We start from the raw sequence: 59,827 nt of genomic DNA on the forward strand, positions 1-59,827 counted from the left end.
CAGGAGATTATAACTTACTACAATCTCCAAGAAAGCCATTACACCCATCACCAACAAAACACAAGAACCTAAGGGCATATATATAGTGGGGATTGATCTAAAACATGATCTATTGGGCAATTGCTTAGGCTTGCATAATCAAGTTCATTAATAATGTTATAGAGAGTCATAATACCTAAAGTAAGAAAGAAGCCAAGAGGATATGCAATAAAGAGGCACCAATGACCTGATTTGTTACAATCGATCTAAGTAGTTAGTAAGAAGAGCTTGAGAAATATAAAATGGATTTCCTAGACTGAGGAGGACAAGGAATAGCTCAAATGTGCTTCCTTGAACATTCCTAAAACAAGGATAAAACCTAGAGAGGAAGTAATGAAGGGGTGTCAATGACTTGACTGATTGCCAAAGATTTGAGTGGCTAGGAGGAGAGGGGGGGTGGGGAGGAGAAGGAGACTCAAACTATCACAAGAGCTAGGGGATAGGAGAATTCTACATGATTGCCAAAATGTGATCTAGAAGTAGATAGATGAAATAAAAGGACCCTCAACTAAAATGGACAAGAATGGGAAAAATGAATAAGGCAAGCCAAAAAGAATGTTGTACATTTTAAAAGAATAAAAGAGGAGTAGGATAAGGTTGGGGGGAAGGGGGGCAGGGGACGGGGGGGGGGGGGGCAGGGGGGGGGGCAGGGGGGGGGGTTCTATTTGTAGTCATACAAAATGAGGGTGCTTCACGTATGATGCATGTGGGACAATCCCGAGCTCAACCCTGGCCCGCGTTTTCGCAAAGAAAATCCAAACCCAAAAAATATCATCTACAAGGATGAAGAAGCACGATTGCAATGTTCAAAAGCTTCGACTCATGTGGCTAGGAGGTTAGAAGGTGGGAGGGAGAATGAGTGATTATTGTAGAGGGGAGGGGGGAGGTAAGGGCAAATGACTGTAATGACAAAAACAAGGTGGGTGGTGGTGGAGAAAAGGAGGGAGGGGGGGAGGGGGGTTGTGTGGGGGTGTGGCGACTAGAATCAAATTTTGTGTGAAGAGAATCCACTTTTCATATGGTGTGCTCCTTAGCATTAAGAAACACCAAAGAGGCCAGAAGTCATAGATTGCTTTGGCCCCTTGAGAGAAAAGTAGCAACCCATTAATGAATCAATTTCGGAGGCCCCTCTAGACCCTAAGCTCCCTAATGCAACCTTGGTTTGAGTAGGGGAGTACATTTGTTCAAGTAAAAAAATTGGAAGACCCTAATCCTGACGCTTTTGCATCTTCTTTATGTTTTATACTCTTCTCATTTCCTACCCAATCTCAAGAAAACAATATACTAATCTTTCCCAAAACTTTAAAGTTGTAGAGGGCATGATAGCCCTTTAGACCTTCACATGAGAATCCCATCTTGTAAAATTGGGCCTTTAAAAAAAGCCACAATTCCATCTATCAATGGTTTTTCAAAATACAAGTTTACGAGTTTAAAGATCAAGACCCTCTTTGGGTCTTCAAATTGAAGGCCTTCAAATATCCAGATGCTAAGATACCTGGGGATTCGTGTCACATGCAATCAGGATTTCCATGGCCCAGATCTAGGGGTGTCACACACACTCCACATTGAGGCAGGGAGAGAAGTGGCACCCATACAAAAGCATCAAGAGCTACCAGTATACGAGGTATATGGCGGCACGCCATCTTTCAATGCCTAGAATACTACGAGATCGAGGGTTACTTCCGCTGTCTAATCAAAGAGGGGGTTTGGTTCTCTTCATTGAGTCACTAAGTCTCTCTCTCTCTCTCTCTCTCTCTCTCTCAATATGGATCTTAGAATTTATATAATAGTTGTGTTTTCGTACACGTCCACAACTATAACATGACCATAAGACATAAGCTCATTGCATAGCCACATGGATAGGTGCCATCGTGGCCTAGCTTCCATCTTTGTGCTACAAATTTCCAAGCTATTATTGCAATTGCAACTTGGTGACTTTTCATGAGGGGGCAATGAATGCCTGTTGAAGGCCCCACTGTACAAAACACTAAGATGTCGTGACATCTTTGTCCAAGCCTCACAAGCTCACTTTCTTCCTTGCGAGCTCAGCTTGGTATTTCTCAGGCACACTGTCTTTTTTGAGCTCATTCAGCTTTCGTGCTTTAATGGCCTCCAAGATTTCCAGCTCAGCCTTGGCCCGCAACCGGATCTTCTCTCCATATTCGAGCTCCTGCTTCCTCTCCCGCTCTCTGTCTTCCTTATGTTTCTGTATTTGGTGTAAGATCTCTTCCTTGTTCTGCACATTCCGTAAACGAACTTTCTCTTCTTCCTCCTTAATGTGCCTAATTGCCTCTTGCTGGTCTCTCATGACTCTGTAGAACTCAGCTTGCTCATGCTTGGCTTGGTCGGCCAGACGTTTCATTTTGAGTAGCTTTTGCTCCTCCCGAGCATGGGCTAGCTCCGCATTCATCTTCTTGAGCCTCTCTGCCTCCGCCTTCTCTTTCACTCTCCACTCTCTCTCAAGGGCCTCCTGCACACGCTGAGCTCGGAGCTCATCCAGCTGTGCTTGCTTGTCCTGTGCTTTCTCTTGAATCGCGCGCAGCCGTGCTGTCTCCATCTCTTTGAACTTCCTCTGCCTGTCTAACTCCTCTTGGTACTGCTGCTCCTTGAGGTCCTTCATGTGTATATACAGGTTGATTCTCTCTTCTTCTTCTTTCTCCATCTGGGCAAGATGCTTTTTGTGCTGGATCTGGTCCTCATTGTACTTCGTAATTTCCACAAATAGCTGCTGTCCAGCCTCATACTTCTTCTGTGCAGATTTGAGATCCTCCTGTCTCTGTCTTTCGAGTTCTTGCAGTATCCGCTTGCCCTCAAGCTCCTTCATCTCTTCCTCTATGCGTCGTTGGGCTTCCACCTCCTACACGCAGGAAAGACTGCAATAAAACCCAAAAAAGGATGCAACCCAAAACCATTGATTTAAAAAATCAAGCTAGTGTGACAATTTACATACTGCTATCTGTTGTCTAAGCATCATGGCCCCCTCTTGTCTGCTTTTGGCCCTTGCAGCTTCATGCTGCAGTTCGATTTCTCCTTCTCTTTGAGCTTTCAGCATCATTATTGTGTCCATTCTCTCATTATGCCTCTTCACCTCTGTGATTTTTTCTGCCTGAAAAGCACAGATGGATCAGGTAGTCGCTTCTAGGGATTGAAACGTCTTCAGAAACTTCAGGTATGTTAACAGTAGTATCAGTCATCACTAACCTTTTCTTGTTTTTGACTATCCCTGACTGTAGCCGTCCTCGCATACAGCATCATTGAGTTCATCTTCTTCACATCGTCAATTTCTTCTTCCCAAATTTTGTTGGCCTTTGAAAGAATTCTGTTACCAGAAGATAAATAACACTTAGTAAGCTTTAAACGTGCAGTCCAATGTAAGGGAGAAAAACAGCAAAATTTTCCAAACCAAAAAGAAGTAGGGGGGGGGTGTGCGGTGGTAAGGAGCCAGGAACAGCTACGAAGTGGACGAATGGTAGCTTCCTGAAAGTTCACCCATCCCAGTACTGTTCTGGGCAAGTGCACTGAACTGCAGACTTCTCATGGAATCCAATGTGTGAGTGTAGTCCTACTGTTTTGGTCTTTGATGCTCCTGCTGAAGCCTATGACCTGTCCCTTGAGAGGAAATCATCATCCAACTAACAAAAGTCAGCCAGGCTTTTGCATGCCTTAAAAAAGTGTAAGGGAAATCACTTAATGTGTTCAAATTGGGCTAAAAAGGTCCACCATGATATTTGGTGCCCAGTACTTGGCCTAATAATGTCACGTGCATCCCACATTTGGATTCTGCAAGGACATACTGTAGAGACAAGTGCAAGGACCCGAGGCCACACACATTGCATTTTGTGAGCCCTTGTCCAGGGACGAGTCACTGATGTACCGCCAAGGTGGTAGAGTCCTGTTGTACAAGTCCTACACATTACTGTCATGCACAGTATATGTAACCTACTTGCAAGATGTAATGACATACAGGGTGTCTGGGTCCTTATTAGACGAGTTGTCGGGCACCAGACAACCCGTCTAGTCAATCAAGTGTCAACAATCATGTTACTCTAGGTGTGGACATGCATGGAGAACAAGGGCAGAATGGGCAGCTAGTTGGGCAGCCAGTATGGACACCTAGCCTTGCTCAGGCACTGGACATAATTCCCATAGGGAGCCACCCAAAGTGGGAACGTGTTTATTGTCGGATGGTCTGAATAGCAGGCAAACCAGCAAACTGTCATGCAAACCCTTAAATAAGGGTGCATCGGGCCCTTCTCTCCATATCTGGTCCCCATGTGCTGAAGCGACCATCTGAAACGCACGCACCAAGGCACACATGGGTAGCACAGAAGTCCATGCAAGCAGCCATGAACTAACACAAGTCCTATTGAGGTTCCGGAGCGGCGGCAGTGTGAGTCTAGGTGGCACTATCCTCCGGGAGGAAAGTCAGGTCAGTCTAGTCCACTCTACTCATTGCAAATCTGCAGAAATGCAATCAAATTCACCATCCATGGCGGGGACCCTTCAGCAGGTAATTGGGACCCAATCTGGTGCACTGTGCAGTATCTCTATCTTGCTCTCCTTTTCTTGCATGAAAGTGTCCTATCTGCAAACTAAAGGCTTCCACACATGTAACATTGGAATCAGAGATAGAAAGTCTTCGAAAAGTTTTTGTGTGAGCTGTGAGCTGCTCCCTTTGAACTGCACTGCTGCTCCTCGCCATTGCTCCCCCACCTTCACCTTCGCCGTCAGGAGGACTCCATGGCAACCGCTCTGTCATCCCCAATCGAGGGTGCTGTAACTTGCTTATGTTTCTCTAAAGCGGACCTTCCGCTCCTCACTACGACTGTTGCATCGTTAGAGGCCTCCACTCTGGCATGCAAGATTGTCGGTAGCCGCCCTACACGCGGACAACTTAGAGATCTTCTTCACGCTAGCCTCCTTGGTGGGCCTGCAAAGATCACAGACATTCATCCTCTGGGGCATGGCTACTACCAGGTTGAGTTCGAATTGCCAGCGGCGTCAGATCGAGTCATGCAGCTGAGCCCTATTGCATTGCGCACGGCCGAGGCCTTCTATACGCGGTGACAACACGGCTTTGACCCCGCATCCAACCCATTGGTTGGCATTTCAGGCTTTCCCGTGATTGTCTGCTTCCCATGCCCCAGGAACAAATACCTTTCTCTTCTCCCGGTAATCAGTGGAGCCATTGGGAGAGTGATGGAATGCCCCCCACTGCCTCTTCGTCCCTCGCACGGGCGGCCGGGATTCCATCCCTTCGCATCTGTATTGCCTTGCCGGAGACAATGCCTCATGTCATATCCATTCCTTGCCTTCGGGGAGACCCTATCATTCAGCGAGTGGAGTACTCAAGCCTTCCCAGCCAATGTTTCATTTGCAAGCAACTTGACAAAGACCTACAAAAGAGCGGATCTCCTGAGCATTCTTGGGAATGTCCCATTTGAGAATTGCTTGAGAATTGCACTGAGGTTGATTGTGACAACGCACAACAGAGCCTTCTTTATACCTTTATGTGGTGAGAATCTGAAGCATCAACTTTAGAGAGTAGGGAGAGAAGAGAATGTAGAATGTAAAAGACAACACAATATTGGGTCCCAATACCCACTAAAGGGCCCCACCTACAAGCAAGAGTATTTGCCTATATTATTCTTTGGAGAAATGATGTACAATGCTCAGTACAAATGATATGAATGCCCAACGCAAGGACGAGGAGACCCAAACGTCGGCAGAGTATCCAGCTATCCCGAGGCTTTGCTGACGACTCTCCTTGGCCGTTGATGCAAATCCAGATGACTATAGGACTGCACCTATGCTGGTTGAGATAGAAGAGTATCTTCCTTGTTGCCTGGAGATGAACAAGACTGCTGAACTATTGTTGTTCACTGCTGAATACCTAAATCATAATTGTGGGAATGAGGCCATGCCTTTTATACCTCCTCAATCAGCAGTCGGCTGCCCCTAGGAGGTTGTTGGCTGATGCACGAAGTCCCACGACTGAGAAATGCCAGTTGGCTGCAGAAAATACCCTCACGATTGCTAAATGCCAGTCGGCCAGCATTAAATGCTGGTCGGGTACTGCACATCCAATCGTTGACCATTAGATGCTAGTCGGCTACAGCAATACCTGTCGGCTAACCATTAGATGCTGGTCGGCTGCAGGTAGAGCCCTTGGATGCTTTTGCAAGGCCTAGCCCTAGTATGGGCTGGCTTGGGGCTGGCCCCCCTTCTATGTGAATGCACTTACAATGCTTTACATGCATATAATCCTAAGGTTGACACATACATGCTCCTAAATGATGCTTTCTCCAAGTGGGTTAAGAGGACTAACAAAAAACTGACTGACCTCTAAAGCTCAAAGACTGACCTACGTAGCTCGTGCCTGACTGTGATATGTAGCAGAAGTCTTTGTATTGGAAGATCCTGTCACACAAATGCTCACACCGTCTTCTGTATCCTGAGTTTCGTGAGTTTAGCAATCCACTTTAATACTTCAAACTTTAAAGAGATATGAGAGAGAGAGATGAGAACTGTACACCAGATTGGGCAACGAGCTATGTACAAGGGAGCAGAAGGAGCATTAATTTATGCTCAGACAGCTTCTATCTCATCAATAAGTGCTGTCTCATCATCTTTAGTCCCTCAATTAGCAGATCTCCTTTCTCATTCAGACATTTTTAAGGATGATCTCCTACCCAGTATCCCACAGTTAGCAGAACCTCCTACCTAGTTTCCCCCTGTCTTTCCAAGACTTTCAAGGGCAAGCTAGAACAGCAGTCAGTTCTCAAACATTTGAAACATGTTCCTTATGGACACATTTTCAGAGTCACCATAGACCACCAAGCACTTAAGTGGTCCCGACGATGCCAAGTGCCCTATGGAGTGCTCGGCACACTAGACAGGGTCAGCTCTTCCACCTGGTTGGAGAAATGATCAAGTACATCCGTGGTCAACATAACCCAGTAGTAGATGTTCTTAGTAGAAAGACCAGCATCCCGACTAGTCAGGAGTCTACCATTCTCAACATCTCTGGAAAAGACTTAGAAGATCAGTATGTCGATTCCACAGAGTTTGGTACTCAACCTAGTTTGGCCCTCAATTTTAAGCCTGGCCATCATTCACTTCACAGACAGGCATGTAAGTTTAGACGAGATATCCACTTCAAGGAAGGGGATTGGGTCTCTCAGTGCATCATGAAACAAAGATTGAAACAAGTGGGCAAACATTGTCCCAAGCTTTCATTCCATAGTTTTGGCCCTTTTCCAATAGTCAAAAAGTTAAGTGATGTCTCCATGAAGTTAAAGTTGCCTACCAGTTGACACTGCATGATGTTTTCCATGTTTCTTGGCTAAAACCATATGCTGGTCCAGAAGTGTTTGATGTTTCAGATGAACAACAGCGAGACGTGGTAGACGAAGCAGAAGTTATTGAGCCTGAGCAGATCCTTCTTCATCGAAGGAAGCATGGTTCCGGTCGACGGATACGTCAGTTCTATACGAAATTCCGAGATCGAGGCACCCACGAAGCCGTATGGCTCGACGAGGAGTTCTTCTAAGAGAACCCCCAGTTATTGGCGGACTACTTGGAAGCCATGAACCTGCCACCAAGCTCAGCAGGAGGGAATGTTACATGCACTCTGCACTCAGTGCATGGTGACAAGATGGCTCATCATCAGCAGTGCAACAGTTGTACAGTATTAGAACCCAGTAGGATGATATTTGTCGTACGCCGTGACCCCATTGTACATCCTCAGTCTAGGATAAGTCAGGCACAAGCTACGTAGGTCATTCCTCAGCCTTAGCGGGTCAGTCAGTCAGTCAAGTCTCTTAACCCACTTGGAGAGAATCATTCATGCATGTAGAGTCAGTAGAAGCCTTAGGGTTTGCATCAGAAAGCACTCTGCATCCTGCATAATATGCATTCATATGCCTGTGCATCATTTAGAACATCCCAGAAGCCTTAGGGAATTTACTAGGATTTCTCTGGTATTTTTCCCATGTTTTATAGTATTTATTTAGCATTCATTGTCATTTATAAATATAAACTTTATTAAATGACCAGCCAACTTGACCAACCTCCAGTTAGTATAAATAGGCTTGCATAGGGCTTAGTTTCTCATTCAGTCTTGAGTGTGCTAAGAGTTTTCCTCCTCAGCCCTTGGAGTTCCCTTGCCTTCAACACTAGACTAGTCTCATCCAGCCCTTGGAGAGCTTGAGTTTGCTTCAGCCTACCTTGGTTCTCCAACGCATGCATCTTCAACAGCCCTACAGCCATAAGCGCATCAGATCAGCCCCCAAATCAGCATAAGACACCTGCGTTTTTTGCATGTGAACAGTCGCCTGCATTCAGCATCTATTCAGGCCAGTATTCAGCTTGCGTTTTCTGTCCAGCATTAGCATTCAGCCTACGTTTCAGTCCAGCCTCAGTTCTACGCCAGAAAACAGCCATTCAGCCTTGCGTTTGCAGCGTAGTCACAGGGGACGGAGGGAACGGCAGCTTGGAACGCGGGGACGGTGATTCGGGACGGACTAGCAACGGGGACGGACGGACGTCCCCCACGGCACGTTTCTCACTCTAATATCTATATAAGAACAAGACTACAAGGCTACAAACATGGAGTTTAGCGTAAACGGCCCTTCGGGCCGGGGGGGAGTCCCCGGATCCCCTGCAGAGAGGGGCTCACGCCCCCCTCCGTACCTTCCCCCAAGTAGGCTGGTGTGAAACTGCGCGCCCCAACGGACCCAAAATTTACAGCCCATATGCAGTAGGTGTATAATAACTCACCGCATATGCATGTAGCCTGGTTGGCAGTGTGTCAACCTTCTCCAGAATCGTCTCATGCTATCTGGCCACAATCGGCCACCATCCGGTGTTTAAACCGGGACCTATCAGGTGACCCGTACTACTCATAAATGCCTTCTCCTCATATAGGGGGGACTCACAAAGTAGAGTTAGCCGGTGCTTGCGTAGTTACCTGAGGGTGGAAAAACTTAAAAAAAAAGTATTTTTTGAGTGTCGTTCCCTCCCCCGTCCCCGTTCCCTACTTATGGCCGTCCCCCATCTCGTCCCCGTCCCCGTCCCCCGTTACCGTCCCCCGTTCCTTGTGACTATGGTTTGCAAATTTCCAGCAGCCCCTTTCATGTGTTTTCAGTCCCACAGCAGTTTACATCAGTATTCAGCATCATCCAGTCATACACCAGCCCTCTGGTGAAGGTAACACAACATTCATAAGCATTTACAGCATTCTAACATAGCTTAGAACAGTCCACCATCTCCTTTTCTCAGCCTCAGGTGTGCAGCCCTTCCTCATGCCCTTGGGAAGAGTGCGTAGGCTCGAGATCAGTTCATTGAGGTGTTTCTACTGCCGTGTATAGTTCAGCCAAGCTCCGATCCTTCGAGATCTTGCGTTTGGCTTATCTACAGCCCACAGTCATTCTCTCTAAAGAAATAAAGCAAATACTATCTCGTTATCGGGATAGGGGACCCTTCAGTGGGTAATTCGGGAGGTCTGGAGACGAGAAATCATAGGAACGCCAAGAATGCTCCTATCCTCCCGAATCATGACAGGCTCAGGAAAACCTTTAGAGATAATAAAGGTGTCATGCTCCCAATTGGGAATAGGTTCATACTGACGAAACCACTGGATTCCTAAGATCACGTCACATCCCAAAAGAGGAGAGACAATGAATTCTCGTTGGAATGAGGCCTTTTGAACTTGAAAAGAAAACTGTTGTGCCTTCTCAGAGATGTGGGTGCGGACACCAGGTGTAAACCCGTCTACCTCCAAATGATAGGGCACTAAGGTACAGCTCATGTTGATAGCCAACTGGGGAGAGATGGCGTCCTCAGAACTGCCCATGTCAAAAAGGATTATGAACTGTCGGCCCTTGGCAGAGCCATAAGCTCGGATTAGGCTTTTCTATGTGGTTGTTGCCTCACCCTCCTGCTTAGCATCAAGTACCACGGATGGCATGGAATGCATAGAAGGTGAGATCTGAACCGCATTGGTGGTAGCAAGCAGGTCTGGAGGAGCAGGGGATACTACGGCAACTGTGGCAGAAGGCTCTTTGGAGGCTTGCTCCGCTTGTCTTTTTGGACAATCCTTCTTACCATGCCCAATGGTATGACAGAAAAAACATCTGTTTTCTGACTGATACTGTCTTTGCTCCTCCGGAGGAAGATAGCCTGCAGTGATGCCTGCTTTAGCCTTTTCATCAGGGGTTTTCTTAGGTTCTTTATCTTTCTTACCTCCTGAACTGGAGCTATTATTGTTGTCCTTCTTAGCATCTTTAGAGGACACGTTACCTTTCCCTGTCTGTGCAGCTGATTGCTCCTGCTGGGGTTTGGTATTGGACTGAGATGACTGCTTGGGCTTGCCCCCATTAAGCTTCATTTCTTCATTCTGAGTGAGAGTCAGAGCCCGGTCAAAGTTATGAACTGTGAACCGAATGTTAGAGTCCAATCCACGAATGAATTGCTCCATCTTAGCCTGCTTAGATAACCCTAACTGCTGTGCTAAAGTAATAACCTTACCGGAAAACTGAAGCACTAGGGATCCGTTCTGTCAGAGTCCATAGAACTCGTCTTTCAGACCGGTCATGTACTGGGGCGGGAGAAATCTGGTCTTCAGGTCATGGACAAAGATATCCCAGTCAAAGGCTGTGACACCTGTGGCCTGGTCTGTATGAATACTAGACCAATGCTGCCACCAACTGACTGCCTCACCAGGGAGATGGGGAGCCGCTAAGTGGACTTTGTCTTGAGGGTCTGTGATCCTAGCTAATGGAAAATGAACATTAAACTGATGAATAAATTGATTAATTGATGAATGATCACACTTACCATCATACTTACTGAAGTTTGGTTGACTGCGAATGATGGTGGTTGATGCTGGTGCAGACTGCTGGCTGGTGACACCTATGACTGGGGAGACTGAGGAGAGCTGCTGATACCTCAAGTGTATGGCCTCCTTTTCCCGTTGGTTCTCGAGTAACATACGTTCTCGATCAAGCTCACGTTGGTGTTCCCAAGCGGCGAGTTCAGCCTGACGCCGGTCTTCGTCGATCCTGCGTTGGGCTTCCTTCATAGTCCCGTCTTTCTGCTTTTTCTCTTTTCCTTCAGGCCTCATCCTCTCTCCTTTGTTGTTCCATCTGAACGAAGAGGGAGATGTAGTCGGGTGCTGCTGGAGGTGGAGAAGGACGTGCTGCTGCTCCCTCCAAGAGATGAGTACTCTCTTCTATAGACATGATGCTGAAGTCGGTGGTCGTGCCGGAACGCAATCTAACCATCCAAGGATGCCTCCACGCTAGGATACGGTGTGTGTGGACAATCTGAATCTGATACCAGTGTGATATGCAGCGGAAGTCTTTGTATTGGAAGATCCTGTCACACAAATGCTCACACCGTCTTCTGTATCCTGAGTTTCGTGAGTTTAGCAATCCACTTTAATACTTCAAACTTTAAAGAGAGATGAGAGAGAGAGATGAGAGAGAGATATGAGAATTATACACCAAATTGGGTCCCGAATTACCCACCACTGAAGGGCCCCCTATCCCGATAACGAGATAGTATTTGCTTTATTTCTTTAGAGAGAACGACTGAGGTCTGTAGATAAGCCAAACGCAAGATCTCAGAGGATCGAAGCTTGGCTGAACTGTACACGGCTGTAGAAACACCTCGATGAACTGATCTCGAGCCTATGCACTCTTCCCAAGGGCATGAGGAAGGGCTGCACACCTGAGGCTAAGAAAAGGAGATGGTGGACTATTCTAAGCTATGTTAGAATGCTGTAAATGCTTATGAATGTTGTGTTACCTTCACCAGAGGGCTGGTGTATGACTGGATGATGCTGAATACTGATGTAAACTGCTGTGGGACTGAAAACGCATGAAAGGGGCTGCTGGAAATCTGCAAACGCAGGGCTGAATGGCTGTTTTCTGGCGTAGAACTGAGGCTGGACTGAAACGTAGGCTGAATGCTGATGCTGGACAGAAAACGCAAGCTGAATACTGGCCTGAATAGATGCTGAATGCAGGCAACTGTTCACATGCAGAAAACGCAGGTGTCTTATGCTGATTTGGGGGCTGATCTGATGCACTTATGGCTGTAGGGCTGCTGAAGATGCATGCGTTGGAGAACCAAGGTAGGCTGAAGCAAACTCAATCTCTTCAAGGGCTGGATGAGACTAGTCTAGTGCTGAAGGCAAGGGAACTCCTAGGGCTGAGGAGGAAAACTCTTAGCACACTGAAGACTGAATGAGAAACTAAGCCCTATGCAAGCCTATTTATACTAACTGGAGGTTGGTCAAGTTGGCTGGTCATTTAATAAAGTTTATATTTATAAATGACAATGAATGCTAAATTAATACTATAAAACATGGAAAAAATACCAGATAAATCCTAGTAAATTCCCTAAGGCTTCTGGGATGTTCTAAATGATGCACAGGCATATGAATGCATATTATGTAGGATGCAGAGTGCTTTCTAATGCAAACCCTAAGGCTTCTACTGACTCTACATGCATGAATGATTCTTTCCAAGTGGGTTAAGGGACTTGACTGACTGACTGACCCGCTAAGGCTGAGGAATGACCTACGTAGCTTGTGCCTGACTTATATCCTGGACTGAGGATGTACAATGGGGTCACGGCGTACGACAAATATCATCCTATTGGGTTCTAATACTGTACAACTGTTGCACTGCTGATGATGAGCCATCTTGTCACCATGCACTGAGTGCAGAGTGCATGTGACACTGACTGTCCCTGGACTGAGCGCTCACAATGGGGTCGTGGCGTACGACAAGCGTTGGACAACTGCAACTTAGTCCCAAAATTGTCAAACAATGCTCTCCAAAATTGGGACGTAAATTTTGGATCTATATCTGATATGATAGTCCATGGCAAACCACCAATGGGGTACCAAAACCGAATGAACAAGCGAGCTATGTCCTTGACTGTGGTTGTTTTCTTGCATGGAATGAGCATGCAAAACTTGTTGAATCTATCAACAATGTCATACACTGTGTGTTTCTAGATCCAGCTGAGGTGGGAAGAGGGCCTACGAAGTCCATACTAATATTATGAAAGGGTCCGTCAGGAATAGGCAAAGGCTGTAGTAACCCTGCTTGTTTGGTATGAGAAACTTTCACTTTTTGACATATCTGGCATGATTGGACATGTTGGTAGACATCTCGTCGCATCTTAGGCCAATAGAATGACCTCTCTAACTTCTCCAAGGTACTGTTGATACCCCTATGACCCCCAACAAGAAAATAATGGACATCATGGACATCATGGAGAAGGACTTAACGCTTTTCTTTGAGTACACAAAGACGGTTCTTGAAAAACAAACAACCATCCTGCATACTGTAATGGCCTGGTTCTGAACTGAGGGCCAAATGATATTTAGTCCCAAACTCTTCCGAATCCGGATATTGTGCCTTCATATTGTCTAAGTCTTTGCCTTGAAGTTGAAGCACAGTGGACGCCTGCAATGTTTAAATCGTGCCCTTGCAACTAAGAGCATCGACAACGGGATTATTCTTGCTTGGGACGTATTCAATCATTCCCTCCAATTGTTGGAACAATTGACTCCATCTAGATTGCCCGTCACTCCATTGGGCACTAGGCATGGTTTGCAACCATTTAAGTGCCTGGTGATCTGTCTTAACTATGAAGTCCCTCCCGTAAAGGAAGTGCTTCCAATGCTTAAGAGCGGTCATCGCCTCCAAGAGCTCTTTGCCATACACCGAATAATTCTTCTTGGCATTAGTCAACTTGCGGCTATAACAAGCCACTAGCCTACCATTTTGTAAAACAGCTCCAATGGCAAGGTTACTGACATCGGTAATCACCTCGAAAGGATCATCCCATGATGCCAACTTCAAAACTGGAGACTCAGAGGAAACTTCTTCATTGCCTGGAATGCCTCTAGAGCCTTACCCGTGACGGATTCTTTCCGACGACGAGTCTTCACGCCCTTGAGCAGGTTAGTAAAAGGTTGTCCATATGGGTGTTGTAGGCCTGACAAAGACCCACAAATGAGCGGACTTCCTAGGCTGTAGTGGGAACATCCCAATTGAGAATGGCCTGTACCTTTTCAGGGTCGAGACTAATACCTGAAGAACTGATGATGTAACCCAGGTAATGGATCTCCTGGACTCCAAACTCACTCTCCTTGACATTGATAAACAACTCATTGTCCTGCAAGAGTTGCAAAACCTGTGTGTGCCACATCTCGCTCATGCTGCTCTGCAGTCCCTGAGAAGATAAGAATGTCATCTAAGAAGATGAAGACGCATTTGCCAATGAGATCCTGAAAAACCCAAGACACCATTTTGTTGAGCGTTGCTGGTGCATTGGTGAGACCAAAGGGTATCACCACAAATTCGTAGTGGCCACGCTTGGTCCTAAAGGCTGTTTTTGGAATGTCGGCCTTGAAGATCCGAACCTGATGGTAGCCACTCTTAAGATCTATCTCAGAAAAAATCTTTGCACCATTGAGTCGTTCCAGGATGTACTCTATTCTGGGCATGGGGAACCTATTCTTCACTGTTAGCTTATTCAGCGTCTTGTAATCCACACATAATCATGCAAACTTATCTTTCTTCTGTACAAACAGAATGGGAGCGGCAAATGGTGAGGATGGTCGGATAAAACCGGACCTGAGTAACTGAGCTAACTGCTGTTCCAGCTCGCTCTCCAATGCCTTAGAAAGGCGAAAGGAAAACATGATGGGAGGTTCTGAACCAGGAACCAACTCTATGCGATGGTCCGCAAGTCTACTAGGTGGGAGAAAGGACGGGAGGTCGTCTCGCAGCATGATGTTGTTGTATCGAGATAAAAGACTAGCCATCCGTTGCTCCCCTGCGGGTGCTAATGAACTGCATTAGACTGAGAGTGGATGTATAGTAACGCACACTCTACTCCTTTTCTAATGGCTCTTTGGGCTTAGATCTAGGAAATGAGTGGAATGCCAGGAATACTCCGATCCCCACAAATCATGAGAGGCGATGGAAAGTCTTCAACGATGGTGATAGTGTCCTGCCTCCAATCAGGAATGGATGCATACTGTCTAAACCATTGGATCCCGAGGATCATGTCACACCCTATGAGAGGGGAGACAATGAAATCTCGCTGGAATGTGGCCCGCTGAACCTGAAACTCAAATTGCAGAGCTTTATGAGTAATGTGTGTACGTAGGCCACGGGTAAATCCGTCCACATCCAAATGATAAGGAACCAAGGTACAACTCACCTTGGTAGCCAACTGCGGAGAGATGGCATCCTCAGAACTGCCCATGTCGACGAGGGCAGTGAACTGCTGCCCCTTTGAAGTGCCATAGGCACGGATGAGAGCCTTTGTCTTGCCCTCAACCTCACCCTCTTGCTTATCATCAAATACCACTGTTGGCACTGAATTCAAAGAGGGTAAAAGCTGAACGGCATTTGAGGCTGATGGCGGAGGTATGGATGATGATGCTACGGTTGCTACTGTGGAAGTGGATGCCTTAGCAAACTTTTCAGCTTGGAATTTAGGGCAATCTTTCTTCCCGTTTCCCACAGTGTGACAGAAGAAACAATGATTCTCTGTCCGGCACCGTGTTTATTCATCAAGCTGGAGATAACCTCCGGTTATGCCCTCCTTAGCTTTTTCCTCAGGAGTCTTCTTGGACGTAGAATCTTTCTTTTGGTCCTTTTCGTCTTTGCTGTTCTGAGCCCCCTTACCTTGGGTAGATGATTAATGGGTAGATGGTTGTTGTTGGGGCTTTGGGGTAGATTGTACCTGCTTGGGCTTACCTCCGTTCAGCAACAGCTCCTGATTCTGAGCAAGGGTCAATGCCCGTGCATAAGTTTGAGGCTCAAAGGTACCTAATGGTAGTGTCTAAACCTCGAATAAACTACTTGAGCTTATCTTCTTCCGATATGCCCAACTACTGGGCCAGTGTAATGACCTTGTTTGAATAGGTCAAAACAGGGAAACCACCCTGAGTGAGTTTGTAAAACTCATCCTTAAGATTGGTCATGTACTATGGTGGAAGAAAACGGGCTTTGAGATTAGCCACGAAGGTGTTTCAATGAAAACGGACTTGGCCTGTGAGGGGGTCTATGTGAAGTTGTGACCAATGTTGCCACCAAGTAACAGCTTCCCTGGTGAGTTGGGGTGCTACCACATGGACTGTCTTGTGGATCTATGATTTTAGCTAATGGAAAATGTGCTTCAAATTGATGAATAAATTGAGTAGCTGTAGCATGATCACACTTACCATCATACTTACTAAAATTTGGAGAGGTTCGTATGATGGTGGTGGTAGGGGCGGTGGAGGACGAGGAATGTGACGCCTGCTGAGGGAGAGCTGCCTGAATTTGTGCCATCGTTTGCTGATTTTGGATTTGCACAACCTCCCAGTCGAGTCTTTGCTGGAACTCTCAGTCAGCCTTCTCTCTTCTGCGGCGTTGGTATTCCTCAAATTTGTGTGTGACTTCAAAATCCCTCTGTTCCTCTGCACGTCTCAGTTCTCTTTCTTCATCTGCTTTTCTTTTTGCTTCGTCATCTTTTCTTCGTTGTTCTTCAATATGTTGCAAGACCTATGCCACATCTGAGATGCCTTCTTTGGACTTCTCCTTTTCAGCGGCGGTAAGCTGCATCTTCAGAGAATTTATTTGCTCCATTATCGTTTTTAGGAGCTCTTCTGTGCTTGGCGGAAGCGTTTTTTATGTTTGGAAGCTTTGTGCCTCCATTCCTTCTTGATCCCGATATGGTGGAGGCCTGGGTTTCTTTTCCGGACCGCAGTATAACCATCCACCGGATGCTCTCACTACTTTAGGTAGCCGAGTTGGGTTACCACCCTGATGCTCTGATACCAACGTTACATGCACTGAGGTGATAACGCACAACAAGGCCCTCTTTATACCTTTATGTGGTGAGAATCTTAGCATCAACTTTAGAGAGTAGGGAGAGAGAAGAGAATGTAGAAGACGACATAATATTGGGTCCCAATACCCACTAAAGGACACCCCCCCCCCCCTTGCAAGCAGGAGCATTTGCTTATATTATTCTTTGGAAAAATGCTGTACAATGCTGAGTACAAATGATATGAATGCCCAACGCAAGGACGGGGAGGCCCAAACGTCGGCAGAGTATCCAGCTAGCCCGAGGCTCTGCTGAAGACTCTCCTTGGCCACTGATGCAAATCATAGTTGTCAGGTACGAAACGAAGGTACGAAAAAACGGTACCGGTACCGGACTTTTAAATTTTGAAAAATAAGTTCGATTGAGATACGATCCACTTTAAAAAAAGATATTTGTACACATTTAGAGATACAAAGTCTAGAGAAGTTGTAATTTGTCATATGACATAAACTAGTACAAAAACTCAAGAGTCATGAACAATGAACACTGAACATGCCATAAATAAGAGTCGTGGCGCACGGCCTACAATAGGAAATACAAAAAAGTATGTTTGACCACTGACTAGTCACAACACTAAGTACAAAAATGTCTAAAGTCCAGACTCTAGAGACTAGAGTCTAGTCTCTAGTCCTCCTCCTCAGAGAAATCACTAGTGGAAGGAATGTCCTCGCTAGAGGTGCTTCCATCATCAGAGACCAACCCAAAACTGCCCTTGCTAAGGACATTGCCCTCGTCATCGTACTCGGGCTCTTTGATGCCTGCAATAGGAGCATCCTCTTCTTCAGCAATAGGTGCTAAAGTGCTCCTCAAAGTCGAGCCGGAGCCACGCCTCACATATGTAACAACCGGGGTCGAAGTAGGACGCCGAATAGTGCATCCGCGACCTCCTACTTGTGTGCCACCTCTAGCTACGCGACCTCTACAAGTACGAGAAACTCGACGGTCAATCTCCTCTAGCTCCCTATAGAGATCGGCATATATGGCCTCCTCATCTAGATCTCACTACTTGTGGACACTCTTAAGAGTGTCCACTGTCAACTTGAACTCGTCGACATTCACCTGAAAGTAAAGTTCAAACATAATTATTAGACTCTAGTCATGGCACATGCATTTATAAATCATTATTAATGAGTTGAACGTTGAACTCTGGAGATCTCTACCTGTTTGGAGATCTCCATGTCATGCATCTTCTCCACCATGCGCATGTTAGCACAGCAATATACAAGCCGCTCTAACTGCATGGTGCTAAGACAGTTTCGTATCTTTCTGTGTATGAGTGAGTAGGAACTCCAGTTCCTCTCACATGTCCCCGAAGAGCAATCCTATGAAAAATAAGAGAGTTAGAAATTAGAATGTAAGAACTAATTAGTAGTTACGAGTCTAGAGACTAGAGTATACACCATATATTCAATAGTCACCTGTGACAAGACTCTCAAAGCCACTTTTTGTACGTGAGTCATTTGGTCACCAAAAAAGTGGCCGGACCATTGACTCCCTACTCGAGCAAAGTGGGTTCGTGAAAGCGGCTCCCCTCTGATCATTATACCGAATGAGCTCTTGGAGGAAGTCTCTTTGCTCGTGGACGGGAAGTATCCTTGGCAAGTAGGCATCCCGATCGGAAAGTAGCTCCTCATCGGCGAAGAGCCTTGGTACTTTGTAAGCGGGATGCAACAAGGCTGCAAGACCATGGAGAGGTCTATGCATCCATCACCACCTCCTCTCCACAAGCGCCACGATTGAATCGCGTCGCGGAGTGAGTGGAGGCTCGGTGGGATCCCTAGAATGCAAAAATTTAAGGTTAAATTTAAGGTTAAGTCTTTAAGGAACGAGAAAGAGATGTGAAAACGAGATTTGAAAACATGGGACATGGGTTTAACCGTTTACCTAATCCCCTCCATAGGAGTGTCGGGGTCCTCCTCATCAAGCACGGTAGTCGCACGAATCTCCGCTTAAGCCTCTCGCATGAAGTGGGTGAGCAGCCCCAATGTGGAGCCCTCCATGTCAGCCATGCGCAAAACCCTACACAAGGGAGTCACCGCAATGACAATGGCATGCACCTCGCGCCAAAAGGACTCTCTCATGCATAGCCGTTGAACAGCTCGGGCCTCGTCCGCACTAGTCACCAACTCCTCCCTTAGCCATGTGACGAAATCCAGGGAGACCACGGTCATCTGGAGCTTTGGTTACATGTCATATAGCCGCTCCAAGAGAAGCCACATGTAGGCAAAGCACGTGGAAGAGGGCTTCTTAAGTTCCAAGTTGCTTTGCTCGCGAAACATAGCGAGCACCTTTACCTTCTTTGTGAAGAAATTCACAATGGATAGGCCTTGTGCAACCACCCTCTTCACCGACTCTAGCTTCTCCACATCCTCCATGAGTAGGTCTAGACAATGGGAGGCACAAGGAGTCCATACAATGGATGGGAACTCCGCCTCTACCAAGCGCCCCATTTTACGACAATTGGATGCATTGTCCGTGATGACTTGAATGACATTTTCATGTCCAACCTACAAGTAACACAATGGCAATTTGACAAATGCAATGACATTCTTAGAAGTTAGAAGCTTGAACATAGTACATAGTACATACCTCTATGATGGCTTGCTCGATGTGACGATCAATAAAGTCCACCGATGTTTTTTGCCCTGCCTTTCCGGTATCCACGGCGCGTAAGAAGTATGTGCCGAGAGCACATGAAACAAGGATGTTCATGATACCTCTCTTCTTCCGATCACTCCATCCATCGGAGAGGATAGAGCAACCATACTTCGACCATACTTCCCGCACGGGTGTGAGTTTGTCGTTGATCCTTTGCCTCTCATCATCAAGCGCGGTGGTGTGCATCTCGTGGTAGGTGATACCATGCCATTCACCATGGGATGGCCCCACCTCCGCAATGGCCTTCACCATTTTGTGCCATTGTGGAACCTTGAGCACATTTAAGGAGAGATTGCAATCTATCACCGTGCGTGCATTCTCCTCATTCGCGGCTTTCATCTTCGCCTTCACATAGGTGAGGTTGTTAATGTTTGCACCGATGGCGATTTGCCTCAAAACTGGAGAGCTCTCCTCCCTTGGCCTCTTTGATTGGAAGTTGGAACCGCCTGAGACAGAGCTGGAGCCGGATGGGATGGGCGAAGGAGTCACGGATGCGGAGGTACCGGACATGGAAGCTCCCCCACGTCCACCTTTGCCTTGGTTGCGGATGAGCGAGTACTTCTTCACTATACCATCCACAATTTCTTGGGGAATCTCCTTGCACGGCGCCCCACCAAGCTAGACACGTGCAAGGAGCCTTGTGACGCTACTTGTGTAACCCTTCCCGCAAAAGTTACACGTCCATTTCCATGACCCCGAATTACCAGTAGGTTTCTCACCGGTGGTGATGTGGCAAAAGCCTCATGCTTTTCCTTTCCTCTGGACCTCATTGCCAAAGTGGCAAAGTCTAAAGAGAGAGAGAGCTTAAGAGCGGGAAAGAGAGCTTGAGAGAGAGATAGATAGAGCCTAGAGGGAGACGCTAGAGCCTCACCTCTCGGTAGTAGGTCGAGAGAGAGAGAGAGAGAGAGAAAGAAAGAAAGAAAGATTTTATTAACGTCTTCCAAGAGACCGAACTCGGCCTATGAGACAAATCAGTATACTTGTATGGGGTATCCTCTGTCATCCAAACAAAATGAAAAAGTACTGAACTAAAAAGCTGAATCTGGGTGTGCAATAAGTACAATGAGTGGGGGAGGGGATGGAGCTTTACAACTAGGAGAATGCAAAGCTATATGCATGGAGTATACAATCATGATATGCAACCTAGCTAGCTCCATCCTGTACCATAGTGGGGGTATAAAATGGTATACATCAATGAAGGGGGTGTCCACAGCTCCCTGAAGAACATGCCTGGGTCTGCTTTGAAGCGATAATGTGTCAAATAGCCACCCCTTCGTCGGGGGCTCCTGAAAATGCGCCTGGTGGCACTGTCTCTCTAGCATAGCCAATGCTGCATATCCCCATGTCAATCTAGCTCTGGCTGCTAAACCCATGGTGAAGCGTGTGGCTGGTGCAGAGAAGGTAACCCCTAGGTACACGTATGATGTCACCACCTCCACCTAGCATCCTGCGAGAGTGAATGTCAGTTGACTCCTGCCCTGTCTCGATATATGAAAGACCATAACCTTGGTTTTCCCAAGGTTCACAGTAAGACCCCTCTATGTGCAGAAATCATCGAGTGCATGTAGATGCTGCTGTAGACTTCCTGGAGACTCAGACACTAATACAATATCATCAGCATAAAGCATAATATGTATTGAGGTACCTACTAAATCAACTCCATCTCCGCCTCCCCGTGTAATGAAGTCAGCCACCTCATCAATGTATAACCCAAATAGCGTGGGGGAAAGTGCGCATCCTTGCTTCACACCAATGGTGCTAGCAATAGTCTCGGACATACCTCTTGGGCATCTGACTTGCCGAAAAACCTGCTCATATAATGCATAGCTGTCCCATGTCATATCTGCTGGTATGCCAAGAGACTGCAGGCGCTGAAAGAGCCTCTCTCGTGGTACTGTGTCAAATGCCTTGCAGAAATCCACAAAGCAGCAATAGAGCTTTCTCTTCCTCACTCTGGCCTGATCAATCATACATCTCAAAGTGAATACATGGTCAGTGGTAGAGAAAGCTCTCCTGAAGCCTACCTGCCCTGATGAGCGTAAACCTGCTCGCTCAGCATATAAGCTAAGCTCTTGCTCCAACACTGCACCATAGAGTTAGGCCAACACGTGGCCAACCATAACCGTCCTATAGTTGCTCGGCACAATGGTGTGCATCGTGCACTCCGCAGGCAAACCCTCTGCTAGTGCCCTCTTAAACAGGTGTGCAAGAAAAGGGGCCAAAGAATCTACTGCATATAATCCTGCAACTGCCTGACACTATCTCTGGCATGAGATGGGCCGTGAGAAGCAAAGAAATGTTTGTTACATCTGCCACCCATCTGTGTCCAAAAGGATTCCTGGGCATGGAAACGGTACTCCGCGCGCTGCTCAAGAGAGTGATGAAGTTCTGCTCTAACAATACATAAAGAATCTGAAACCCATTGAGCATGAGGATGTTTCTCGTGCTCTTTCTGCAAGGCAACCAATCTACGTCTAATAGCCCTTTCTAAGTCCGAGGCCTCTTGCCTCTTAGACAGGGCACATGTGTGATAAAAGTCACTAATATCACAGAGAGCAGAGGCCAGGCTTTGAGAGGCCTGTAAGAAGTCATGAGATCTCCAAATATCAAGCATACGACGCGATAGCTCTGCATCTGAAAACAAATGATTAGGGATGCGTACATGGGGTGCTGATCCATGGCAATTCGGATCTCTAATACATAAAACCACTCGGCAATGATCCGATTTGGAGGTGCCTGTAGCAATCAAAGTATGTCCACCTCTGTCAAGCACCCAATCATCCACATAAAATCTGTCTAACCGAGCATAGATACATCCTACATCGCTTCTCCTGTTAGTGGATGGACTCCTCAAAATGTCATCCTCATGCCAACAATCTCTACCATGCATGGAGAGTATAAACCTCTCCCAAGACGCTCTTTCAAGAGGATGCACCAAGCCCTCATGTCCACCTCTTTTATCTGTTGGCATCTCAACCATGTTAAAATCCCCACCAATAATCCAATGGTCGGCAAGAGGCATCAATGTAGTGAGAGATTTCCAAAAGGCAATCCTCTCACCTCTATGGTTAGGAACATAGAGGTTGAGAATACCAATGCGTGTAGTACCCTGCATAAGAAGGATCCACTGCGCTCTCGCAGGTAAAATGACACCATGTCCAATGATGCAAGGCAAGATCAAAGCTGAAATAGAGATACAAACACCACCCTTGGTACCAGCAGCCGGTGACCAAAAGGTGTGTCCCGAGAGAAGCTTGCCTGATCTCCCACACTGACTAGCATCCAGTTTATGCTCTTGCAAGAGCAATATATCCATATGTCCACCTGTGACTACACAATGAAGCTGGGTTTTTACAATTTGTTTCCATCGACGTGGAAAAAAACCCCCAAGACCCTGAATGTTCCAAGAGACAATCCTCATAAAGACTCAGAGTAGGAACGACCAGATCTCGTGGTCGACGAAGGACCCCCTTTAGAGGCGGAAGTACGTCTCGCATAGGTAAGGGAGGGAAAATCTAACGATGTAAACTTTACCTCTCTCTCCCACTCCGGGGAAAAGCCAGGGCTAGTCCTCAGAACTGGAGAGGTACCATGACAATGCGAATGTGCAACATCATCCTCAAGGGTGCAATCATCCTGTAATTGTAATGCAGCATCCTCCTGTGAGGGATCCAGATCATGTGTCTACAAGGCCTCATCCTCCAAAAAAGGATCAACATCCTGTGAGGCAAGAGTTGCATAGGGGTTAGGGTGCTCCATAGGGGGTGTAGGTGAAGGGGCAGGTACGAGGGTCCGAGGGTGCCTGCCATCCCTAACCACAACCCAACGCTGTGTGGTCTGCTGTGGCAAAGGAGCAGCTGGAGTCTCCGCATCTGCAAAAGGCCTCTGATGGGCAGGACCACGCCGCCTCCTAGCATGGCCCCTCGATCTGGGACAATCTCTAGCAATGTGACCCTGTCGACCAAAAATCCGATACTGGTCAGGTCTGCCTGCAATCTCCATCCTTTGGCGGAAATGAGATCCGTCAGGTATCTGAAGCATAACATGATCATCAGTAATCGATGGATCAAGAACAAGCACAAGGACCCATGGTACACCATCAAGAGTGGCGGTAACGGCCGCGGAAGCTGAGGCGGGAGAGCTCGGGAGGATTGGTACCTCTAGAACCTGGCCAAAGGATGCCCCTATGGAAGCTAAAAGCTTCCAATAGGACCGAGGAAGAGCAGGGAACCGTAGTGAGAGCGCTGATCCTCCACCACTGGATCAAAGCCCACCTAGTACTAAAAGAAGAAAATCTTCCTAGGACCAAGAGAAAAGGGCCTGCTAGCCAAAGCCTGAGAAGCAGCTTCTAAAGAATGAAAGTCCACCTTGAAGAAGCCTCGACCAAGTAAACGAGTATCCTAAAGTGCACAATCAGCTCCGAAGGGAGAGCTGCTAGAAGCCATTCACGGGCCTACGAACGAGAGGGGTGGGAACCATAAACTCTCGCAACAAGCGTAGTCTGGACCTCAAGGTCAATGTCGTGCTGAAGAGAGGTGAGCTCGTCTTGTGAAAAATTGATGATTCTCCCGGCCAGTGGCGGTGATGAGAGATTGGCCGCGGCAGAAAAAGCCATAAGACCAATCAAGAAAAGTGGGCGGCCGACTTGAATCCAGATAAAATAGCTACTGGGAAAACGGGAGCAGAGGAAGGGGGGCAAAGGCGGGGAGCAGCTGGGGAAGCAAGGGCAAAGGGGCAAGCGGGGGAAGCAGAGGGGCAGGCGGGGATTGAAGAAGGCAGGGGCGGGCAGCAAAGGGGGAGGCGGGGCAGCAAAAGGGGGGCTGGCGGGGGCAGGCGAAGGCAGGCGGGGGGCAGCAGAGGGGCTGGCAGGGGCAGCTGAAGGGCAGGCAGGGACTGAAAGGCTAGCGAAGGGCAGGTGGGGATTGAGGAAAGGCTAGCGAAGGCTGTAGAGGGACAGGCAGGGGGTTGCAGAAGGGCAGGCGAAGGCAGCAATTGGGCAGGCGAAGGCAGCAGACGCAGGCGGGAGCAGCAAAGGAGCAGGCAGAGGCAACAGAGGGTGCGCAGGCGGGGGCAGCAGCGCAGGTTCACATCACTTCAGCACTCCTTCAGGCTTTCAATTGCTCTTAAGGGTTTGGCCTGAATCACTTACCAACTCGTGTGGATGGGGCTGTAGTGAAGGTCTTCAATGGAGATTGGAGCTGTTGTGAAGGTCTTTAACGGACATGACCCAATGGTAACCTGTTTTGAGGCTAGTCTGCCAACCCATTCAGTGCCTCAACTTGCTGTCTCCTTATCCATGGGGGTGTTGTGTGCACCTGTGCGTGTGTGCATTTATGCGTGCACCCACAACCTTAGGACAGAGCTAGGGGCTCTCTAACTCAAAGATTCCTCACAAACATGCCTGCCTGACGCTTGGATATTTGCAACCACTGGGCCCACATTTTATTTTTCACAAGGCCAAAATAGTAGGGAGGATCAAACATGGTTGGCAGCAGGGTATGTGCACAGTGAAATTGACCAGGTTTAAAAGATGGCTTCACGGTTGACTGGCTAGTACCAACCCACATGTGTAAAGGGCGGGGTTGTGTGGCCAGCAATCCAATGGAACCGTCAGGCCATGACAGCTGTCACACAGTCCAAGAAACACATTGAAGGGAGTTAAGTGTGTAAAGGAATTTGGAAGTCAACAGCTGCACACCCAACTCACCGGCCTTAGTCTCTTAAAAGACCAATACTGCATGGATAGTATTATTTGGTTCAAGTTACAGTGAATTGAACTTTCCAAGTACGTCATAAAGCTCATACCTCAACATTTTAAATTCATTTTTGTTTCTTATTTCTCTATTTGCATGTAGAAATATAGTTGTAAGTGGAAAAGTTATGATTTTCTTACAAGGCTTCCTTTTCTTTTCTTAACCTTTCTGTCTCTGTGAGGGCCCCAACTTTCTTTTTCCTATCAGCTTCCATCTGCACAAAAGAGTTTTCTTTTGGACAGAGAGTTTAAAGAAATGCTTACGTGTGCTTTTGTGTTTTTTCTTTTGTCTTCAATGACAATGTGTTCGCAGTTCTTGAGTGAAAAAGGCTCCAAAATGCAAAATTTCCTGCTATACAGAGGAAGAGGTACCACACAGCCCATCGACTACATACCAGATGACAGGACCCTCGTGCCCCACCCACCTGCAGAGTCACTAGAGAGAGAGGGAGCGATCACTATTGAGAGCTAGACACACCCGTGAGGTGCAGATCCATGATATTGTCAGAATGCACAGCAGAAAAGAGATGAACTACTGTGAGAAAGAAAACGCAGAAGTGTAGAAAGAGAGAAGCTGTATAAACTCTGCTATATACACAAGATCCGGTACAATTGTGGTGTGGGGGGCAAGGGTGGTATTTATACCACCCTAGGCTGCTGGTCGGCCAGCCCAAAACAGGCCGACGGCAGCAATAATGCCCACGACTGGCAAAAGGTCCAATCGGCCAGCTAAAAAACAAGTTGGCCAGCAATAAGATGGGGCACACCTGGTCGGCCAGCAATACTACAGCCAACAGCAGCAAACAGAACCCCCCCCCCCCCCAACAACTAGAAAACAGGGAAAAATGGACAATGAGGAAAAATGGAGAGAACTCCTGTGCAGTGAGTAATATGGTACAGACAGGAGATGACTGCTAACAGATATAGTCCGCCGACATCAAGTGTGACTAAGAGGGAGAAGAGCGTCTTCAAGACTCGAGGGTAGAGTGGGATTGCCAATTCCGTGGCATTCTCATCTACATTACCTCTTTGGTGTATGTGAGTGGGTGGTTCACTCTTTTCTCTTATCTACGTACTATCGCATTCGGGATGTTTCCATGCCCTAGCCGGATTCTACCTTATCGTCTTCTCGGTCCCACATGATGACATGAGTAGAGTGAGGGTTTCCTATACCCTCCACTAGACTCAATGACATCACATTGGCACTGTTGTTGGGGAGACAAGAAGCCTAAGCTAGTGGAGTATAGATTTGAGAAAAGTTTTAAAAACGCGAACCATTCAGCTGCAAAATCAATGGATTTAGAGTAGGAATGTGTGTTTTTGCTCTGCAGTCCCTGAGAAGATAAGGATGTCATCTAGGAAGATGAAAAGACACTTTTGCCAATGAGATCCCGAAAAACCCGAGACATCATCTTGTTGAATGTCACTGGTGCATTACACAATTTTCCAAAAACGTGAGCACACTCTGTTATTAGCATATCAAAATAGTTTTTTTTTTACATGCTTTTTCCATACTCCATACTGTGCGGCTGCTGTGTGCCCTCCCCCTTGGCTGTAATCAGATACTGCAGCCCCTGACTGGCCTGTACGACCTCCCATATGGCAGTCCGTACATAGTACAGCCAGCCTGCAGGTTTCCTATGGCTACTATGCAGAGATCTCTGCTGCCCTATGTGCCCTGTATACCACATGTTTGCTGGACACAGAATTCAGTCTCTCACCCACCCTACAGACATGGCCAAGATGCACACCCTTCTGCCGTACAGCCCCCTAGCATGGGTTTCACACTCTCAACCTGTACATACCACCAAACATGTACGCTTTCTACAACAATGCTCCCACACAAGGGTTATTCTGATGCACGATTCACAGCAAAGCAAAGGGGAATTTTAGGGTTTCTGAAATTTTCAAGAAACATAAGCTATCTGCACACCAAGCAAGCATACTCTCTCTCTCTCTCTCTCTCTCTCTCTCTCTCTCTCTCTCTCGCTCGCTCGCCAGCCCCTCGCCCCCCTCTGCGCCCCCTCCCCCCTCTGCCCCCCTCCCGCCAGCAACTCGCCCCCCTCTGCGCCAGCCCCCTCTGCCCCCTCTGCCCGCCAGCAACCCCCTCTGCGCCAGCCCCCTCAGCCCCCTCTCCCGCCAGCAACCCCCTCTGCGCCAGCCCTCCCTCCCACCCTCTCTCCCGCCAGCCCCCCTGCCCTCTCTCTCTCTCTGTGATCAGCGATGCTTGGGTTTTTATCTCCTAGAGATCCGCAGGCTCAAAGAGTCCATTATGAGGAGCAGACGCCTGACTGGCGGGGAGTCCACACAAAGACAGATTACTGACTTCTTTAGAGGGACTACCCGGGAGGACACAGCCGACAGCCCAACAGTGGGCACCCCGTGGGACTCTAGTTGAGAGAGCTATCCAGTTGGGCAGACCCAGACGCCCGAGGGTTCGCGGATCCTTACATCAGAGACCCTATATTGATGTATTGTAGGGCTAGATACTTACCTTCACTCCTTTCTTTTCTTTTCCAGATAGTGGATGTGAAGACTGCTTTTCTTCACAGAGATCTCCATGAGGAGATATATATGCAACAGCCAGAGGGTTATGCAGTGAGTGGAAAGGAGAAGCTTGTATGCAAGCTGAAAAAGAGTCTTTATGGGCTCAAACAGGCACCAAGGGAATGGTATCATAAATTTGATACATTCATGAAATCCCAGAAATTCAGGAGAAGTGACATAGATCACTGCTTATACACCAAGAAAGCTTTGGATGGCAGTCTATTGATCCTCATCTTGTATGTTGATGATATGTTGATTGCCGGGAAATCTCGTAAGGAGATGAATGCCTTGAAGCAGAGGCTGCATCAGACCTTTGATATGAAGGATTTGGGTGATGCAAATCACATTTTGGGTATGCGGATACTTCGGGACAGAAATCAGCATGTGTTGTATTTGTCTCAGAAGGAATACATTGGCAAAGTTTTGCAGAGGTTCAATATGGATGGGGGGAAGAAGACTAGTACTCCTCTGCCTCCGTATGTGAAACTCAGTGCTATGGACAGCCCACAGTCAGATAGTGGCAGGGCTGATATGGCCAATGCTTCAGCTTGTGGCAGTCTCATGTATGCCATGGTTGCTACTAGGCCGGACATTGCATTTGCAGTGGGAGTGGTTTCTAGATACATGGCCAACCCTCGCAAGAAGCATTGGAAAGCAGTGAAAGGTGTCATGAGATACCTGAAGGGCACACAAGATATGTGCATTTGTTTTGGCAAACAGGATGCATTAGTGCATGGTTACACAGATTCGGATTATGCCGGTCATCCAGATAACCGGAAGTCTACTACCGGTTATGTGTTTACATTCACAGGAGGTGCTGTGTCATGGATATCCAGGATGCAGAAGTGCACTGCCTTATCTACTACAGAGGCCGAGTATATTGCAGCCACAGAGGCTTGCAAGGAGGCATTATGGCTATCTCGGTTAGTGGTTGATTTGGGTTATACAGGGGATATTCCATTGTTGCATTGTGACAGTCAGAGTGCCATCCAGTTGGCAAAGAACCCTGTCTTTCATGCAAAGACGAAGCATGTGGATGTGAAGTATCACTTCATCAGAGAGGTGATAGAGAACAAGCAAATTCAGCTTGTTAAGATTCATACGGATGACAACCCGGCTGATCTGTTGACAAAGGGTTTGCCTCCGGAGTGGTTTGCTCATTGTAGACACTTGATGGGCATTGGATGAGGCCAGTTTCAGCCTTGATATGGCCTTGTATATTATCATGTACATGCTGATTTTTTCTTTTCCTTTACTTAAGGGCACTTTGCCTTTAAGTGGGAGGTTGTTGGACTGGATTGACACGAGGATATGCAGCATTGGCTATGCTAGAGAGACAGTGCCACCATGCGCATTTTCATGAGCCCCGGACGAGGGGTGGCTATTTGACACATTAGTTACACCGGCACTGATGTATGGAGCAGCGGTATGGGCACCAAGCCTTGCTACCCATTGGTGGACACAGATAGAGAGACCACATGCCCTCATGATGGCACGCATGATACGCAGCAAACCGTCAGTACCTCATGACATTATCCGAGAAGAGTTTGTTGCGCCTCCTATGATGGTAGAGGCCATATTCCAGACTATTATGCCTGCTAGACAAATTCAAAAGATGCCACAGGACAGATTGTCATACAGAGCTTTTAAGGCATCTAGATAGCTGGCTGAGGCAAGAGACAGAGGATCATGGTATGCACATGTCACACATTGGTTCTCACAGCATGGCCAAGACATGGATCATCTACCACCATTCCAGTATGACAGGGATGCACCACATATCCGTCTCTCTCATAGTGAGAGGAACAGAGTATTGAGACAGGACCTATTGCAGCTCTATACACACAAGAGACATGGATATCGCCTACACAGCCTCTTCCACCGAAGATGCTGTACTACAGAGATCACTTCATGAGTATCATTGATGATGGATTTATAGAGGCCTAGATACATGGAGGGCTTTTTACCACACGGCTCCCAAGTAGCTATTGGTCAGCTTAAAGTCTCATCACATCGATTGGAGATCGAGACTGGCAGGGCAGCACGGATCCCCCGAGAGGAGAGGGTATGCAGATTGTGCAAAGAGGAGGTGGAGAGTATGCAGATGCAGAGCATATACAGCCATGAGAGAGAGATATCCCATTTTATTCAAAGAGCCACATTCCCTACGCCAGCTCTTTGAGGCAGCAGACCAGCGCATACTGGGGAGATTCATTCTAGACATACAGCGTCACAGAGAGACATCATTACAGGCTCAGACAGCTCCAGAGGGGGGACGACAAACACAGATTACTACATTTTTTCAGAGATCCACCCCACTCCCAACCCCTACACAGCAAGGAATTACTCTCCAGAGAGCAAAGACACTCAGAGCCCGCAGGAGACAGAGGACACCTGGCTTTCGGACACCACGCCTATACCAGAGAGAGATGACAGAGATCAAAGCTCAGTTTCACATAGAGGGTGCGGAGCGACTGGCTCGCTTCAGAGCAGACCCAGGCATGTTCTTCAGGGAGCTGTGGACACCCCCTTCATTGATGTATACCATTTTATACCCCCAGTATGGTTAAGGATGGAGCTAGCTAGGTTGCATATCATGATTGTATACTCCATGCATATAGCTTTGCATTCTCCTAGTAGTAGAGTTCTATCCCCTCCCCCACTCATTGTACTTATTGCACACCCAGATTCAGCTTTTTAGTTCAGTACTTTTTCATTTTGTTGGGATGACATAGAATACCCCACACAAGTACACTGATTTGTCTCATAGGCTAAGTTCGGTCTTTTGGAAGACGTTAATAAAATCTCTTTCTTTCTTTTCTTTCTCTCTCTCGACCAACACCATCAAGCATGCGTGACAGAAAAACCACAAAAGCACCATCCCTTTCAATCGAGACGAAACCCTAGTGAAACATCATCAAGAAAAATAAGTGGAACACTTGACAAAAACCAGACGTGAGAACACACAGAAATCTTTCACTCCACACCCTCACCTCCGTGTTTAGGTCGCTCTGATACCAACTGTAAGGGGTTTGAGTAGTCAAAACCCTCCCAAGATCTCCTAAACACCGTGATTAAACCTGACTAAATGCAGGCGCTAGCTCACAATCTGTATCCACAAACCTTCCCCGAGCCTAGGGGCTAAGGCTCCAATCCCACATTCCATGCAAGTTAGCCCTGGCATCCCATACCACCAGGACCTGCTTGCTAAGGCCTTTGGCAAGACTACGTGTGCATCGCTATGGACTAGCAGGAGTAACAGTACCATTCATGATCTAGGTACATACCATAAACAACAATACTCCACTGAACCAATACCCCACTTATAAAGTGGATTCTATGGCCTATAATAGCAGTCCAGCTATTAATAACCATACTGGGATTATAAATGAGCCTTAACCACCTAGAATCAGCCTACCAACCGAATCCCAAGGATCTCCCAAACCCCTCGATTAGGCCTACTAACCAGAGGTTAGCATCATGTACATAACAGAAGAACACTATTTGTTTAGGTGCCCCATGTACCATGAGATACAGGTACACACAGAGAGCTTTGGCCCCCTCACAAGTGGTACATTACAGAGACCAGAGATGCTTGGCCCTTTATTTACTAGAGTTGCGTCATCACCGAGATGCTTTATCTTAAATGCTCCACATCAGAGATGGAGAACAGCACAAAAATGATCCAACTTTGACTATTATTGCACACATATTCACCCTAATAATTGGACCATGTACACACAAGAACACAACCGCACTCAACTGTACATTTGTGCACCAATGCCGGCCTGAGTGCAGAGAGAGATTACACTGCTCCGCACTCAATGTATAGATTGGATATTGAGGTTGGATATTTTTTTGAGGGGAGGAGGAGAAAGGTGCTCTTTTCTGCGCTCTATGTCAACTACACGTCAAGGAAACTAAAGAACACGTTGTACTCACGTCAGGGTTGTTAGAGGCATCAGAGGCGTTTGGTACGAGGCGGGTATGGTACTCGCCTCGAAAGACACGTATTTTTTAGAGACGTTAGAGGCGTGTTAGAGGTGTCTGTATATGTATATATATATATATATATATATATATATATATATATATATATATATATATACATACATATATATGTCTATATATATATATGTATATATACATACATACATTATGTATATATACATACATACATTATGTATATATACATACATATATATATATATATACATACATACATATATATATATACATATACATTATGTATATATACATACATACATTATGTATATATACATACATATATATATATATATACATACATACATACATACATATATATATATATATATATGTATGTACATACATACATACATATATATATATATATATATATATATATGTATGTACATACATACATACATACATACATACATACATACATACATACATACATATATATATATATATATATATATATATATATATATATATATATAGACGCCTCTAACACGCCTCTAACACGCCTCTAACTATATATATATATATAGATAGATTATTAGAGAGAGAGAGAGAGAGAGAGAGAGAGTACCACCTTGGTGTGTATGAGAGGGGGAGAGAGTAAGTGTGAGAGAGAGTGAGCGAGTGTGTGAGAGAGGGGATGCCTTGAGCAAGGTTTAAGCCTTAAGGAAGGGAGAGAGTGTGTATGAGAGAGGGAGAGACGAGAGAGAGAGAGTGTGTGAGTCTTGAGAGCTTAGAGGGGCCCTTATAGCCCCCATCTAGAGACTCAAACGGACTCAAACGGGTAGAAACCGGCAAAACCAGAAATGGTCCAAAAAAAGAAATCAACTATGCCCAGACGCCTCAAACGAAACCTCGAATGCCTCGGAAGGCTTGTACGCCTCGAACGCCTCTAACGGTTAGAGGCGAGCCTCGTAACAACTATGACTCACATGTTCGGCTTACTTGGTCATTAGGGATGGTTCTCCCAACTTCTTCAAGGATGTAACAACTTTGCAGCAGCTTCTCCAGGTTGACAAAAGGACTCATATGGCCCTCGGTACCAACTTTGCCACCATTCTTGATCACCGCCAATAGACATAGCCATCGAGAATCATGTCAAAAGACCAGAGTTCAGTCCTAAAAAAACTGGCGATTCTCATGATTCATGGCATCGCATACCTACATCGCATACCTTCCCTCCCTTGTGGGATGGAGAATACTTGCATAAAGCTTTCACTGGTGCCAAAGTACACAAAGGCCATTTTTTTGGCCTCTCACTGACGATTAATATTTTCATTTCATTTCATTTATCTCAATACCCAACAGCAAGAAAAGTCAGGCACATGTCACACACAGGGAAATAGTTGCCCTTGCTTTGTTATATAATAGATAAATGGCACCTATCCCTTCATAGGAGAATCATTCAACAAAAGCAAAACCATTCAATGGTTTTCAATGTCATAAAACAAGAAATAATAGACCTTCAACATCATGGCTTTCCGTTGATTTGCAATGGCGGAGTTCCTCATCCTTTCATCATACTGTTCCTTGCGTTGCCGAGCTATATCCACCTCCGTCAGTATGAGTGAAGAGTTCTGCATTTCCAACCAAACAGCCCATAAGAGCTTGTAAACCCTAACCCCAAATTCTCAAGCTATTTTTATATGTGTGAAGGAGGTCTTCAGATCAATACCTTGATGCGGTTGACATCGCTAGCACTAATCACCACGGTGTTGGAATCCTCTTTCGCATTTTTCATGGGGCTATGGACTCTGTGCTCAGTTTCAGCCTCCTGGCAACAAACAAAACCCTCAGAAAAAAAAAGAGATAGAGACCCTACTTTCAGAGAGCAATCCTGCATTCCCTAGTTTGGCAGAAAAATCTAATTTAAGACACAAACCCTACAAGCCCAGAGAAACCCAAGTATGGAACAAATGGAAAACCCTAGTTTTGCAGAGAACCCAAGTAGAGAACACAGGTGACAGCCATGATTCAAAGAGGGGAACCCCGTTTCATGTATAAATTCAAGTGAACCAAACGATAGAAACCCTAATTTCACAGAAAATTCCTAGAAACCATTCTTCTCGGTTGGGCGAAAAGCAACACACACACACACACAGTGTACCGTGAGCATGTATTTGGGGAGGGGCTGGTCGAACTTGTAGTTGACAGGTCTCTTCTGCATCGGTCTGAAAGGTTCCTGCTTCATGGTGATACTGCTGTTGTCAAACAAATGATGGTGGAAGAATTAGAAGGTAGAAGAAGAGACGGATGGTGGGTACGCTATTACGTTGGTTGGTTGGATCGATGGGGTGCGTGTGTTGATTGTACGTATATTGTGTATATGCCAGCATGCATGATTACATGGGCTTCCTCAAACGTCATCTATGTCCAAAGTGGAGGGTGTGGCTTCATGTGTGGATGCAGCACCCCATGATGGCACAGACATTCACCCCATGATGACATAAAGCTTGAACTAAGAAAGCCAGCTGCTTGTTCATAACCTAGCTCACACATGAATTGGTGTGTGTAAAGGCCATACGAGATGTTCTTCTTTACACCGCTTCTACTCCATGCACTTGATACAAGTGGATCGAGATGTAGTACCGGGGGGGAATGTATCATTTGTAGAATGTTAACATCCATGATGCAATCACTTTGCATAAGGCCTTTAAATTCACCTCCTCAAGGATCATAGCGTGTCAAGTACTTGAATTCATGGACCCTTACTTGTTAAAATTAGCATATTGTGGTACAAATGCAAGGTCTTCCTTGAGAAAAAGTAAGCATGAATTACACATAAAAAGTAATATCAACATTATCATCAAAATTTGATTCAATGAATGGCCATTGCTTCCCAACCATATGCTCTAATGAAAAGAGCTTTATGCTATAAGTAGAAATTGATGAAATAGACACTGTGCACAAATGATACAAGGGTATAGAAGCAATGAAAATAGATAATCAAGTGATGAATTGAGCAATGAAAATAGATAATCAAGTGATGAATTGAGCAATGAGGGATTTTATTAGTGCTTATATACAAGCACCCATGGCAATATATATGACGCAATAAGTTATAAGATGACTAAGGTGCAACTTGCCCATACGAAGCTTTGCGGACCAAAGGATGAGGTGTCTGTCGGAAACGGCGCACAACGATGCACGCAAGAACAGGCGGCCAACGTCAAGGCCAGGCCCCGTCCCTCAAAACCCTTGTACCCACCATAAAGGTGGGGGGTTAGGGGAGGCCAAGGGCTCTTTTTAGCCCTATATACTAGGTTCAAGGACCCTTAGCTCAAGCATATGGGATAAAGCGCACCACATGTCAATCGAGGAGGAAACGGCCCTCCAACACCCCCTGTCGTCCAACACGACTCCCAACATAAAATTCCGATAGAGGCTGTAGCACACGAGGATCACTTGGCTCCAAGGCACAATGGCTTGGCTTAGAGGTCACAACAGTAGGCTTGGGCTCAGAGGCACAATGGCTTGGCTCAGAGGCATGAGCGGCTTGGCTTGGCCATACCCTATAGCATGTATGCAAGGAGGGAGCATAGAGAGGGCACACTGAGGAGAAGCGAAAACCTAGGAGCTTTGATACCATTGTTGGAAACGGCACACAACAACGCGGGCAAGATAAGCATAAGCCATGGTTGAGTAGCCTGAACACCCACTAAGATTTGGTTTAGATACTTTAGATGGTGGCTCTTGGAGGCCAAATAGTTAGAGATGACTTAGATAGATTTGGTACACTAACAATTAGGCTACATGCAAGACTATAATAGGCTGTAGTAAGGATTGCAAAAGAACTTCCTAATGCACTGTTGGTGGGTCGTTTCCTCCTCGACTGACATGTGGCATGCTTTATCCATATGCCTATACTAAGGGTCCTTGACCCTAGTATATAGGGCTAAAAAGAGCCCTTGGCCTCCCCTAACCCTCCACCTTTATGGTGGATACAAGGGTTCTGAGGGAGGGGGGCCCGGCCTTGTTGGTCGCTTGTATGATTATAGCAACCCCCCTTCCTATTTCAAACATCATCCTAAGTATGCCTTTTGCATATTCATGTGGTGGTGGAATGTAAGGGAACATGGTTTGGTGTCTCTTGTCCCATGGGGTTGGGTTGTGTGGTTTTTTCCAATGGCACTCATCCTACATTGGTGTGGCTTTTAGGCTACAGGCTTGTGGGTGTTGAGGACACATCATGTGATTCCTCTTGTGGAACCCTTGGGTTTGAGTTAGTCCATGTCATTGGCTCTTTACCCTTCCATGTATTCCCCATTCCTTGACCGAGTAGAGAGGAACTAAAACTTGGTTTCTTAATGAAGAAGCTTCTATGATGGGCTCCTTTGAGAAGGTGGGACTCTTGCTTACGCTTTTGCTAAATGGTTTATGGTATCCCTAATGGTACAACAAAAGAGACATGTCTCGATTTTCATAAATTGTGGTTATTGGGCTACTTTGCCATGGTCAGCTTGGGTTAAACCTAGCTAAGAACCAAATGTTTAAAAACCATTATGGCATCTGACATGGTTTGACCACTTCCTGTGAGGGAGCAAACATTGAGGTACCTATTCCTACTTCCGTTTCTTCACTAGAGCTTTACCCAAAGATGGGGGAATTTAATGCCATTTTCACAAAGGTGATGGCTCTATTTTTAGATCTATGGCTTGGAAGACTCTGGTGGTAGCTCTCGTTTCCAAGGGTTTCAATGTTCCTATGTTCACATCTACATTTAATTGGCCCATTTCTTCCCAAAACTCCTTGCTTAAGGTAGATCCGAATGAGTCTTAATAAACACTTACCCTTTAATGTGGCACTTTGTTGGTCAATGTCCTACCTTTTAACAGGGCACTTTATTGGTGAGTGGTGGTTGGTTGTTGGGACCAAAGGTTGGATGGATTTAAAAATGTTTTGATTTAATGCACTAGAGTTGACTGGATTATTATTTCCAACAATTAGTCTCGACAGATTCACATTAAAGGGTTTTTCTCAGGTGAAATAATCTCTACAATGCTCCCTTAAGCACATCTAAATGTATTCAGATATGTGTATTCTACCCAAGCTACAAAAAAAAGTTCTTTTTTAAGTTTGATTTTTTGGGTTATTTGAATTCTTTTTTTAGGTGGATTAACTTATGTCATGCTTGGTTGACTCACATCTCACGGGCTCATAGCTCATGTTTTTCATGGCTCACACAAATTCAATAACTTAGCTTTAGCAAAGTTGTGGGCTCATGTCATGAATTTTGTATGTAATGACTCATGTCTGTCTCAAATCTCACATCTCACATCTCACATTTGGTGAGCTAGATATATGACTCATGTCCGTCTTACATCTCGTGACTCACATTTGGTAAGCTAGACTCACGACTCCTATGTCCCATGTCTCAGCTAGGTTCACGACTCCTCACATCTTGCAATTTTTAATGATATGCATCATGTTAATCTGGTGAGCTAGGCTCATGTCTCACGCCTAGTAGACTCACATCTCATATCTCATGTTTGGTTGGACTCACAGATTTTTTAAAGAAATAGGTCCACCAATTCTTTCCTTTTATGAAATATGCATTCTTGGGCACGGATTTCCAAGAAGTGTGTAGGACCCCATGCCTCAATCAAGGTTGGTAAATAAGCAATTATTGAGAAATAGGTGTACTTAATGCTCCACTAATCACTAAAAGGACAAGAAATTTTCTTGGAAATTAATGCTAGTATAGATGCATGAGACAAGGCAATATTGTTAGGACATGGGTACGTGTGTACTTACAAGTCTTCAAGGCAGCATTTGGTTTTTCTTGGAAACTAATGCTGGTACAGATTGCATGATAAGGCAATCTTGTTAGGACATGGGTACGTGTGTCCTTACAAGTCTTCAAGACAGCATTTGGTTTTAGTATAATATTGTTCACCTATCCTTTGACTCCTCATGCTCATGTCATGGTTGACTCACATCTCATATTTGTTATAGAACATGGGTAGGTGTGTCCTTATAAGTGTTCAAGGTAGGTTTTTGCTAGTATACTATTAGGTTCATTGACTCATGCTTATGTCATGGTTGACTCACATGTCAGATCTGTTAGCTCATGCCCACATCTAGCTCATGCTCACATCTCATGCATGACTTTTTATTAAGGGGGTAGTATATCTTTTCTTTACTGTTGAAAATGGGCATCTAATATTTGCCTAATAGGTTCAAGAGAATGGTGAAGGTGTCCAACTAAGGTGGGCACGCACAAGGACCAAAGTCAAGTGTACAAGAGTTGAAGAAGGAATGCACTAATGAGTTCTTTCATTGTAGCTATTTTCCAAGGCAAGTAGCTTAGGATCACAAACGATGTTCTGTTTTAAGATGTCAACAAGTGGGCATGCTTCTAGAGTGGATTTTGTGAACCAGTTATGTGTCGAACTAGTAGTGGAGATTTAAAGAGGGCATGGGTTTGCTTTGATCATGTGCACAGAGTTTAAGGCTGGACCACTGTGGCCACTCACATGCACTCACGTGTACGATCCTTGGTGGTGAGGGGCATAAAAGATTACTATAAATGGTGTCATCTCTCTCTCTCTCTCTCTCTCTCTCTCTCTCTCTCTCTATGTATCTATCTATCTACACACACACACACACACACATATATATACACATATATATATCTCTCTCTCTCTATCTCTCTCTCTCTCTATGTATCTATCTATCTACACACACACACACACACACACACACATATACACATATATACACTATACATTATACATACACACATTTATTTATGTGTGTATGTATAACGTATAGTGTATATATGTGTATATGTGTTTGTGTGTGTGTGTGTGTACATATACGTACAGATACATACATACATACATTATGTGTGTGTGTGTGTATACATACATACATTATATATGTGCATGCGTGTATATGTATATATATATACATATATATAATGTATGTATATATATACACATATACAATGTATGTATGTATGTATGTATGTATATATATACACATATATAATGTATGTATGTATGTATGTATACATATATATAATGTATGTATGTATGTATATATATACACATATATAATGTATGTGTGTGTATATATATATATATATATATATACACACACACACACACACACATACATACATTATATATGTGCGTGTGTGTTTGTGTGTGTATATATATACATATACATATATACATATATATATACATACATACATACATTATATATACATATATACATACATTATATATATGCGCGCGTGTGTGTGTATATACACACACACACACACTCACATATATATAATGTATGTATGTATGTATATATATATACATATACACACACACACACACACACACACACATATAATGTATGTATGTATGAATATATACATTATTTATATAATATAAATACACATGTGTGCACTATATATATGTATGTATATATATATATGTGTGTGTGTGTATATATATATACACACACACACACACACACACATACATGTATATGTGTGTGTGTGTGTGTGTGTGTGTGTGTGTGTGTGTTTGTGCATGCATACACATATAAATATACACATCTACATGTGTATATATGTGTGTGTGCGAGCCTCATGAAGATTCTAAGCACTATGCATCCATAACCAAAGAGCATAGGGCTGTCCAAAGTGAATTTTCAAGAATTTCTAGCAAGCTAACTCACTCTTATCAAAAACATCATTGGACCCCTCAAATGCATCTGACAACCCATTAACCCTTCCAATGTAGAGGCAAGTTTCTAAGAAGCTTCTTCGTTAGGTAATTCTTACCGTTTGACTCAGTATTTCACCAATGTATACGATTGTGAAGGACTCTTTTTCTAGTGCCCAAAATAATTTTGAGTACATAATCATCCCCTCCTTATTCAGTAAAGGTAACTCATCTTATACAAGAACTTTTAGCCCAACGTATGCCTTTAGATGTGATAAATAAAACACGCCATGAATCTTTGAAGTTGATGGAAGCCCCAATTGGTAAGCAACCTCACCAAAATTATTTGTGATGAGCTAACGTGGTGTCTGTGTTGCCTTAAGAGCACCATGTCTAGTCTTGGGAATTCTTAAGAAGACCCAGTCCCCTTCCTTGAAATAATGCCTCAATTAAGTTTCCAACCACTTATTCACTCTCTCGGTTTGCCCATCAATCTTGGGGTGATAAACAGTGCTAGGTGTCAAAATAATCCCCATGATCTCAAATAATTTCCTCCAGAATGAGCTCATAAACTTCACATCATGGTCGCTCCCAATTTATTGTAGTATCCCATGCAACTTGAACACACGATCAACAACTTGTTTTACAACCATAGATGCCAAGTACTTGACTTTGGAAAGAATAAAGTGTTTGTGCCACTTATATCATCCCTCTATATGAGGGAGCCTCGTGATAAAACCCATGGAAATATGAGTGCATTTTCCCTCGAGAATAGGTGAAGGTTGAAGCAATCCATTGAACTTAAGTGTGGGATCCTTGCTTTTTTGATATTTTCCCTCAGGAATAGGCACTGGTCAAAGTAATCCACTAAGCTTATGTATGGGATCCTTATTTTGTTGACATGGTAGACAACTTGTTACAAAAGCATTGACATTATACCCTTCTAATAGCTCTCTAATAGAAACTTTTTCTCACTTTGTCAAAGGTATTGAATAGTCCCATGTGGCCCAACAATGGAGAAGAATGCATTTCCTCCAATACTCTCTTCTTGTAGCTTGATGTAGTCACAACGTGGACCTTACCCTTGTAGTAAATGAGACTAATATGAAGCTCAAATGTGAAAAATCGTCATGGGAACCTTAGTGTAATTTTTGCCACATTGGTGCCACTCCCTCATTCAAAAGTGCTTTTCTTGAATATCCATAATCCAATTGTTATGTACCTAGGATACTATGATGCATGAACATTATCATTCCCTTTTAAAATCATAGTTTTGTAGAGTGGCCACCCAAATTCTTTGCTTAGGAGAAATATTAAGTTGAGACAAGAAGTATTGGAGTACTCTGTGATCACTTTTCACAAAGAAATGAATCCCATATAAGTAATGTTGCCATTTCTTTATTATGTGAAGTATTGGCAATATCTCGATCATAGATATGCATAGCCATCTCTTTATCATTTAGCTTTTGAATCTCAAATGCAATGACTCCATGTTCTTGAAACAAAATAGCCCCAATGCCTCTTCCACATGCATTGGCTTATACCATGAATGGCCTTGTGAAATCCGGGCATACAAGTATAGGGCTTGATGTAAGCATTCCCTTGAGCTCTTCATAGCTCTTATTGACGATGGCATCCCAAAAGAAAGATGCTTTCTTAAGCTTGTCTCAGTAAGAGGAGAAAAAATGTAAGCATATCACTTGAAACCCATGAAACCCCACAGTTGAGTAGTGTTTGTAAGTGACACACTTAACCTTCTTAGGATCCACCATAATGCCTTCCTTTCTCACTATGTGTCCAAGATACTCAACCCTTTGTGCCATAAAAGCACTTTCTCTCCTTTGTATACAACTTGTTGGCCCTCAAAGCATTCAAAACATTTCATACATGCATCAATTGCTCTTGCTCATTCTTGCTAGAAATAAAGATAATGTCAAAGAACACAGGCACCCATTCGTAAAGGAAAGGTTGAAGCAGTTTATTCATCAATGCTTGGAAAGTGGCTGGTACATTACACAATCCAAAAGGCATAACTAAGTAGTGGTAGAGCTCTCACTCGATTTGTAAGCTACTTTATACTCATCACCCTCATTGCCCCTTAGTAGGTGATATCCCAATCTTAAGTCAATTTTTGAGAAGTAACATGCACCCGTCGACTCATCAAGTAATCATCAATTCATGGAATAGGGAATCTATTCTTAATTGTTGACTTGTTCCAATCCCTATAGTCCACACACTTGCAAAAAGTGTCATCCTTCTTCTTGACCAAGAGTATGGGTGATGCAAAAGGTGATTGGCTAGGAGTCCACACACATGCAAAAGTGTCGTCCTTCTTCATGACCAAGAGTATGGGCAATACAAAGGATGATTTGCTAGGAGTAACCCATCCCATATCCATAAGCTCTTATACTTGCTTCGTCACTTCATCCTTTTCTACCTTTGATAACCTATAATTTGGGTTTAGTTGACGAGCTTGGCATGTGGCTCAAGCTCTATTCCATGATCCACCTCTATCTTTGGTGACAAGCACTTTAGCATTTAAAACACACCCTCATACTCTTTTAACAACCTCTTCATGCCATTTATGCAGAACTTCACCCTTTTCACCATTGTCTTCTTCTTTGTCGCAAAGCTATAGCATGTATATGCATCCCATATTCTTGAGCTCCCTCTTAAGTTGTGTGGAATTAATCATCTTGATCCTTGGCATATGTGTCCTGACCAATGTAACCACTTCATCACCATGCATAAAAGCCATATGCCCATGCTGTAAATTCGCTGTAGGAGATCCAAGAGAAACTAACCAATTACATCCCAATATAATGTCAATGGGACCTATGTCCAATAAGTAAATCAGCCTTGTAAAAGTAATATTTTATGAGTACCAAACCCAGATCCTTGCATGCTTAATACTTTCAATTGGTTATGTGCATATAACCTCAATCTATTCTTTAAACCCAAAAAATCTAGGAAAAAAACTTACATTTTCTTAATAATATTAGGCTAAAATTTGAAATTACAATTATATGATACATAAATCTCGATTGTCTTAGGATAGGTTTGATGATAAGCGTATCGAAAATGGTCCAGTAAAGAACGTTTTCCAATTGAATTATATGTTGTATAGTTAAATTGTTTGTTGTACAAGTATAATTGTCCAACATAGCATTTGTTTAGTCTATGTATTCTTCTAGGGCTTACCATTAGAGACCAAAGCATTATAATTCAAGCCATACCATCCAAGAGTAGCTCATACCATATAAGGAAGTATTAGTGGATTTAGACCATGTACCATTTTTTGGTCTGTGTACAAAAAAAAATCATGTCCCTTTCTAATTATCTGTTGTACCAATCCAATTAACATATTGTTCTAATTGCCCGATGTACCATTCCAATTTGAACAGTTATGTTCTAATCATCCAACATACTAATCCAATCATATAATATATCTTTTCAGCTATTCAATGTATCATTCCTATCCAATTATATGACATTCGATCTATTCAATGTATCATTCCTATCCAATTATATGACATTCGATCTAGTCATGTACCATTTCAATTGAAAAGAACAAAAAAAGAAAGAAAGAAAGTTAAATGGCATATTCGGTAGTTTTTTGAATTTCCAAACTTTGATGGGTTGGATCTCTTCTAGCCCTAACCCTGTAATTCACTTATGTATGGTAATCTTGCGCTTATTTAGAACATGGGTATGTGAAATCGCTAATTCAATTATTGTGCCTTCTCCTACAACTACCTCAATTAGCTTGATTTAAGGATTTCAAATGAATGAAAAGGCAAATAAATCTATGATTCTCTATGAAATTTATTGAAAATGTTTAGTTTGCATGTATCTACCCATGGTAAAAATCGTGTAGTAAATTTATAATTTTTAAATTACTAAAAATAGTATAAAAATGACCACACTCTAAGGTAGAGGGCTATCTTCTCAAGAAACCTTGTCCTTAAGTTGCAAGGCCCAATTAGGCACACCCGAACAACGTGAGATTGGCATCATGAAAATTATGCCAAGAGCTATGGTCTATTTTGTTTGGTCTAATATCATCCCAGTCAAGTGATGTGGTTAGTTTGATCCATCGAGACTAGTCATAGGGTAGTCAATTTATGATATAGCCAACCCTAGGTACTATATATAAATGTGTTTAGTAGCCTTTCTATCATATTGAGATCATCAAGTTTAAATCTATGATACAACCAACCCTAGGTACTATACATAAATGTGTTTGGTAGCCTCTCTATCATATTGAGATCATCAAGTTTAAACATATGATAGAACCAACCCTAGATACTATGTATAAATGTGTTTGGTAGCCTCTCTATCATATTGATATCATCAAGTTTAAATCTACGATAGAACCAACCCTAGGTACTATGTATAAATGTGTTTGGTAGCCTCTCTATCATATTGAGATCATCAAGTTTAAATCTATCTTCACTACATTGTGTACCCTTGTTGTTAGTGCATAACATCCTCATTCCTAGAGTCTACCTAGATGGGCATCAAAGCTCCTTGCCAAAGAGCATGGGGTAGGTAGATGCTATCAATTTACAACAATAACTTGGTTTACAATAATAATTTGGTTTTCCATCAAAGCTGCTTGCCAAAGAGCATGGGTGGGTAGATGCCATCAGTTTATAATTTGGTTTACAACAATAATTCAATAGTATTCTCCATCTCTCTTGTATTAAGTTTTTTGTCTTGTGAAAGATTTGAAGATTGTACTATTTGAGTAAGAGCACAAGTTGTGTTTTCTTACATGGTATCAGAGCACAGGCTCTAGACAAGGCTTTTTAAGTTACTCTTTGGTACCAGATTTAAAGAAATGGCTCGACCTACAAATAATGTAGGTATAAGGGTTCAACCACCACTGCTCAGTGATGAGGATAAGATGTATGAACCAACTATACACTCTAGAATTTCAAATTTAGGTCCATTTTGGACTCTTATGAGTTGTGGGAGACCGCCACTAGGCTTGATGCAAAGTCAGAATGCAAAGTCAGAATTCGATAGATCCAACACAAATAGCTTTACTCTTACTTCACGTGGATGAGAAGGATTGCATATTGTGTGTGTACCATTATTACGTGCACTAATGATTCTATTCAATATATGTGGTGGTTCTATGGTATAAAATGAAGAATCGTATAAGGATTTAAAACCTTTACAGTAGCATCTGGGAGAGGCTTTCTAATGCAGAACATTTCATTATGAGAAAAATCTCAAAGATGAGATAGTGGCCATTGGGATCAACTACCATAGTAGTGATAGATATTTTGGAAAAAAAGGTGACCTATTTCAATGATGGAGATGAAAATTTAGAAGACACTAGAGTGTGATGTTTGGGGGAAGCCTTTGAGGTGCTAACTAGTTGCTCATGTGGCATTCAAGAGGTTGCATGTTGATGAGAGGAGATGGCTATGGTGTAGTGAGCTAGCAGCCATCAAGATGAGCTTTCTCTTGTGAAGGTCTAAGTTGCACTTGAGGAGAGGAGATGGCTATGAGCTAGCACACCCACTGTTAAGATGAGCTTTCTCTTGTGAAGGTCTAAGTGGCACTTGTTGAGGAGAGGAGATGGCTATGAGCTAGCACACCCACTGTTAAGATGAGCTTTCTCTTGTGAAGGTCTAAGTGGCACTTGAGGAGAGGAGGTGGCTATGAGCTAGCACACCCACCGTTAAGATGAGATTGCCTTTGTGAAGGTCTAACCGGGTAGTTGATGAGAGGAGGTGGCTATGGCGCAGTGAGTTGGTAGCCATCAAGATGAGCTTGCTCTTGTGAAGGTCTAAGTGGCACTTGAGGAGAGGAGGTGGCTATGATCTGGCACACCCACCATTAAGATGAGCTTGACTTTGTGAAGGTCTAAGTGTTAGTTGACGAGAGGAGGTGGCTATGGTGTAGTGAGCTAGAAGCCGTCAAGATGGGCTTGCTCTTGTGAAGGTCTAAGTAGCACTTGTTGAGGAGAGAAGGTGGCTATGAGCTAGCACAGTGTTTAGGGTTTAGGGTTGAGCTTGAGCTCTTGCAAGCACACACACACACTCACACAAACCTCAGAAGAGAACACACAAGGTAAGAAGCTGAAAATTCTTCTCCTTCTTCACACTACAAAGAAGATAAAGTGACTAACACACATAATAGAGTATATACAAGCGGTCCATAATGTGAACACGCTAAGTGGAGTGGGTAGATGTGGACTAGTTGGTGTAGTCTAGCTGTAGAATCTCTGGCAAAGATATGTCGGTGTTAGCTACCAAACCCACCAGTGATATAAACGTCGAACGGTCATGCAGGAGCCTCGTGAGTGTCAGCTCATGTTGAGCTTGACATCTCAACACTCTCCCTCAAGATCAACTCTAGCTCATGAACTCCAAACATATCTCGAAATATGTGAAGCTTCTCAGCTCCCAAGGCCTTCGTGAAGATGTTAGCGACCTGATCCTGTGTGCTGACATAGGCCAAGTTGATGTCACCTGCCAAGGCTCTCTCCTTAATGAAGTCGTAATGTACCTTAACGTGTTTTGTCCGTGCATGGAAAACTGGGTTCTTGGCTAATTGTATACTGCTAAGATTATCACAATATATGATAAGCTTTCTCTCCACATGCAACCCCAAATCAACAAGTAGCTTGTGTAACTAAGCTACCTCACACGCTACCACCGCAGCTCTTATGTACTCTACCTTTATGCTTGAAAGAAATTGTGGGTTGCTTCTTTTTGCTCCATGTCATAGCAGTATTCCCCAATGAAAACATAAATCCATTAGTAGATCTCCTGTCTGAGATGTTACCTGCCCAATCATCTGTGTACCCATATAGCTCCCAATGGTACACCTGCTAACTAAAACAATGCATAATCAACAGTGGTCCTCAATACCGAAGTGTACGTCGCACATTGTCAAGATGTGGTTTGCACACGGAACTTGCAGAAACTGGCTCTCTAAGCCAACAATGTAGATCAAATCTGGCCTGCTAATCATGACATAGATCAAACTCTCCACAATTTTCCTGTACATAGTGGGATCCTCCAATACATAACCTACATCCACACTGAGTTTGCCATTTTGATCTAATAGCATCGAGATTGACTTACAATCAACCATCCCATACTTGGAAAACATGTCCAATACATATTGTCTTTATGACAGTTCAAATACCCTCAAGTGTGCGAATGACCTCAATTCCCAAAAAGTAGTGCAGATCTCCCAAATCCTTCATCTTGAGAGAAGACTTTTCACATGCTCAATCTCTTCCAAGTTGTCACTCCCAACAATAAGTGTTACCATATTATAGTAGTGATGTGTGTGAACACACTTAGGACCGCCGGGGCACTTTTTCCCTCACTAGGAGGTTTTTTCCCCCGTGCATTGTATATACGCCCATTATCTTCTAGGGCTTGTTATCTATCTTTTTTGGCACTCATAATACACTACTGTGTTGTGCTCAAGCTTCCTCATCTTCTTGAAGTTGTGTGTGCATTCCTGCAACCCTAATTCCAACAATTGGTATCAGAGCAGGCTTCCTCCTCCCGGGCAGCATCACCGGCACCTGCCGCTTCATCTCCTCCGATTGCGACGAGGTTTCACGAGCGTCTGCAGGTTAGTATATGCTGTGGGAGGGCCCGTAGGGCTTGTTCGTTTCAAAATTTTGATCTGAAGTCATTTCGCCCTCCGTTTTTGCATTCCAAGTACTGCGCAGGCAAAATCGTCCTACTGTGCAGATTTTCTGTCAAGATTAAAATCTGCAGGACAGGTGCCCATTCGTCTGTTTTGGGCTGTGCTATATAGCACAGGTCGATTTTATACAGGTTTACCTCTTACAGACAGCATTTACATCTAGTAGTACAGTCATTGGCCATGGCTGACAACAATGATGTATTCCGCATGTTGGCTGCTGAGGATAAGTTGGATGGCACCAACTATCCATTGTGGGCATATATGATGCGACATGTATTGGTAGCAAAGGGGTTATGGAACATTGTGCAGGGTATTGATGCACGTCCTATTGTGGCTGGGAATGCTGCAAACACATCAGAAACAGGTACTGTTGATGATGGTGCAGGCACAAGTGCTGTAGCAGCTGTTCGAGAACCACCACTTTCAGCAGAGCAGATTCGTTGGGATGGTAGAGATGCGCAGGCTCATGCCTTGATTGCGCTGTCTGTCAAACGTACCATTATCCCACATATTCGCTCCTGCAGGACTTCTAAGGATGCTTGGGATGTACTTGCCACATTGTATCAGGCAAGAAATGAGGCTCGTGTTGCTTACCTCCGAAAACAGTTGGAGAGTGAGCATATGAACGAAGGTGATTCTATGGATAGCTTTTTGACAAAGATCAAGGATTTCAAAGAGCAGCTCATTTCTGCAGATGAAATCCTGTCAGACAGTTCACTTGTGCAGACTGTTTTGAATGGTCTACCAGATTCTTATCAGGGTTTTGCTTCCACTCTTCGCTTGATGATGAAAGGCAATCCCAATGCCTTATCATTTGAGGAGTTAGTTTCTGTTTTGCTGCAAGAAGACCAGTCAAGGCAAAACAGGAATATTATGCGTGTCGCAGATCAAGCTTTCGTTGCTAGTCAGAGAAGCGGGAAAGGTAAAGCTGGCTTTTCTTCTAGTAAGCAGAAATCTGCAAATGCTGCGCAACCAAAGAAGGAAGACAAAGATGAGAAGAAGGGTGACAAACAGAAGACATTTTGCAAGTACTGTAAGGGAAATGATCATGTCATCAAAGCGTGTCCTAAGCTGGCTGCGAAAGAGGCTAAGAAGAAAGAGGCTGGTATGGCTGTTGCAGATGCCTCTCCTTCTAACAATGAATCTGCTAATGTTGTTCAAGATACAGAATGGGCATTCAATGCGCAGTGCAGTTATGACCCATCTTTGCATGACACATGTATGTCTGCAGTAGATTCAGATGTATGGTACTTTGACAGTGGTGCCACTAAGCATATCACCTCGCAGCGCAGTTTATTCACTTTCCTTGAGTCTGCTCCCACAGGGAATACTGTCACTTGTGCCAATAACTCCTCTTATCCCGTTAAAGGAGTTGGACAGATTGTGCTGAATGTTGCAAATTGCAACACCTTTACACTTTTTGATGCATTGTATGTGCCAGGGATCAAAAAGAATCTGCTGTCAGTCTCCGCATTTGCCAAAACAGGTTTGGTTGTAAAATTTGTGGATGACAGATGTACTGTTCATGATCTCTCTTGTGGTGACATCATTGTAGCATCTGGTTCACTATGTCGAGGGCTGTATAAGCTCAATATGGATGGCAAATGTGTAGAGGATTCAGCATGTGCTATTATGGATACGCAGGCTATTTCAAATGCAAAACTGTGGCATGCACGTTTTGGTCATCTGAATTTTGCAAGTTTGCTGCGCCTGCAGAAATTTGAAATGGTGTCTTCTTTGCCTAAGCTTGAGGCACCTGTCAAGCATGTTTGTGAGGGCTGCATATTGGGTAAAATGCAGCGTGCTTCCTTTCCCAAAGATGGATCAGTGAGAGCTGAACGCAGATTGCAGCTTGTTCACAGTGATGTTTGTGGTCCCATGCAAACTCCATCATTTGGAAACTACCTTTACTTCGTGACTTTCATTGATGATTTTACCAGGCATGCATGGGTATATCCTTTGAAGGCAAAGTCCGAAGTGTTTTTGTGCTTCAAACAGTTTTTGGTTATGGCTGAAAATGTGTCAGAAAGTAAGATGGGCACCCTCCGTTCAGATCGAGGGGGGGAGTATATGTCTTCAGAATTTAATGCATTTCTGGCTGAGCGTGGGATAAAACACCAATGTACAGTGCCGTATACACCACAGCAAAATGGTGTGGCTGAGAGAAAAAACAGGTCTCTCATGGAAATGGCAAGATGTATGGTTAAGAGTCAAAGTCTACCACATGGTTTTTGGCTTGAGGCTGTCATGTGTGCCACTTATGTACTAAACAGGTGTCCCACCAAAGCATTACAGGTTGTCACTCCATATGAGGCTTGGCATAGCCGCAAGCCATCTGTTGGCCATTTACGTGTTTTTGGTTGCCTGGCATATGCATTAGTGCCTGTGCAACATCGCAGAAAATTGGATGACAAAGCTGTCAAATGTATTTTTGTTGGATATAGTGCTGAGAGCAAAGGCTATCGTTTGTATCATCCACAGACAAAGCGCATTTTGGTTAGCCGTGATGTTGTATTTGTGGAAGATGCAGTTCAGCCCTTGGTTTCATGTACTAAGGAGACAGATATCAGCTCACGTGATGTCTATGATACATTGTTGCCTCTTTTCAGTGGTGCACAGTCAAGTGCAATACCTCATGAGGCAGTTTTTCAGCCTATGCAGGTTTTAAATGATGGCACAGATCAGCCTATATCTGATGCAGATGTGCATGATGCACTTGAGGATGAGAGACAAGAGATTGAGGGCTCTAGGAACATGCCTAGATGGCTGGTGCAGACTTTGCGTGACAGCAAGTTGGATGCCCCTTTGTCTAGTCGCACTCGTTCTGGCTCTCATGGTGCCTCTTATGCGTCAGATTGTTATGCATTGGCTGTTTCTAGTATGTGCGATGAAAGTGAGCCTGTTTCATTTGATGAGGCACAAAGTTCAGAAAATTGGATGGCTGCTATGCAAGCAGAATACGATGCTATTATGAAGAATAGTACATGGTCTTTATGTGACTTGCCCCCTGGCAAGAAGGCCATTGGCACTAAGTGGGTATACAAATTGAAGCGTAAGCCTGATGGCACAGTGGATCGCCATAAGGCTAGGCTTGTTGCAAAAGGTTATGCTCAAGAGAAGGGCATTGATTTTGATGAGACTTTTGCTCCCACATGTCGTATGACCACTGTTCGTAGCATCTGTGCATTAGCAGCTCATAATGGTTGGAATGTACATCAGCTGGACATAAAGACTGCGTTCTTAAATGGAGATTTGCATGAGGAGGTGTATGTATCGCAGCCTCGTGGTTTTGTTCAAAGAGGGCAGGAAAACAAAGTGTGCAGGTTAAAAAAGGCTTTATATGGTTTAAAGCAAGCTCCACGAGCTTGGTATGAAAAAATACATGCATATTTGACTGCACATGGGTTTCAGAATAGTCCAACAGAAAGCACTTTGTATGTTAAACGTGTGGATGGTGTACATCTAATCATTGCTCTCTATGTCGATGACATGCTGCTCACAGGACCAAATGAGAGTCATATTGCTGATTTTAAGGCTGATTTGAATGCCTCTTTTGAGATGTCAGATTTGGGGCATTTGCATCATTATTTGGGGATACAATTTAAGCAGTGTGATGGAGGTATTGCTTTGTGTCAGACAAAGTATATTGAAACATTGTTGCGGAGATTTGGCCTTGAAGACTGCAAGCCTATTGCTACTCCAATGGAGACAGGTTTGAAGTTGAGTCTTCATGATGCTGGAGATCACTTTGATGTCACACTCTATCAGACAGCTGTTGGTTGCCTCATTTATGTATGCATTACGAGGCCAGACATTCAGTTTGCAGTCTCACAGGTGAGCAGATTTATGCATAGCCCAGGCATTAAGCATTGGCAGGCAGTGAAGCGTATCTTTCGCTATTTGAGTGGTACTCGGCATCTTGGGTTGTTTTATCCCAAGGGGGGATCATTGCCGCCAGATTTACATGTTTTTTCAGATTCTGACTGGGCTGGTTGTTATGACACACGCGTGTCCACGAGTGGTTTTTGCTTCATGCTTGGAAGCTCATGCATATCATGGTTGAGCAAGAAGCAGCCTACTGTGGCCACTTCTAGTTGTGAAGCTGAGTACAGGGCAGCTTTCACAGCTACGGTTGAGTGTGTGTGGCTCAGACGCCTTATGGCTGATTTGGGTGTTGGGCAGCCATCTGCCACCACCATCTTCACTGACAGTCAGAGCGCATTGGCAGTTGCGCGGAACCCAGTGTTCCATGCTCGTACGAAGCACATTGAGGTGCACTACCATTATGTCAGGGAGAGACTCTCTGCAGGAGAGATCAGTTTGGCTTATGTGCCAACACAGGATAACCTTGCAGACCTTTTCACAAAGGCTCTGCCTCGTGAGAAGTTCGAAGCTTTTCGCAAAGCTTTGGGCTTACTCCCTTTTGTGGATTCGTCCACATAGCTAGACACTTCCCTATACATGAGTGCTAGCTCTTGTTCACCGCATCACTCCAGGGGGGATTTGTTACCATATTATAGTAGTGATGTGTGTGAACACACTTAGGACCGCCGGGGCACTTTTTCCCTCACTAGGAGGTTTTTTCCCCCGTGCATTGTATATACGCCCATTATCTTCTAGGGCTTGTTATCTATCTTTTTTGGCACTCATAATACACTACTGTGTTGTGCTCAAGCTTCCTCATCTTCTTGAAGTTGTGTGTGCATTCCTGCAACCCTAATTCCAACAATAAGATCATCTACACGAATGGTGATGATCACAATAACCTTATCACTCTTGTGCACATACAAAGAGTGATCTCTGCATCTGCCATATGAAAACCAATAGTGACAGCAATCTTGGCATGCCATGCTCTTGGAGCTTGCTTCAGCCCATATAAAGCCTTACAAAGCTTACATACATACTCTGGGTGACCTGTATCCTCAAAACCAGGTGGTTGATCCATATACACTTCTTCTTGCAAGTCGTCAACCAAGAACACATTTTTTACATCCATATGATGTAAAAACCAGGTGGCTGATCCATATACACTTCTTCTTGCAAGTCGTCATCCAAGAACACATTTTTTACGTCTATATGATGTAAAAACCAGCCTTTAGCTACAACCACCACAATCACAACCCTCATAGTTGCCATCTTTGCAACTGGGGCAAATGTCTTCTCATAATCAATCCCATGTGTCTATGCATATCCTTTGGCTACCAATCTAGCCTTGTACCTACTTATGCTACCATCACTGTTATGTTTCACCTTATACACCTACTTACACCCAATAGCTTTCTTGCTTTCAGGCAATGGCACCAAATCCCAAGTCTCATTTCCATACAATGCATCCATCTCCTCATCCATAGCTTTCTCCCAACACACATTTCTAATAGCCTCATCAAAAAATGTGGGTTCTACAACTTGCACAACTTTTGCCATATAAGCATAGTGATGTGCCACATAACCATCATAAGTCAACCTCTACACAGGGTTTTTGACTCTTCAAGATCTTCGTAACTTTGCATTCATGGCTTCCATAGCCTTATTCACACCAAGTGTCCTCATTGTTGTTTTGCTGGAATCCCAAGCTCCTCATCAAGGCTCATCTTCGAGCCACTAGACTCTCCACCATCAACAAGAGAATGCCTTGTAGAAATATATGGCATTCCAAGAGGCTCAACCATTCTCTCTTTGCCTTTATGTGATGTACCAACTACATTTCCAAGACTGGTATTATGACGCAGCCTGCCACTCCATGGTCTATCAATAGAACCACTGGATGAGGACTCTCCTGGTCCACTCGATAACTGTGATTGCTGACTTGCATTCTGTGTAACCACATTTCTACTTACATCAGCCCCAACAACATCTTTTTCAGCAACATACCAACTACTCATCAAATACAACATCCATGCTTATCCTCAATTCACGTGTAGCAGGATTACAACATCTATATCCCTTTTGCTCAAGGGAATACCCAATAAACATGTATTTTTCTGCCTTTGGATCCAGCTTAATATGCAACTCATCTAGCACATGCACATACACATACACATATGCAATACATCCAAAAACTTTTAAGTGTGACGAATCAGGCTTCCTGCCACTAAACTTCTCCTCTGGTGTTACATCATGTATGGTTGTAGTAGGAGTCATGTTCATGATATAAACTATTGTACACACAGCCTCAGCCCAATAGCTATGCGGCATATTCTTCTCTGCCACCATCAATGCTCATGCTATCTCTACAATGTGCCTGTTTTTTGCTTCAGCAACTCCATTTGGCTCCGGAGTGTATCTACATGTAAATTGTCTCCTCTGAATGCCATTCTTTTGCAAGAATTCAGAGAACTCATTGGAGGAAGATTACCAAAAACCGAGCGAGGACCCAAACTGAGCGGCAAGAGACCGAGCAAGCTGTTTTGACAGTGTCATTTAGAACTCATAGTCATATCTTAAAGTTTTAGATTCTCAAAGAAAGTGCATACACAAGCCTAGTAATGGAATTCTCCCTCACAAGAACAACACAGCAACAACTTACAACACAGCAACAACTTATTGACATTAGCAAAAGAAACTTATATTGTCTCAATCAAGAAAGCGCAAACATAATTCAAAATGCGACTCTGTTTTAATGAACCAAAAAAGGAATGACAACATATAACCATCTATAAGACACTAGAAGAAGAAATTAAAGATGTCCCAAAAGTTACTGACTTATCTATGGCGCAAACCTAATTTCTTGCTTTACATAATTTCTTGCTTCCCTGCAATTTCCGCATTTCCGCAATGGATCAAAAAATCCAACCAAATGCCAAACATCCCTTATACATTCCTTCTATATAACACTAGTAGAAGGAATATTGCGGTGTCCCGAGAGTGCTTGACTAAGCTCTAACTTTGTAATTGCAGCTTGGTGCATAAATTTGTGTATTGCAGGTTGCAAACCAAACACCCTAATGAACACAAAATATATATACTCACATGGCACGTACGACTCTTTTTTCAGATCCCTCAAAGCAAACTCTCGACAAGAGCACCTTGGAAATTCGCATACATTAACCGCAAAGGAGATTCCAGATTTCTTTGAATCAGTTGTTGAAATCCAAAAAATGTGTGACTCTGCTTGACTGACAACTGTCTCACGCACTACCTCTCCTTCCATTATAAGTGCTCTGTTGATGCAATCTTGGCTTGCCTTGCTTATCTTCTCCTTCCATCTTACAATGCGGCCATCACCTCTGCTCGTTGGGCGAACATTGCATGGTGTTGTAAACACTGTGTTTTACACCCTCCAAAATAAAACCCGCGTTGATGATGAGTTTGGTTGTCTCTTCCGCAGACAAACATGTGCCTCTAGCAACCTTCCAAAGAAGAGGAGCTGGCCCACAATACTTCTGAATCTGCTCATCCACTCTAGCTGAATGAATTACACTCGATGGACAAAAGTAGAACATCTGCCAACTCTCCTTATCCTTATACTACCGACGTCCTTTGAAGCAAGGTGCAGGAATACCCTTCAGGGGCCCTTCCTTCTTGTCAAGAATGAAAGCTCCACAGCGTTTGGCTATCCCTTCCAAAATACCCCAGCATGTAGATTGACATTTGGGTGGTGTTCTCCGGATAGCCCATTCTTTCAAATCAACCTCACTCTCTTTTGGGGTCCCATGAATGCATGAAGCACCCCCTTTTGGTCTTGGAACATGAATAGTAACGTTCTCATATTCTGGCTGATGACTATCTGTATCAAGTATAATTTTTACATCCATTTTTCTTCTCTTGCGCATCACACTTTTCAGGACTGTCCTCTGAACATCTGGAGCAACAATATCTTGTTCCTCCAACACTGTTGATGCAAGGTCCACAAGATTTTTTTTTTGCTCAAACCCCTTCGTCTCCGGACATAAATCTTTTCTTAATTTGATTTAAACCTGGCCTAGACCCCTCATGTCTTCCTGTCAAGTAGGCCTTATAATGGGCACTTTCCAAGACTGACATGGTAAGGTCTACAGCTGAAGCAGAGAACAAGCTAACTTGTTGAGCGTATCCCAAAGCTACTCGCATGGATGCATGCTTAGACTTTGAGAGATTAACCGTAGGCACAAATGGACATCCACCCTCTTGTGTCAATACCCATTTTGCCCAGTGAAATCCCCGCACCTCCCACCAAGATAACCATGTCTCTAATGAATGTAGCTCTGTCTCATGCGCATGTCCCAAACTCCAAAATGTAACAAGTTTGTCCTTTGCTGATGCGGCTGACACTTCACTTGGTGCATCTCTCCACCGTCGACACAAATCCTTATGCTCTTCTTGAAATTGTGGTTTGATACAAACTCGTGTATGTTCCAGCATACTCTTTTCCCAGTGAAAAGAACACGAGCGTTCCTTGCACATCATGACATTCCTTTTACCTTTATTGAAAACAGTACGCACTGCAAGCCAATTTGCTTGTGCCTCATCAGCCCCATGAAACCTGCAAACTCTGCACTCTCAAATCCACATTGCTGCAACCTTTCATTCATCAAAGTCCAAAATAAAACCTGTGCATTTGTATTCTCCACCTTGAACTCACCTACTGCAATTGTAAGCAATTCTCTGACAAAAGGGTGATAAACATGTGCACTCACTGTGGTCCAGCCACTTGTCCTGTGCACATGATCAAAGTGGACAAATTGTTTCTCTAATGGTCCACCCGCGACCTCATTTGATTAACCAAGTCAATCCCACCAGGACCCACAGAGGACATCTTAAATACATGAGGCTCCACATTGCTTGCCAGGTTTGGAAATAAGAGGCTATGAAAGAAAGGGTATCGCCTATTTGTTTTCTCCTTAAGATCCAGTAATGCTTCGAGCCCAAGAACCGATCCCTTCACATTTTGACGGGCAATATCCATGGATCTCTAAATCCTAATCAAATACCAAAAGTCAACCATTGCAACATGTGAGTTTCAAAAAAATGTAAACAAAGTTTAGACCTAACCTTTTTCTTTGTACAAGAGGTATAACTCTTTCCAGAAACTGCTCGACCCCCAAATCTCCCATATCAGGAGTGATATCAGTGTCATCAAAGAGTCCATAATTATATCTTCAGCTACACCTGTCTTAACCTTTTTACACTTTGCATAAAGGTCATGGGAAGCATATCTTGCATCAAAGTATGCACAAAAGTCTCATTTGTTTTCGACACCCCAACTGGATGCCTGTGACTACCTTGATGTATGACACATCTTGTTGTTGTAGTAGTTCTATCTGTAGGGTAGCAATAATAAATAGAAGACTCACACACAGCCAAGCATTCCAGTAAAATAGAGCAATGTCGACAAACTAAAGTGCCGGTTCCAACACATCTTGTTGTTGTAGTAGTTCTATCTGTAGGGTAGCAATAATAAATAGAAGACTCACACACAGCCAAGCATTCCAGTAAAATAGAGCAATGTCGACAAACTAAAGTGCCGGTTTCAGAACTTAAAAACCCAATTCTGGGCACCTATTTAAGTTTTCCCTTCCATTGAGATTGATTGCTTCCCTTCGTCCGCTCATAATATGGGCACTCCACATTACAACATCTTAGATGCCCCCCATAAGAACTACACCTAACAACACCATCAAAACATTCCTTTGTACATGTGTTATACTCCACCCACACATGACCATCATATCTGCTCCATCCCAGCCATTGGCTTACCTTGTGGTGCAATAGGGAGCTCAAAAACAATATCCCCATCGTACTGTGATGGAAGTTCATCAACTTTCCTAACTTCAGATGCATTCATTAAAGCATTGAGAAGAGTGTCGTTAACAGGCAATCGTCTAATCAGAGACAAGATACTGAGAACTTTCTTTTCTATGGGTGTCCCTAAACTAGATAGACAGGGTTCAAGGATTGATGGAGTTCCCAAACAGGAAAAAGAGGGATTTTTACTGATGAGAATATATGCCCACCATCATCTCTACCATGTACAACATCCTTGGAATGTAGAGATAAAGTAGACACAGTGCATTCCCTTGGCATTGTTGCAGTAAGTTTAAATGCATAAACACCATCAGCTAGCTTTATCCTAGGCACTACACTGCTTTGATTCTCCATTGATAAGTTATTATTACCTAAGGAGAAGTACTCTTGAAGCTCTCTCTCTGTCAAAATAACATCTTCTGAATCAAAACGGACGGATAAAATTTTCAAAGAGCCAAAGCAAAGAATATCAATGACGTGCACCATTCTGCTTGCGAGATGCAGCTATTGACAAATGTTTGAAAATATATCAAGAAGGCCAAAATCATTCTCCCTTTTCGAGATATGAGTACTGATATTTTCCAGATATGATTGCATTTAAAACCGAATATTTGCACCACTAGTATATGTCTTTTTCAAATAACTGAATGATTACGATGCATTTAATGACACTAATATATGCTTGTACAATCAATTCATAGCATTTCAATGCATAATATATAAATAAAAATAAATACATATATAAATAATACATAATATATAAATAATGCATAATATATACCAATCTCTATTTATATATGTATTTATTTTTATATAATATATTCTCAAAACTGCGGGGTCGTCTCCCGCTCTGCTCTTCTTCTTTCGCCTCCGCCAAGCCTCTACTTCTTGCTCTTTTCTCAGCTGCTTCCATCTTCGTTTGTCTTCGCACCTCGGCTGCAGTGCTACTCGACAAAACCGGCTTCCTCTTCCGTGAACCCCTTCTGCACTACTGCCGCGGCCCCTTCTTCTGCACTGCTAGGTGAGCTGTGGCCCCTTCTTCTCCGTGTTATGCACTCCCCTTAGCCCCTTGCCACCAAGGGAAAGAAAGCCCATATGTTGGTGTATGGGCTTTCTTGCCCTTGGTGTGGCAAGGGACTAAGGTCTCATTGTCTGAGTAATCAACCAAGGTGTGAGTAGTTGTGTGAGTGTGTAGCGTGGGGGTCCATCAGAGGGCTACGAGTGGACAGGGGTGTTCTGAGTAATCAACCAAGGAGTGTGAGTGTGTTTGGCTTGGTGCAATGTGAGGGCATAGTATTATGAGGCAAGGGTTGAGTGTGTTGTGTGTTGAGTATTGAATAAGAAGTAGTCGTGGGTGTGCTTTTGTGTGTGCGTGTCCAGCAGAGGGCATCCATGGGCTTTTGTGGGAACAAGGTGTGAAGGGTGAGTGCATGTGTGGGTGGCAATAAGCCCCACCAAGGGCAAGAAAGCCCATACGCCAGCGTATGGGCTTTCTTGCCCTTGGTGGGAAGGAGCTAAGACCCTGTGCTTGGTTTGAGCCTCGCCTGCATCACATATATTATGCATGTAAGGTTTGGTATAGAAAAGTGCAAGTCAATAGCTATCCTTATGGAGCCTCACCTGCATCTCTCTCTTGTTGATGTAAGTGAAGAGTTTGATGTTCATGCTCATTGTGGGTTGCCTCATCTATTTACTAGCAACAAAAACCACGCGGATATTCAATGTCTAGTTTCAATTTTACTTGCAAATTTATGCATTGGCCAAGCACAAAATACTAAGGGCATGGTTTCCTTATTGCCACCAAGGGCAAGAAAGCCCATACGCCAGCGTATGGGCTTTCTTGCCCTTGGTGGCAAGTTGCTAAGGCCACAGACAATGAGACCTTAGCCCCTTGCGTAGGTAAATTTAATAGGAGTGAGTAGAGGAGTTTAGGATGCTTGCCACAATGACCATGATCTTGATTACCTCATGGCCATTTTGTGGCCATGATCTTAATTTTCTGAAATGTTAGGGAATAATCATGCCTCCATGCACGAAAGAGACAATAAGCAAAAAAACAAAGGGAGTTCGGGTCTCTTACAGTAAGATTTTACATTCAATTGTTGCAGCTTTGATTTCTTAATATTTCCGTGTGAACTAATGATTTATAATTCAGCCAACGAGCAAGGAGAAAGGAGTGTGTGCATCTAGTCCTACAGCAGATGAGAGTGGCGGTGATGATTTCTCTCCTATCTAGGTTCTTGTTTGTACGCTTTTTCTAGGGAATATTTTATGTTGCTTATATTGAGTTTGCTAGTTTCTAAGTTCTATGTTTCAAATGTTGTTTGTTTTGTGTTTGATTAATGTCTTCCTAGGTTTCTAAAAGAAGACATAAAGAACAAGTATTGTCTCAACCCGCTGGCAGCACTATGCGGTCCATGTGTAGTGAGAAAGAAGAGCAAGGGGAAAATGAGGTGGTGGAAATTACGAAAGGTGGAGATGTATTGGCTAAATGCAGGGTTTTAGATGTTTCAAGGTGCCCACCCATTCCCCTTTGTAGGAAGTTTCAAGGTTCGAGGTTTGAGAAGCGACACTTTGCTACTCAAAATAGCCTTAGAGGGTGAAACTTACTGTCCAGAGAAGGGTATTTTCATTGTCTCTGTTGTCTCCCCTTTGGGTGTTGCAATTCCGGTGACAAGTGAGATGAAGGCTTCATGGGATGCCCACTGCAGGCTATAGATAAAGAGTGTGAGAATGAGTTGAGAACCAAGAAGGGGTTGTCTTTTCTTTCCAATAAAATGTTCTATGTGTGGGAGGGGAACCATCGCACAGTGGCTTGGATGGAGCTCATTACAGAGAA

General features: G+C 44.1%; 1 protein-coding gene across 1 annotated transcript; it reads right to left on the reverse strand.

Moving 5' to 3' along the window:
• Positions 1-1,390: 1,390 nt before the first annotated feature.
• Positions 1,391-34,271, reverse strand: LOC147618971 (cilia- and flagella-associated protein 45-like). The gene is made up of 7 exons (XM_086774508.1): positions 34,017-34,271; positions 33,585-33,683; positions 33,373-33,486; positions 25,499-25,572; positions 3,241-3,358; positions 2,990-3,145; positions 1,391-2,896 (listed from the first exon to the last, which is right to left on the reverse strand). Exons 1-7 carry the CDS (start codon positions 34,098-34,100, stop codon positions 2,057-2,059), a joined length of 1,485 nt encoding a protein of 494 aa, XP_086630634.1. The 5' UTR covers positions 34,101-34,271; the 3' UTR covers positions 1,391-2,056.
• Between the last annotated feature and the right edge of the window lie 25,556 nt (positions 34,272-59,827).

Source organism: Cibotium barometz, chromosome 34 (assembly GCF_041138505.1).
Source record: "Cibotium barometz isolate CiBa-2024 chromosome 34, ASM4113850v1, whole genome shotgun sequence".
In the NCBI taxonomy this organism is placed as follows: Eukaryota; Viridiplantae; Streptophyta; class Polypodiopsida; order Cyatheales; family Cibotiaceae; genus Cibotium; species Cibotium barometz.

Excerpts from the sequence above, each read along its gene's own strand:
- LOC147618971 (XM_086774508.1), bottom strand. The coding sequence starts at position 34,100 with ATGAAGCAGGAACCTTTCAGACCGATGCAGAAGAGACCTGTCAACTAC. Across the intron at positions 3,146-3,240 it reads ATAGTCAAAAACAAGAAAAG|GCAGAAAAAATCACAGAGGT; the intron begins GTTAGTGATGAC and ends TGTGCTTTTCAG. Across the intron at positions 2,897-2,989 it reads TGCTTAGACAACAGATAGCA|GAGGTGGAAGCCCAACGACG; the intron begins GTATGTAAATTG and ends TCCTGCGTGTAG.